The 72,089-nt window shown below is 41.5% G+C and overlaps 3 protein-coding genes across 4 annotated transcripts; 1 reads left to right on the forward strand and 2 right to left on the reverse strand.

Moving 5' to 3' along the window:
- Nucleotides 1-17,816: 17,816 nt before the first annotated feature.
- Nucleotides 17,817-24,797, reverse strand: LOC108049379 (fibrinogen-like protein 1). The gene is made up of 4 exons (XM_044461433.1): nt 24,375-24,797; nt 23,385-24,040; nt 23,270-23,324; nt 17,817-18,026 (listed from the first exon to the last, which is right to left on the reverse strand). The coding sequence occupies exons 1-4, from the start codon at nt 24,795-24,797 to the stop codon at nt 17,817-17,819; spliced, it is 1,344 nt and encodes a 447-aa protein (XP_044317368.1).
- Nucleotides 24,798-29,473: 4,676 nt separating this feature from the next.
- LOC108049388 (chondroadherin) lies at nt 29,474-54,053 on the forward strand. Of its 2 annotated transcripts, none has more exons than XM_044461105.1 (3): nt 29,474-29,615; nt 47,153-47,751; nt 52,899-54,053. In XM_044461105.1, exons 2-3 carry the CDS (start codon nt 47,629-47,631, stop codon nt 54,051-54,053), a joined length of 1,278 nt encoding a protein of 425 aa, XP_044317040.1. In that variant the 5' UTR covers nt 29,474-29,615; nt 47,153-47,628. The 2 variants fall into 2 exon arrangements, with proteins under 2 accessions (XP_044317040.1, XP_044317041.1); XM_044461106.1 differs by lacking the exon at nt 29,474-29,615 and adding an exon at nt 46,934-46,980.
- Nucleotides 31,443-32,335, reverse strand: LOC108049395 (clumping factor A). The gene is made up of 2 exons (XM_017130561.2): nt 32,053-32,335; nt 31,443-31,994 (listed from the first exon to the last, which is right to left on the reverse strand). Exons 1-2 carry the CDS (start codon nt 32,279-32,281, stop codon nt 31,567-31,569), a joined length of 657 nt encoding a protein of 218 aa, XP_016986050.2. The 5' UTR covers nt 32,282-32,335; the 3' UTR covers nt 31,443-31,566.
- Nucleotides 54,054-72,089: the final 18,036 nt, after the last annotated feature.

The raw sequence follows: 72,089 nt of genomic DNA on the forward strand, positions 1-72,089 counted from the left end.
CATGTATACACCAAGGTAGAACACTATGGTGAACTCACAAAATTTAACCTCCAACCCTGTTTGTGTAGTTACTTAGCAACTTTCAAAGGGCTGGAAATTTCGCTCAGTGCGCATCGCTGTGAGTCTGGAGACGTGACTGGCCAGTGGCCACACGCTTGGCGAGATTCCCAACACTTTGTTCCCTCGGAAGGAGGGCGTGGGATCTCCGGGGGAGTCGTGGGGTGGAGTTCAGGTTCAGTGGCGACCCTCGCGCGGGCGTTCACCCACTCAAGCGCCCGATTCCACGAACCCCACTCCCGGGCACCCCACCGTATATTCCCTCGTTCGCCATGATAGCTGTAATCGAGGAAATCCCATAAGAGACGATTTAATCCCATATTTCAAAGTTATTCAAGTGCAAAAATGCCAAAAAGGAATGCAAACATAAGCACTGCCAGGACACGGACACGGACATTCTCAAAGACAGAAGTGGGCGCGGAAGTGGGATTGAAGGGGCGGCTTAACGTGGCCAGGGGCGACTCCTGTTGGGATTGGGAACTGGGCCACCTGGTGCAACCTTCTCCTGACCGCACACTTTGCCACTTTGTTGCATTGAATCAATTCCGGGCAACGCATCCCGCAGAGCTTCCATCAACATTCGAGTTGCTGCTCCTCCAGCGTTTTCATCATTTCTGTGCGATTGCACTTGATTTCGTTTCATTTAGTTTGGCCAGCGAGCATCTCATCAGGGGGATGGCCCGCGCCTTGTATAAGGATTGGTAATCCTCAACAATTAGCTGCAGATTTGGACGATAATTAGACAATCGCACTGGCCCAAACAAGGCACCCTGATCCCAACCTTCTCACCAAATTCTGCAGCTCCACTTCATTGCAGCTGAAGCTGGCAATTAATTGCGATTCAGATTGTTTATAAATATGGTGCAGCTTTAAATTGGCTCATTAAATTTCATTGACACATTGACAAATTGTCACAGCAAAAACAGGGTGTTTCACAGAGCTGAATTTTGGGCACAGCTCATTTTAGAAACGAACCAAACCAAACTACCGAGTAAGTAACGCGGGTGGCGATTACTTAAGTTTACCCAAAATTGTATAAATCCAAACCTTTTGGTAGATTCTAAAAATAAATATTTAAATTTCTTACCATACTTAAGGTCTTAGGTAGATTCGGAAACTTAGATCGTTGGACTTATTTGTTGAGCCCCTACAAGTGGGAATCCTTCAGGGATGACAGTTAATGGTTCCAAGTAAGCATTAATACTTTTTTCTCAGTAAAATGTATTATTTGAGTTGTGTTATATAACTCAGTAAATAATCATTATATTAAAGCCAGAAAAAACAATAACAATGATTTGCTAAACTTACAATATCACTGTAGCTTAAGGTGAGATTTTCGTTAAATATTATATATATGTTATATATATATTACATCGACTTTTTTGTTGTGTTGGTAAATGTTTTCCGATTACTGCATTACAGAACCTTTTGTTTTACGATTTTTAAAGTCTAATATACATATAATAAAATGTTCAACCAACTTTCATTATAATAACCAACGCCCGTGTAGATCCGATAATCCTGAGGCACCCTGTTTGCGCAATGTACCGCAATCGGACGCCTCACATGCTTGCTTGCCAGAGCAATTTACTCCCGAGTTCTTCTTTTTTTGTTGTTCTGTGCAGATGTTGTGTTGCTCCTTTCTCCTCGCACTTTGTTTTTTCTATCTTGTTTGATATGGTTGTTTTTGATTTTTTTTGAGACTCTTTTGGAGCTCTGCTGCCGCAGTTGTTGTTGCGTCATGGTTTTGTGCTCTCGTTAGACCCAATATTGCTCCGACACTCGGCCTTCGGACCCAGACTCACCTACTTCCCTTCTCCGGATCAATTCGCTGTGGAAGGACCATGCTCTCCGCTATCGCCACTACACTGAAAGAACGAAACCTAACTACTCAACATTCTTTGATACAAACACCAATAACCAAATATTATACATAGTGCTAAGCCAATACTCACATTCCCCAAAAAGATGGTTTCTTCAAGAACAGCAAAGTGGATAACCAGTTGCACTTTTCCACATTTAATATCGACAATATCGACTATCGGGCTATCCCTCAAAATTTCTCTAAGTGTGGCGATGGTCTTCTCTGCTAACGTTTTGAATGTTACTGCGATGACAACGCTGGAAAAGCCAACCTAAAAGCAAACGTATGAAAAGCGTGCGAAAATACAGACAGACGTATTTCCACATGCTTTTCATGCACCGCTCTGGCGTTGGCTTATCCCCGTTGTCACCGCAGTCGCCGTGTGCACATCCATTTGTAGTAATCGCTTTAAAATGATGGCAACAGATTTATGGTGGCTTATCTCGGTGAACTTGGAGTGTGCATAGGTGCAAGAGGTGGTAAGCGAAAGCGTTTAGCCAGTCGCAGTCTCGTCTCGCCCCGCCCACGCCCACGCTCTTGCCCACGCCCTTGCCCCCGCAATTGCCAGTGCCCTGCTCCACCGACTTATATCATCTGGCGACCCAATCGCTGGAAGGCGCCAAGGTGACAATCGCAGCACCTTGGAGGGTCCAGACTAATCCGAACTGAACTGAGCTGCTGTGACTAGCCTCTGGGTGGACCTTGGCTAGTGTACAAAATATTTTCATCCATCTTCATTAGTAACTGTTCAGACAAATGTTTGCAACGCAGTGTATTCAGCTGTCATTGGAATAAACAGAAAAGTGAATTAACTTAAAATATTATATAATATAACTTAGTTGGCTTTTAACATATACATACGTATAAACTCCGAGATGTAGTGGTTTCTTAGAATTTCAGAATTACGGTTTAAACTTTATTGGACGATATCTGCTATATTTATTGCTTTAAACATACACGCATAAAAATCGATTCATTTGAATTGTATTATCATAAACGCCGACAATTCATAAATGTTTAACTAGCAAGGGGCTCCTTTTGGTATTTACTTTTAATAACAAACTTATTTGGAGCAATAACAAAAGCCGATAATAATAAATTATAAAGTAAGTACAAACATTATAAATATATATTTTCATTTTTTAACCAAGTAAAAGCATAAGAAAAACTGTAATACGTAACTGAAACATGTTAATGACTAGCGCTATAATTTATAAGTGGTACCTTGTTGCACGAGGAATTCAAACAGACTAATGAATAAATAGTTGGGTTTTTGAATATGGTAAATGGTAATGCTCAAAATGGTAAATGTTCTAGTTTTATTCACCAGTTCTTAGAGTTGGAAATCAAATTTATATAAACTTTTTTTAAGTGAACCATGTGGAACAAAAAATGATTTTTGCACCCGCAACCAACAATGCAATTTAAGAGTGTTTTAGGTTTTTGAATTCCTAACCTAAGTATATTAAATTTGGAAAAGTTTAATACTATTTTTCCTCTGCCAGTGATTTATTTTTCGCTCTAATATGGTTATGGGCTATTAATATTAATTTAAGGAAGTTATTTTCTGTCTCAATTAAAGAAAATCCCCCTTGCTATTACCTGACAAATGTGGAAGAAAAAGTATCAACAAATATACGAGCGTCTACAACTGAGGTCCACCCTATCGGCCAGACTGGTGACCTGTAGCCACTCCTCATTCGCACCTGTTCGTGCGGAGGTGGCAATTTAAAGGCTATCGCCAGCAGCCTTGCAGATCTCATGCCCGACTGAGCAGCAGTTCAGAGTTCGCTTCGGTTCGATTCGGTTGGGCTGGGTTCATCATTATCCTCCGTAGCTCAGTCTGTCAGTCTGCCGGGTGATGGACGATGTGACCCGCAGTTGGGACTACGCCTGGTCTGGACCTGGACCTGGAACTGGGGGACTGGAGACTGGAGACTGGGACACTGGGTCAGGACTTCGGGCGGGCTGCTGCGAGGGATCTCCGGATCTCGGACCTGATCCAGTTGACCACACCTTCGGTGACTTTCCCTGCATCAGCAGTTGTCCCAGCTGCGGTCTGCTCTGTTCCGAACCTTGTCCGGCAGTTAAACATTTATGTCTGCCAAACAAACAGAATGGTCAGAACGGGGGGCTGGTCGGGGCCGGCGGGCTGGGAAAACAATTGTTTGGGGCGAGGAGGAAAGCCTAAAAGGAGCATCCGCCTGCAACACTAAAGTCCACACGAGCCGCAGACGCTCCCTCACTTCATCTTCCCCAACCGAGCTTATATCCCCAAAACTAAGGACACTGAGAAAAATTTTATTATTTTCCATTTAAAACTGAAATAAGTAGTACTTTTTTTATTAAAATGAGCGGAATGTAGCTTAGATGTCGTTACAGCTACAGAAGTTCAAGTACACCAAAGTTTGCATGTCGGATATATCCAATTCCTTGGGGCTTATATACACGATTAACGTTTATTCGTATACTTCTGAATGAATTATCATCACTCATCTATTCCTTGTTAAGATAATTTTTATACCCTTGCAGAGGGTATTATAAATTTGGTCAAAAGTGTGCAACGCAGTGAAGGAGACATCTCCGACCCTATAAAATATATACATATATTCTTGATCAGAATCACCTCCTGAGTTGATATAAGCATGTCCGTCTGTCTGTTTCTACGCAAACTAGTCTCTCAGTTTTAAAGATATCGACTTGAAACTTTGCACACACCCTTCTTTCCTTTGCACGCAGTATATAAGTCCGAACGGCCGGGATCGGCCGACTATATCCTAGAAATGCCATAACTTTGGTGTTTGTAAAGTTAGAAAGTTGGGATTTTTTATGGGTTTTATATTTGGCCAATCAATCAGATCTACCAAATTCCATAAGGATCGGCAGACTATAGCCTATAGCTGCCATATAACTGATTGATCAAAATGCCATAACTTTGGTGTTTGTAAAGTTAGGAAGTTGGGATTTTCTTTGGGTTTTATCAAATTTCATAAGGATCGGCCGACTATATTCTATAGCTGCCATATAACTGAACGATTGGAAACGCCATAACTTTGGTGTTTTTTAAGTTAGGAAGTTGGGATTTTTATGAGTGTTAAGAATGCATCATATGAATAATTTTGGAGAATATAATTAACAGAATATTCTGCAAGTGTATATCAACTTAAGCTCCGCCCGAAGTTAGCTTTCCTTTCTTGTTAGGTACTCTTTTGTTTGTTACTGCTCAATTCTACCTATACATGTGAATATTAAAAATGAATATAAAATGATCAAGCTTTAATACTATACTTTATCCACCAAAAACCTTAATAAAACTACAATTTTAGTATTCAATATTTGTATCTTTTGATGAAAAATTCGCTCGGGAAAATAAAATTTTATAAAATGATTTAAAGTTTTTTAAGCGTTTTTTTTGCCGGTGCAGAGTCGTCGAAGAAGAGCTTGGTTATGGAGCTGAATCTAAAGCTGGAGGAGATGCGAACCTGAACGAGAACGACAACGACGACATTTACTGTTTACCTTGATTATTTCATCAAAGTTTGAAAATATTTACATTGGCATTCCGAGCTTGGAACGTGATGTAGATATTTATACATGCCGTAGCCGTTTCGTTGCCGTTGCCATTGCCATTGCCTTTGGTTTTGCCCTTCTTTTGCCCTGGCCCTTTCCGTAGTGCCATCCCGGTAGTCGGTAGTCGTAACGGTAACTGTAACTGTAGCTATAGCTATAGCTTTAGCCAGGGCTGTAGCCCCCACCAAATAGCAAACCATCTCCAGATTCCCCTCAGCTTCTTTGCATTGTTTGTCTCTGGTGCTGGTTCTTTTTTGGGGCAAACGGATGGAGCGGGCAGAATGCCAGAACAATAAGTTTATTTTGATACACAAAATTAATACGTTGTTGGCATGAACTCATGCATCCACTCCTGCCAGCATCCACCTTGTCACTCAGCCAGGCACTCAGTCACTCAGTCAGTCAGTCAGTCATTCACTCAGTTAGTCAGTCCTCCAGCCAACTTCGACACTTGCCACTTGTAAACGACATTTTATTAGTAAAGTTTATTTAAATTCGTTAAAGATGTGTGCCTGGGTGTTTGTGCTTGTGCTGCCGTTTTCGGGGACGCAGCGTGGCTGCCGCATTCGTATTCAAAAGATCAACATATTGCGTTACGTGGTGTATTTTAAATTCAAAATTGACTTTCGAGCACTTACAGGCGACACAGCAGTCAGCATTCACCATTCAGCAGGAACAGAGGGGACCCCATGGCCGAGGAGCCAAGGAGCTGGGAACTGGGAACTGGGAGCTGGGGAGCTGACTCGACGACCTCCTTATCGCAATGCCGAAATCCCCAAGGGTGGCACTGATTTGCCGGGGGAGGGCTCCGAGTACTGGGTCGGCAAACTATGACCCACTGAGATCACGGATAGGCACTGAGCAGCCGCTCGATTGAATTGTTTCTGTGTAATCGCTTTCAGTAAGTGAATTTCAGTCCCTTCCCTGCTTAAATAACTCGAGGGAAGTGGGTGGTGACTTAATTGAAGCTTTAGGATGCAATCACGTCGTTGAGGTGTTTGGTGGGGCGAAACCTTTTGATTCGGTGTTACTCTATTGGCAGTGGAGCTCTTAACATGATTGGCTCTTAAAATGCAGAGATTTTCCTGAGAATTACAAGCTGAGATTGAAGAATAATGGTTTGAACACTGTTTTATAGTTTTCGTGTGTGTATTTTTTAGTAGATTATAATACGTGATTATTGGTCGTTACTTGTGGAAAAAAGTATAATTTTGTTAAGAAAACAAGTCCGAAATTATAAAGAATTGACGAGATAAGAAAGTTGTGTTGCATCTTCAACATACCAACTATTATGAAGAATAATTAGAACATTTCAAAGAAAGAAATGAAAAAACTACCTAAATAACGAACATTAACATATAGTTTCGTAGCTATTTTATTTTGCCATTTTAATATACGTTTTCAACCTAATTTTTCACGTGTCTGTAGTTTTAGTCGTTTATAAACTATAATCAATTAAGATATAGTTATTTAAAAAAAGCATTAGTATCTGTTTTCCAGCTCCGCAAGGGGTTTTTTTTAAGAAATTGTTGGAACAAATGTTTTACAGCTCGGGGACCCCTAACAGTTTTTGATTTTATCTGACATTCTGACTACCAAAGAACTTAAACATGCAAAAAGACTCAAAACATTGATGGTTAAAAACCTTATAAACAAATAATCGGATTGAAGCCACACTACAAATTTAGGAACATTCTGTCATTATACCCTTGCAGAGGGTATTATAATTTTGGTCAAAAGTGTGCAACGCAGTGAAGGAGGCATCTCCGACCCTATAAAGTATATATATTCTTGATCAGGATCACCTCCTGAGTTGATATAGCCATGTCCGTCTGTCCGTCTGTCCGTCTGTCCGTCTGTCCGTCTGTCCGTCTGTCTGTCCGTCTGTCCGTCTGTCCGTCTGTCCGTCTGTCTGTTTCTACGCAAACTAGTCTCTCAGTTTTAAAGCTATCGAGTTGAAACTTTGCACACAGCCTTCTTTCCTTTGCACGCAGTATATAAGTCGGAACGGCCGGGATCGGTCGACTATATCCTATAGCTGCCATATAACTGATTGATCGGAAATGCCATAACTTTCGTGTTTATAAAGTTAGGAAGTTGGGATTTTCTATGGGCTTTATATTTGGCCAGTCAATCCAACCTACCAAATTTCATAAGGATCGGCCGACTATATCCTATAGCTGCCATATAACTGATTGATCGGAAATGCCATAACTTTGGTGTTTGTAAAGTTAGAAAGTTGGGATTTTCTATGGGTTTTATATTTGGCCAATCAATCCGACCTACCAAATTTCATAAGGATCGGCCGACTATATCCTATAGCTGCCATATAACTGAACGATTCGAAATGCCATAACTTTGGTGTTTTTAAAGTTAGGAAGTTTGGATTTTTTATGAGTATTAAGAATGCATCATAGGAATAATTTTGGAGAATATAATTATAGAGTATTCTGCAAGGGTATATCAACTTCGGCTCCGCCCGAAGTTAGCTTTCCTTTCTTGTTTTATTTTCTTAAAGTCTTGGCATACGCTCCTCTAGGTTTACACTTCTTCTAATATACTATAGTTGTTGGCTCTTGAAGTGATGATCCGTATCGTGTATTAGGAAGTTTGATTTTTAATTAAATGTGCACTTACACACTAAAATGGGATGACAAAAGCTCGGGATGAAAAATGAAACAGGCTAAAATCATATATAACTCTACAAAAACAAAAACAATTTAGTGTCATTTTCTTACTCATTTCTTAAAAATGGGCAGAAGTACTCTCGAGCAAAGGGCTAGCATACCAATAACGTTAATTAAAACTCCTATAGCAGCTTGAACAACATAGAAACGATAAAGAGAAATATAAAAAAAAAATTACAAAACATACATTTTAAATTGAAATATAAAAGATCAATTTGGTCCTTTTGGTACTTTCCTTCTTAATTGGTTCGCACTATATTTCTGTGGGTGAATGCATTTTTCTATATTTAGCACTCTTAAAGTTAGAACATTGTATTCAAAACTTTTTGCTTTTAACAAAAATTTAAAGCAAAAGTGGTATTTTTAATCTTAGAAATCTATTGTAATTCATATCCAAATTCGAAACCTACATTCTAAGCAAATAAGTTAATTGGAAACATACATCATTTAATAATACTATGTTAACTTAACAAATATACATACTTATCCTGTAATAAATATCGTAATTTTCTAAATTGTTGGGATTCGGTGGAAATATCAAATATCCTACCCTACAAGCAGTTTACCAAAGTAATGCTATGATAGAATCATATCGAGCTGGAAATCGATTATGAATACTTTCGAGTGCCCCCACCACCTCACGCCCATCAATATCCAGCCCATCCGCAGGAGAAACCCCAATTTCTGCGTTGCTGTGTTCCAAATGGCTTAACCTCAGCCCGTTCCTCGCTGGCAAATAAATACTGGCGACTGAAAAATCTGAGGAAAAAACATTTGATTCGTGCTCAAAGCGTTTCTCTGACAGCTGCCTCTGCCTCAGCCTCAACCCTTCAGTGCCTCCGACCAGTGGCGTAGGCGATCTGTGGGGAATAGTTTTTGAGACCGGCAAATCTGAAAGTGGAAACTCAAAGCCGGAGCTGGAACTGAAGCTGAAGCTGTAGCTCGAGAAGAAGCCGCAGCCGAAGGAGGAAAGAAACTGGGCAAGGAATAAATACATAACTGAATATGACACGTTCGCCGCAAAGTACGGCAGAAGCCAAACAAAAAACAATACGACAAAGTGTCATAAAAGTTGTATACAAAACTTGAGAAGTAGCTGCACTGGCAGCAGCAACAATTACCCACTGTGAGGGGCCGAGCAGAAGAGGAATCAAGTGGGGATGGGGGACTGGGGGCCACTAAGCACTTGGAAAATGACATAGGCAACTGCAATTGTTGCAACTTGTTGTGCAAAAATAATAAGGAAGTGAACTTAAAATGATTACACGATAAAGTTTTACCCTGCAATTTGCCATCGAGGTGGAACAAAGGCTGCGGCAAGAAGGCCAACAGATTCACATCCACCATCTGCAGTTGTTGAACTTTGCATTTAGGGCCTGCATGTGGATGGCATTGATCGCCTGGCTCTTCCACGTCCTGGAATTCCTGAATTCCCGAACGCCAGACTGCCAGTATGCCAGAATGCCCGAAAGGATACTTCGTCCTCCCGCACCGCGTTCGACTGGGGACAGCCGACACGCTTTCATTTGTATTCAATATGATTTTGGCAGGCCATAAAAAAACGTTTAGCATCGAGGGCGGAGGATGGGGATGGGCTGGGATTGGGTCCGTGGACAGCAATGAATTGAGCGGCCGAAGTGAGTCAAGTGCGGGTGCCGAGATTTTCATTTCATATATTGCCCACAGCAGCTGCTGAGCCATAATCATCATCATAACGTATACGACCGGGGGCCGGGGATGGTTCGGTTTCAGTTTGCTAGCCCTCATAAATGGTTTCATGGTAAATGCCAGCTATTTAACGCTTATTTTAGTGAACTTCAGCCGCCCTTTGGGTGAAGTATGCCTTTCGGAGAATGCTGACTATTTATGCGGGCTACGCTTCAATGCACATGGTGCAAAACTCACAATAATTTGAAAATGTTTTATATAAAATTGACGGTTCATATGGTCGTTTTCAGGATAAAGTCAACCAAGCAACTTACATTAAATGCTGAGGGTAAAATATTGTTGTTTTTAAAATATTAAAAAACAGTTCCAATTTTCTAAAGTGGGTTCACTGGCACAATTGTGAATAAATATAAAAATGGGCTTACAATCAAAGGGAATTGTAAATTTTTCACTAAAATATATTTATTAATATCTTTCTTATATATATTTTAACAGATTTTCAAATTTTTTTCATTCAAAAATATTTAAAATTGAGTGAGATACAGGCAATCTCCGGCGGCGCCTCGAAGAAAACACGTTATGCGGTGTACACGATAACTGGTCACAGAATTATCTGAATTGAAAAAATCAAATTGCATTAGTTAAAGGACAAGATTCCTTAGGTAACGCTGTCGAGTCTTTATTTTTCTTATATTTTTTTTTCGATTTTTGAAGGCATTTGAAAGTCAAAAACCTCGATTTTTGCCCAAAACGTCGAGTTATTTGTTGCTCTAAAAATAATACATTTTCAAAAATAAAAAAACTCGTCAGCGTTACCTGAGGAATCTGGTAGAGAATAACTGTGCAAAATCTCAAAACGATCCGTTGGATATGTTTTGCAGGATCGTGTACACCGACTTTGAAATATCAACTTTTCAGGAGAGCGTTTTAAAGTTTGGGACATCCAAAATTTAATATAAAACGCGCTTACTTACCTACGTTCAACTGCCCATAAGTTCGGAAGTTTTACTCGGATCGATCTAAAATTTTAACACAATATTCTCAGGATGTTGTGCATTCAGAAAAAAAAAATAAAAAAAAGTGCACAAAAAAAAATTTAAATACTATACCCCTCTTAACTAACGACAGGTAAATAAAGTTAGAATACACATTAAGACTTTCATTAAGTTGAGAACTTTAACTAGATTTCTTCCAAAAAGTAGCCAACTTTAAGCAACTTTAGCAAACTCAAAGAGAGCTTTAAACATAATCCAAAATTTGTGTTCTTCTCATATAAAAAGCTTGATTTATTTTCAGCAGTTGAGAAGTTTAGAAGTATGGAGGCATTGAGTTTATTCGGTAAATGATTTGCCCCTGAAGTCAGCTGGAATTTCTTCGATATTAAGGATCTGATCTAAGCTTAATTTCTGCCTCCTGAGCTTGCCCCCGAAGGTGTCAAAGTAAAGTGCGAGCTTGCCGCATGTTATCCGGCTGCGATTGTACAAACGCAAATGAAGATGTGCCCATCCAAGGCTTTTTGTGGGTGAGTAAGGGTAATTTAAGGATAAGGCGAAAGTGCTGGGGAGTGGCCTTGTGTTTGTGCATCATTTGATTAACGTAATCGAATGACACGCCATATGTCAGTCATCCAGAGAGGCAGGCACCCGGAGACAGCCGACTCATCCTCGTCCTTGTACTCATCCGGAGCACCCTGCCCTGCGGGCGAGTTAAACGAAGTAAGTCGGTAAAAAGTCACCAAGGCGTACATGTGAAAGTCACTTGGGCTCTCGCATGTCTCTGTTTGATAAACAATTGACACTTATACGGCAGGGCGGATCTGGGGGCGCACACAACACATGTAGCGAAATCAATTTTCACCTTTTCACTTGATCAATTTCTTAACGGCAATGAAAAGTTTTCTGCGAAGTAAGCTGAGCGCACGGCTGCGGAATGTCAAGCAGGCCAGGACGCCAGGACTTCAGGACCTCAGGACTCCGGCAGGATAAGTGTGAGCCGAGCTAAAAGGGAGGCACCAGGCAGGAACTGATAGCATCATTTGCATTTCCACGCACACCCTCCCACCCACACGCACGTTAACAGTTAGTTGGGCTGCGGAAGTGAGTTCCGGGGGGTCTGGAGTATGGGTATGGGTATTTCGAAGCACAGTGGTCGGAAGTGGTGCAAAATGGAACTTTAACAAGAAAGGAAAGCAAACTTCGGGCGGAGCCGAAGTTGATATACCCTTGCAGAATATTCTGTAAATTATATTCTCCAAAATTATTTATATGATGCATTCTTAATACTCATAAAAAATCTTAACTTCCCAACTTTAAAAACACCAAAGTTATGGCATTTCCAATCGTTCAGTTATATGGCAGCTACAATATATAGTCGGCCGATCCTTATGAAATTTGGTAGGTCGGATTGATTGGCGAAAAATTAAACCCATAGATAATCCCAACTTTCTAACTTTACAAACAACAAAGTTATGGCATTTCCGATCAATCAGTTATATGGCGGCTATAGGATATAGTCGCCCGATCCTTATGAAATTTGATAGTTCAGACTGATTGGCCAAAAATAAAACCCATAGAAAATTACAACTTCCTAACTTCAAAAACACCAAAGTTTTGGCATTTCCGATCGTTCAGTTATATGACAGCTATACGATATAGTGGCCCGATCCGGCTCGTTCCGACTTATATACTACCTGCAATAGAAAGACAACTTTTGGGAAAGTTTCAAGCAGATAGCTTTAAAACTGAGGGACTAGTTTGCGTAGAAACGGACGGACGGACAGACGGAAGGACAGACGGACGGACAGACGGACGGACAGGCGGACAGACGGACATGGCTAGATCGACTCTCCTGGTAAAGCTGATCAAGAATATATATACTTTATAGGGTCGGAAATGTCTCCTTCACTGCGTTGCAAACTTTTGACTGAAATTATAATACCCTCTGCAAGGGTATACAAATCAGAATGCTGTGTATACAAATGATATATGAGTCATATATATGACATATCCGACCCTATAAAGTATATATATTCTTGATCAGCATATGTACAAAAGTATAACGTTGTTGCTTTTAACTTTTTGTAGTTATTCTTTGGGATTTGGAAATATTTAAATACAATGGAATTACGGTTTTAATTAAATTAAAATCGGACATCTATATCATATAGGTCCCATAGAAAATAAATAATTTAAAAAAAAACTTTTAATTTGATTTTGCAGTTTTTCTATTTATCAAAATATTTATTTAACTATATCATAATTACGCTTTTAGTTTTGTCAAAATCGGAGAAAAGTATCATATATCTGCCATAGAAATGATAGCAAAATGCAGCTCAAAATTGACATAGCCTCATGGTTTTTGTAATATAGGCATAGAAATCGAAATGTAATCGTTTTGTAATAACTTCAAGGGTATATAAGCTTTGGCTTGCCAAAGTTTGCTTCCTTTCTTTTTTTACATGGACCAATATTTTTTGGTTAGTATTTTAAGAAATATGTTTTAAAAATTTGGAAATCTCTGCAGCTGGGATCTTTTTTGCCAAGATTCCAAGAAAACACACCATTTCGGTAAAGGTCATAAGTATTACCAGAGTTGCCCACAAATCAACTTTTTTCTGTTGGATTGTCTCGAAAGTAATTGATGGAACCAAGAACAAATTAATTACCGTTGCAGTCATACCAAAAATATGGCACCGTGCACTGAGAAAATATACTGCTTATAAGCGTTTGTATGACAGATATATGGCAGCTATAGGATAAAATCAACTCAAGGTGTGGATATGAATTGGTTTAACATCATCATATTATCAAGAATATATAAACCTTTTCAGGGTCCGATACGTTTCCTTAATTACGTTTCAAACTTCTGACCAAAATTATAATAACTTTTCCTGATTTGATAGATTAAAATAAAAGGATTAATGGATTTATTATATCTTAAATATAAGTAAGCTTAGTATTTTAACAAAACCTTTTTCGAAAATTTGTAAACTATTGAATGGAATAATTTTTGGAAAACAAGTCAATTTTTATAATCGTCACTCGTAGAGTAAAAGTGTGTTATTTTAAAAGAATGTAACAGGTTGAAAGAAGTGTTTCCGGCATTATAAATTATACATATTCTTGAGGATCACGGGCTGTTTAATCTAGCCATGTCCTTCTGTCTGTCCGTAAGAACGTCGAGATCTCGGAAACTAAAAGATCTAGAAATAGGAAGTTTAACGGATGTAGATGCTAACATAGTTATGCAGCTTTAATTTAATATTATGCACCGTCCACAAAAGTTTTGCACATCAAAAAATTAATTAAGAAGTTATTAAAAATAAAAAGTCAAGTGTAATCAGTGGCGTCTTTACAAGCAGTCAAATACATATGTCCCCATGTATGTTTTTCACAACAGATGACCTGGCGATTTTATGGTTTGCCGCGTAAATATAATTATGTATCTACCTTCACTTCCAACAGGCAGCATTGAAAGTGGTTATATGGGCAAGTATTCCAAGCAATTATTATGAGAATTGGCGATAATGATATATTATCCAATGATAATTAATATTACTTAGTACCACAGATTTAAGCAATAAGTATTAATTAGCAACTAAACGTTAGCTTTTAATTATTGAATACACAAAATGTAAGCAATAGGTTTCACCAAGCAATTAATCATTAAGTTTTAATTAGTCATAAATATGAATTATTTTTTCTTTAAAAATAATATTTTTGAAAGTTTTTATTTCCAACTTGTTGGATTAAAAATTAACTGTTACTGGTAACATTTTGCACTGTGCATGGCAGCTTTCTCACTTTTCGTTTCGTTGCGTCCCATTAAAAATTATGTTGAAAAGAAAAGCAGACGGAGGCGGAGGTGGAGGTGCAGGAGGAGGCGGAGCAGCAGAAATAACACACGGACATGGTCACGGATGCGGCTGATTCGGATACATTGCGAAGGATATGGGACCCCGTCCTCGGCCGGAAGCAGCAAATTTTCATTTTATTATACCCGTTACTCGCCGGGAAAAAAGGGTATAATGTGCTTGTGGAAAATGATGAAGCCGGTAGAAGAAAGTGTTTCCGATTATGTAAAATGCATATACGCTATAGTCCGGCCGGTGCCTGGATCACGGAAGCGACAATATCAGGATCAACAATTAAAGATTTAGAAAGCTTCTGCATCAAGACACTAACTAAACTGATCCTTGCCAACATATTTTGTAAAAGTTTAATAGTGGGTGGGTATCTAATAGTCAGGCAACCCCACTACAGCTTTCATTCTTGTTTATTTTGCAAAGTGCCTTGACAAACGGCTGTAAAGGGTCGTTGGCGGGAGGGCGGCAGGAAGCGGCACCGACGTGTCACGATCCTGACAGGAGTCGTGTCACGGCAACAGGGCGGATGAAGTTTGCTTCATTGGCTCAGCATAATTGTTTCCTTTCGAGCTCCGGCTACTGCTCCTCGTCACACGCCCTCTTAAATTTACATGCCGACTCAGACGAGTGGAAGTGAGTGGACAATAGACACTGGACATTGGACAATGGCGATGTGAGGCCAGGTCCTGCAATGAGTCGGTATCTGGGCCTGGACATGGACCTGCACCTGATTCGTTATGCTGCGTGACATGTCCTGACCGGCGTCGACAGGCGATAATGATGCCGGGCGAAGATCGTCGGGGCCTCGACTGGTTCTCCGGCCCCATTTCTGATTCGGGGTCTCTCACTAATTGATTGACCTGCCCAATTTTATGGCCTGTCAATGTCGCTGATTGACTGACCGACCGACTGCCTGAGTGACAGATGCACGAACCGTGATTGCCCCTCATCCACATCCACAGCCAGTGCCACTGCCACCGCCCTCAGCCGGGTCTGCCTCCCGGCATTTTGTGCGCTGTTACTTTTAGTGCGACTCGTTGGCGACGGCGATGACCTCGAGATTGGTTGTGCAGCTCTTAAACGGACTCGCCCGCAGCAGCCGCAGAAGTCGCATTTAATTGACCAATAAAACGGAGCGTATGGCCGAAATGAAGGCCCAGCAACAGCAGCAGCCACGAGCGCAAAGCCGTTTAATGAGTATGTTCCAGTGCTTATTTTTCAGACAAAATGAAAAACGTGGCGCCCAACGTGGGGCACACCAAGAAAAGGGCTGGAAGAATGGGCTTAAGCGCACCCGCTTCTCTCCCTTGCCTATTTACCTTACATCTCCGCTTTTCTTTTCTTATTAGCAATTGATGTGCATACAAAATACAAATTAATTTTGTCATTCGCAGACACATCTATATCTCAGTGAGCTTGGTGTTTGGTTTACGTTTCCTTTGGCCTCTTTGTGTGCTAGCGCTCACAGCAAAAAGAGCAGGAGGCGGTAATCGAAAGAGGAGCGAAAAATTGCCACGCAGACATAATGGCAACGTTCGAGGGGCCAAGTGGAGAATTTGAATGGAATCCTATGTCAAATGTCACACAGACCTACTCGATTGTATGACTCATTCACACACACTCAGCGGCACAGGGATCTCCCATGCATACGAGAGGTACTCAGTCGGTTGGTCGGGTCGTCATTCAGTCTGTCAGTCAGTCAGTCATTCAGTCAGCTAGTCACTCAGTCAGTTAGTCCGTCTGTCAATGGGACAGACATTTTGCTAACGTGAATTCGTGAACGAATAAGGAAAGGGTGGGAGCGATATTCTCAACGATGTTCCCCATTACAAATTCAATTACATGCTTAGCTACACTTTAGAGAAATTGAATTTTTATGTGCATTTATATTTAGTATATTTTTACATCGCCCACCCCATGTACCAGGTGGAGTACTGTAGCTAGAGCAGGAGCTGGAGTGGGAGCGGAAGCGGAAGCGGGAGCTCAAGGCTCTGCGGTTAGCTAAGGGATTCAGCCATTTTCATAGTCGCATCGAGTCGACATCTTAATCTCCGAGCTGTGCATAAGTGGAATTGAAACTGGCCCCATGGCCATGTTTCCTCCATAGCCCCTCACTTAAGCTTGAGCCATCGAGACGATTGGGAAATAGATCGCTTCGGCTTGTCTAACTGAGGCGACACCTTAATTATGGCATTCGCCAGACACCACGAAAAAAGGAGACGCGCCTGCATTTGGCTTTGGCTCAACAGCAACCTTGCATCCTTGCATCTTTCCATCCTTGCAGTCATCCGGCAAGGAGACGCAGAAAAGATGCGTGACAGACAAGAGAAAAAGGCATTGTCTCCGGACGAACTAAATTAGATTTCGGTTGGGCAAATGCCTGGGCCAAGACTTGGACCAGCACAAAACCACGCAGTACAGTTTACACACAAAACAAAAAAGGCGCTGCTTTGTAATGGGATATATCGCCATTGTTCTAAAAAAATATGAAGTTTTTATTTCGATATTTAGAATTTACTTATTAAAAGACACCATTACTTAACTATCTATAAACGTGTATATTAATGCATAGATAAATTATTGTTGACAAATTAAAAACAATGTAGTAAGATTATACAATTACTATTAAGGATGGGATTCTTACACCTGTTCCTGGTGGTATCCAGAAAATATATAGTATATATATTTTCGATCAGGATCATTAGTTGACTCGATTTAGCCATATCCGCCTATCTGTCCTTATTAACGGAAAGATCTCTCTCTATAAGAACTATATTCTATTTATGCAGATTTTAGTTATGTCTACTTAGTGCCAGTTTATTTTACTATTTGCCCACGCCCCCTTTTTTTTAAATAGTTATCAGAGTAACGGTTATACGATATAAGATAGTCGACTACGGCGTCCCTTATTGATATTTATACACATTTTCTGTTCTTATCCAATCTGTTTACGAAGTTTTAACAAATTTAACTATTCAATCCGAATCCTTGGTTTACGTTTAAGAAACTGGGAGATGTGCTCTTAAATCAAAGACACATATTTCTCTATCATTATGGATTCTTTATTACCATTGTTATTTGAAATAGTTCTTAATAAATAAACCACCTAGATGGTTTTGAGTGTAGAGGAATGCTCTGGAGCTGCCATTAATGTCGCCAGCTCCCTCAACTCGGAGCACGATCCGCACATGTTCATCGCACGCACAGAGCCCGTGGCTCCCGTCTCCGGCTGCCATCCCATCGCCATCCCATCGCCATCCCCATCCCCATCCTCATCCCCACGTAGATGCCAGGCGGACTGAATGCGCTGCTGAGACTGGAGAAGAAAAACCGGAGTGCATTGTAGACTTGTAGTCTTGGTCTCTGGTGGCTCCGGAGCTGCCTTCTTGTCCCAACCCACACAACGCGGCTTCCCAGAGTGGTTTAAGGTTCTTGTGTGGCCTCTGGGTCGGCCTTTAATTTTAAGTCCAAAATAGCGAAATAACATGAAAGGCCACCCCACGAACAGAACGGAATGGAAACAATGCTCGAAATTATTATGCCCCAGCGCGACACCTCCCGTCCCTCGTCCTACGGCCCCTTTAACTGCAATGGAGGAGAGTCCTCGAACTTTTGCCCCAGTCAGACAATGATTTCTAACTTCAGATGATGGTCACGGGCGAGGGAGAGGGCCTCGAGATGGTTGGCTGTCTCGTTCCGATCCGGACCAAGACCAAGTTCCCTGGGCTAATTGAAGCCACTGAGTCACCGCAACTCGGTGAGGGTATGCAGTCTTTGACTTGGTCGTGGAGTTTCGGTGCTGGCCTTCTTTCTTTTGGCTGCTTGTCTTCTCTGCTGGCTGGCTGGCTGGCATTCCATTTCAATTTGTTGCAGTTACTTTTAAACAATTACCAAGGCACACGAACAGCTGCAACGGAGCTCGAGAAAAAAAAAAACGAGAGAATGGGTACATGGGGCGGTGACCCAAGTGCTACTGCTGTTGGTGACCCAAACAGGTCGGGCACTGTTCTTTTGAAAATGCCTCAATATAATTTAATGATGAACAAGGACAAGAGCTGCGCCGCCCAGGCCTCTCCTGCCACCCTCTTGGTGTAAATCTGTAAGTTTTATGAGACTATTGAAGCCAAAATGAAATTTGTACCATCCGAAAATGGGAAAGATGCGCTCTGTGGTCGGCTTGATGATTTGATGAGGCTGCTTTCCACATATCCCAGATATCCTATAACCAATCCCGCCGCCCTCCTTCGTCCCGCTTTCGACTCCTTTTCTACGTAAACGTGGAATACAAATTGCACTCATTTTAGTTTCTCACGTTTGTTGCATGTTGTACATGACTGCAACGCGCACGCACACAAATTGACACACACACGTGCCACACACATATACATGCCCCAAAAGGAGGTAGGCCTCAACCTCTGCTTAGTTTCAAAACCCCGCACCCCCTCCATTCTTCGTTCCGTTCTCCATTCTCCATTCTCGATTCCAGGACTCCAGGACTCCCAGGCTCCCCTGCCCGCAGCTTCGCCTACTGCTCTGTTTTCCTGTCGCTTCATCGGCATGCGACAAACGGAAATGTTGCTTTTATGCTTTAAATATGGCAACTTTGTGGTGTCGACAGACACACTCTCACACACACATGGTGGCTCATAGACACTCTCACGCACACACGGCCACATGCAGCACTCAGAAAAAATGAATACTTAAATATATGGAATATATAGTCAGATTTAGATTTTTTTAGTCTCACTACACTAGGCCAACTGCCAAAAGAATTATACCTAAATGCTTTTTATTCTTCTTCATTATTTCGCAAACAACTATTAATATGTTTTAATACACATGAATACTTATAATTCCCAATTTTCTATCTTGTATTATATATGAACATACAGGACGGTGGATCTTGGGAAAGAAACACCCGCCTAAGAGTTAATACATATTTATAATTTATAATCGGATCGATCCGATCGCTTTAAGCAAGAGTAAGGTGGACTTAGCTTACACTTGCTAACTTAGACATCAATTTATTAAAATATTTTCTTTGCCCCTTTTTTTTTTGAGTGCATTGACAGTCGTGTCGATAGCACGTCTTGCCTGGCCCTCATCCAGAGGCTTGCTGGGTTCGCTGCCTATGCACCAGCCGCATCCCCTTCGTCCTTCGTCCTTCCTCCTTTATCCGTCGTCCTGAGCTCCTCTTTGTGTGACTATATCGCAACGGGTGTGAGTGTGTGTGAGAGCGTGTGTGTGAGCGAGAGTGTGAGCGAGTGTTTGAGCGATCGACCATGAAGCCTTCATTATTGCATTTCATGATTTTGCGGTTCTTTATGCTCGTTCCCTTACACTAGGCGGCAACACAAACAGGGGAAGCTTCTGCGGGAAAGGCTGTGGGGCGCGGAGCGTGTGGGCGTGGCAGGGTCCGGGGCAGGACAGTGGACGAGCAGCGTCTGCCATGTGCCATGTGCCATTTGCCATGTGTTTGGCCTGGCCGGGACTGGTGTCGACACTTTCACAACATCGACATCCACAGCGACAAAGACATCACAGTCAGGGCCAGGATATGGCTTTGCCCCTCGTCCTGCATTCATTTCCATCTCGAGAATCGACTCGCTCCTCGTTTCGGTGTCTGTGTGCCTCATTCAAATTTTCAATATTTTCTATGTGTGCTGCCGGTCGTTATCACGCATTTCCTGCCATTTGCATCGCCATCTCCATCTCCATCTCTATCTCCATTGCCATTGCCATTGGCATTGGATTGGTATCGGGAATGGGAATTGCAGCCACAAGACGCTGGCTTCGTGGCCAGCAACCGACTTGACCAATTTGTCACCCCTGCGGTTCCGGGTTGAGCGCATTAGGTCGCACACTGGGCCAGCATTAATGCAAAACCGATCGTGGGGCCTTGGTGGGAGTACAATGGCAATGGAAACGATGACTGTAATGAATTCGGGGATAGGGGTCCAAAGGTCCACCAAGGGGTTAAGGTTTACTTTCCACATACTTAAAGCCATTTCCAATAAATGTAAAATTAACCACTTTTGCTGATTTTACCCATTCTTCCAATTTAAAAGTTACTTGCACTAAAAAGGAACGTAATTCCAATCCCCAAGTACAACCAATTTTTATACCCTTGCAGAGGGTATTATAATTTCAGTCAAAAGTTTGCAACGCAGTGAAGGAGACATTTGCGACCCTATAAAGTATATATATTCTTGATCAGCATCACCAGGAGAGTCGATCTAGCCATGTCCGTCTGTCCGTCTGTCCGTCCGTCTGTCCGTCTGTCCGTCCGTCTGTCCGTCTGTCCGTCCGTTTCTACGCAAACTAGTCCCTCAGTTTTAAAGCTATCTGCTTGAAACTTTCCCAAAAGTTGTCTTTCTATTGCAGGTAGTATATAAGTCGGAACGAGCCGGATCGGGCCACTATATCATATAGCTGCCATATAACTGAACGATCGGAAAAGCCATAACTTTGGTGTTTTTAAAGTTAGGAAGTTGGGATTTGCTATGGGTTTTATTTTTGGATAATCAATCCGACCTGCCAAATTTCATAAGGATCGGACGACTATATCCTATAGCCGCCATATAACTGATTGATCGGAAATGCCATAGCTTTGGTGTTTGTAAAGTTAGGAAGTTGGGATTTTCTATGGGTTCTATTTTTGGCCAATCAATCCGACCTACCAAATTTTATAAGGATCGGCCGACTATATCTTATATCTGCCATATAACTGAACGATTGGAAATGACATAACTTTGGTGTTTTTAAAGTTAGGAAGTTGGGACTTTTTATGAGTATTAAGAATGCATCATATGAATAATTTTGGAGAATATAATTTATAGAATATTCTGCAAGGGTATATCAACTTCGGCTCCGCCCGAAGTTAGCTTTCCTTTCTTGTCTAGCATACAATTCTACACATTTGTATTACTTTATATAATTTTATTATTTGTTACCAGGTGGCAACAGTATATATATTTAAATACTTTGGGTCAAAAGTGTGCAACGCAGTGAAGGAGACATCTCCGACCCTAAAAAGTATATATGGGATGGCGTCCTGAGTTGATATAAGCATGTCCGTCTGTCCGTCTGTCTGTTTCTACGCGAACTAGTATCTCAGTTTTAAAGATATCGAATTGGAACTTTGCACACACCCTTCGTTTCTTTGCACGCACTATATAAGTCGGAACGGGGATCGGCCGACTATATCCTATATCCGCCATATAACTGATTGATCGGAAATGCCATTACTTTGGTGTTTGTAAAGTTGGGATTTTCTATGGGTTTTATTTTCGGCCAATCAATCCGACATATCAAATTTCATAAGGATCACCCGACTATATCCTATAGCTGCCATATAACTGAACGATTGGAAATGCCACTTTGGTGTTTTTAAAGTTAAGACGTTGGGATTTTTATGAGTGTTAAGAATGCATCATATGAATAATTTTGGAGAATATAATTTACAGAATATTCTGCAAGGGTATATCAACTTCGGCTCCGCCGGAATTTAGCTCTCCTTTCTTGTTAATTTTTTTTTGTTCTTTGGGATTTGGTAATAATTAAATATTATGGAATTACGGTTTTAATTAAATTAAAATCGAACAACAATATCGAAAAGCTTCCATAGAAACGATGGCAAAAATCAGCGCAAAGTCGACACAGCTTCATTGTTTTTAGTAATATAGGCATAAAAATCAAAATAGTTGTTTTGTTAACTTCAAGGGTAATGTTTGGCATTGCAAACTTCTGACCTAAATTATAATATCCCCTGGGTATAAAAAGCGAACGCTTATCGCACTCGTTTCGTACTTATGTATTTATTTATAGCTGGCTGCTAATCTAGAACCGCAGAATGATCTTCAGATGTTACTGAAAGTGCTTATCAGTGCGCAAATGTGTTTGTAGACACCGTCTTCCGGTATTCGAATTGGTTTCGGGAATCACATTCAACATCAGAGCAGAAGTCAAATCGTTGCCTTGACTTTGCCCTTTGGGCAGCAACCACCTCCAATATGCGGAACCCAGAATAATAGTGTCTTCAGGCTGGAAAGTACCCTTATTCAGATCATTCCCCAAACTCCCTTAAATACCCATCATAATGACTTAACAAAAAATTTTTAAATATGCAAATTAATAACAATGGCAGACGGCATCCGAACGAAAAGTTAAGCGAAAACTTGCATAGTCCCCTTCGCTTAAATAGGGAGTGCCCTTGAATGAATGTTGCCCGGGGTCCGGATTCCGGTTTACGGTGAATTGGAAGCTCTCAAAATTGCACTGAAAGATTCCTGTATGCACAAATTTAGCAAAGTCTACAAAAACCTTACCAACTGTCTCAACTGTCTAAAGGAATTTCAATCACTTCCATTTATCAAATCTCCCATTTCATCAAGGGAAAGCAAATTAATACCACCCACCATCGAAAGTACAGTATAGATTTTGTATTTTGTATTAAGGTTCAAATATTTCATATTTTAACAGTGCTACTCATAAAGACTTGGGCCTTATCATCATTTCGACAAAGGTAAGTGATTCAAACAAATCTTCATGCCATGAGACCCAACGAATTCCTAAATCACCTTTGCCATCTGTGAGGTATTTTCCATTGAGCCAACTGTAATTATAAGTGATTAGAGTAAGAAGATTTAGTGAGAGCATAAATTAACAGGTATACCTGTCTGAACAGCTTTTGTGCCACCATGCACCATATAAAGAGGCACAATTATAAGAACTAATACTGTCATTATCCCGATCATAAGTGGAGAACTTTATGTTCTTATTGTCTGAAAGGGAGTCTCCGGTTTCACCAGAATATTTCCCTAGATTCTTCAACTCGTACAATTCCTCCTCACTCCCGATCTTAAAGTCATCGTAACGAGCGTAGCTGGTGGATCCATTAACCTTTCCAAGTTTAATGTAGAGTTCGTGGGGTCGTGCTTCAGTCATCCGATGCAATTTTTTCAGCCCGATGAAAAATTCTCCTCTAACATTCCCAAATCCGTTTTTATACTCATCCCAGTTTCGATGGAAGTTCACGGATCCGTCAATGCGCCTCTGAATTACAGTCCAACCAGGTGGAGACGACGCACATGACACCTTAAATGGTTCCATCTCCTTGAGTTTTTTTTGGTATTCCGAAAGCTGACTAGATAGTTCTGACTTTGATTTCTCAATCGCTTTAATTCGAGTCGCAAGGTCATAGATTTCCTCTTCCTTGCTTTTGGTTTGACCTTCAGATGTTTTTAGCTGACTCTGCAAGCTTTTTATGGTGTCTTGTAGAGTATTCACTTGGATTTTGAGTTCATCGTGGGCATCGGCTGTTATTTTGATCTGTACAAAATGATTTAGAACAGGCGATAAAATAATAATCATTGCATTCGTTTGCAATATTTAAATTAGTTGGTTACTGCAATAAATCTTAATTGAGCTTTCAAAAGAAAGTATTGATTACATTGTCAGCGTCGATTCAAAACAAACAGATCAAAATTTGTGTAATGAACTTTCGTTGCAGTTTCTAATTTTCTAAAAAACTGTTATAATTGTGTTTTTTATACATTAAATTTACCTATAAACAGAGATAAGCAATTCCGATGGGAACGCGATAAGCTGTCTATATGTCTGTCAGTCTGAATGTCTGTCTACATGTCTGCTATCCGTAACTCACCGTCCTAAGTTCCTCCATTCTGTCCAATCCCATATCCAGCTTAGTCTGCAAAGCCTTAATTGAATTCGCGAAGTCTTCTTTTGTGATGAGTTCTTGCAGTTGGTTCTTCATTTCCGAGTTCACCGCCATATGTTGTTCTTCCGCCAGCTTGAATCTCGAATCGAGTCCGGCCTGCAGATCCTCTTGTCCTTGCGCCGTGGTTATCCTAAAGGCTTTCTGCCCTGCCTCGATTTCTTCCAACGTTTTTCGGATATTATCAGAATCGTCAAACAGCGGGTTGAGTGCGGCCAAGCAAAAGGAGCCGCATTGTTGTGGTGCATCTTGGAGAACACACGACGACTGATCCTTTGAATTGAACTCAATTCCTCCTTGTACACTTGTAAAAAATAAAAAGCCTAGCAAATAGGATAATTGCCTCAGCATTTTAAGATGTTCCATCTACGCAAGTCGAATTTAAAAAGTATACTGAAATGTAGCTATAAATTGAGCCTAAAATATTATAAAATATACCATATTCTTATCTATAGTACGTGGCCGTCCAAGTCTCTCATCCGTCAGCCAACAATTGAAAAAACCCTAATCACCAAATATGTACATATATGGACTAGCATATAAATAGAAATGAGCTAATGTTCGCTTATTTGCGCTTTATTATACCCTTGCAGAGGGTATTCCAATTTTGGTCAAAAGTGTGCAACGCAGTGAAGGAGACATCTCCGACCCTATAAAGTATATATATTCTTGATCAGGATGGCGTCCTGAGTTGATATAGCCATGTCCGTCTGTCCGTCTGTCTGTTTCTACGCAAACTAGTCTCTCAGTTTTAAAGATATCGAATTGGAACTTTGCACACACCCTTCGTTTATTTGCACGCAGTATATAAGTCGGAACGGGGATCGGCCGACTATATCCTATAGCCGCCATATAACTGATTGATCGAAAATGCCATTACTTTGGTGTTTGTAAAGTTGGGATTTTCTATGGGTTTTATTTTTGGCCAATCAATCCGACCTACCAAATTTCGTAAGGATCACCCGACTATATCCTATAGCTGCCATATAACTGAACGATTGAAAATGCCACTTTGGTGTTTTTAAAGTTAAGACATTGGGATTTTTATGAGTATTAAGAATTTATCATATGAATAATTTTGGAGAATTTACAGAATATTCTGCAAGGGTATATAAACTTCGGCTCCGCCCGAAGCAAGCTTTCCTTTCTTGTTGTTTGTTATTTGTTATTCCAATGTGCAAAGTTCTGGACATGGCAATCAGGTAAGCAAAGAAATTGTTTCTAGCGACATTATTGAAACTGCAAGAATCCATTTTTAAAAACTGCCTTTAACAGCAATGATTGTGTGGCAATTCATACTATTCCATTCTCTCTGGCATTCATTTGAACTCCCATAAGGGAAAAATTGGTTTAATAAATTGAAGCTAAAAATTGAATGTGTCATCCCAGCATAAGGTCCGGCAAGCAACTGTGACAAAAATTGGTACGAAAAATGTATATTGGCAGACCATTCCTTTGAAATGCCTATGATACATTCGATTGATTTTCAAAAAATTCGAAATGTTTAGTTTCAATTATTCGTGAAGTTTAGTTAAAACTTAAAGAAAATCCATGGGGCAAGAATAGATATAGTAAAGAAACTGGTATAGGATATTTGTACAAACAAATTAAACTTAATTAAAATCTTAATTTGTTGCGGGAGAAATATTTTTGAGCATAAGAGCTGAGAGTAATACAGAAAAGTATTTTACTAAAAGTTATCCCAAAATGATCTGCGTATTCCACAAATTCTATTAGTGAGTTGTTAAAGACCAAATTTAAAACATGGAATCTATTTAATCGACTGTTAAAAATATCGAGACACACGATTTTTTCGGGTTCATGCCCCAGCCATTTTTTTTGGCCCACTTATCAACTATCACTTATCAATTGCTTAATTGATCTACTAACATAGGCTTGCACATCATCCGCATGCAAGTTAACTTCACATTTCGCCAAAACACTGGGCAAATCATTTACAGAAATAGAAAAAAATAAGGTTCCAAGGACACATCTCTGGAAATGCGTGTACCTGAGACAACTGTCTGTAATCTACCAGTAAAATACGATTCTACAAACTTTATTACAGAACTTGAAAAATTTTAAAAATTGTTTAATTTACCTTTGAAAATTGAATGCTTAAAGATTAAAAATAAACGAAATTATTTTCCAGTTACTTACGAAAATCTTTTTCGAATGCTCTTATTGCACTTATGCAGCTTCTCTTTTTCCTAAGCCCCTTCTAATTATGCGTTAACAGGGAGTTTTTTTTTAGAAAACTAGACCTGCTGGGACATCAAATATTTAAGCACCTTTGCTAGAAAAGGTAGAATAGAGTTTAGTCTGTAGTCATTATTTGGTTTCATTGCTCGAATAATCCTATCTCTTTTCGAAATGAATGGCAATGTGGAAATTGTGATCGATGTATTAAAAATATGTGTAACATGTTGTGCGAGTAAGGGTTATGCAGTCCTTAATGTTAGATTTAATTTGTAAAATTCCATTTCAAATTCATAAAAAAGCTAAATGTTTTATTACAGTTAAATAAGTCGCTTAAGTTCTATCAAGACATTTTTCAGGTACATCAAAAAGTGGCAGCTTTAATTTGCTTCTTTATATTGGATTATGAGGTATTCGATTTAATACCGCTTCTATCCCGCAGATGTATGTCCTTTTATGTCATTGCTAGGACATTGATTTTGCTTTGGTTTAATAAATTTTGTCTTGCAGGAATACAATAAATAAAGATGTTTTGTATATTATTATGAAAAACATTTAGTTGGGGTTCATCACTGTGACATCAATAAATAGTAAACCAGTCACAAGCATTGTATTCAGTTAGAAGTTTTGTGTAAATTATGATTTTATAAAATCTATATTTAAACAATTCTTCATAATATTGTTAGCTAATAAGTCATATACAAAAAATATTCCGGTGTCAGAAAAAAAAGTAAATAAAGAAGAGTACCACACAAATAACTGAAACAAAAGACTGCTAATGCTGAAGTAGTATACTCGTATAAGTTGATATGGTTCAAAAATATTGTCAGTGTCAACGCAATAGTGACAAATTGACACAATATAAAACTGTATTGATAATAAATTAAGAATAAATATAATAAATTATTTAATGAAGACCCTTAGGGAACTCTCTATCCAATCATTCCTTAAGTGATCCCCATCCCATTAGTTAAATAATCGTGGCTTTCGAAAAGCTGGTGACCACATGTTTTCACACACTCATCCCCTTCATCAAACTTCTGCCCCATTTTGGCCAGCCTTGTCGGCCCGGCCAACGATCAGAGACAACTGGCTTCCTATCCGACTGGCCCGGCCATAATCCGAGTGGCCGTATCCGCTGGGAGCAACAGCGTCGCATTCAGCTGTTAATGCCACTGATTGCTAATAAATTAAAAACCTTTTCAGCACGGTCCTGGCAATAGGTGGCAGAGGATTTGCAGGCGATGCCGGACACATTCGCATCGCACACTGGGATCAGGAGGCGGAATCGAAATCGCACTCGGAATCGGAATCAGAGTGGGAATCTGAATCTGATTCAGATTCCGAATCAGAGACGCAGCAGGGACGAAGCCCCTCCAATGAGTATGCAAAAACAAGGCAAACAGTGAATAAAATCAAAATAAAAACTCATTTATCAACACGCATGGCGCACACAGCACGCAGACTATCCATCTCCATCGATAAAGGTGGACCGAAGTGAGGCTGCTGATGCTGTTGGCCACGTGTTGGCCAAAAGGGAAAAGGTCACAAAAGCAGGTTAAGCTGCTTTTTAAATAAAGCGCACAGCACGTTAATGCCCGCTGGCCGCTCGCAGGACGAAGGCGAAGGAAGGACGAGCGGTAGACTTGGCCGGGCGACGTGCTCACCACTTCGCTGCCGACCATCGACTGGAATCAGCAGGACCAACGGGACCGGCAGGACCCGCAGGACCCTCGACCGCCGCCGACGACGAACGACGCGACACGACGGGCCGAGTCCGGCCGAACGGCGCCCGAAGGACTCGTTCTCGGCTTCGGGTTCGTCCTCGGGCCGCGCCGAGCCCCACGATTGGCGACGCCTTCGGCCTCGGCTGGCAATGCGGACCATGGCCGTAATCCGTTCGCTGGATTTTTGAATTAGTTGCGTGTGGTAGCTTGTTGACATCAGTACCGGGTACCGGATGCGGATGCGGACACGTGCGTGGCCCGCAAATCTCTCGCCAAATCTCGACAAGTCCTGACTTGACGCGACCGACACATAGTTTGCAGTTCTGGCGCCTGGTGCGAGATCCCCATCTGCCGTTTTTGTTGCTGTCCTGGGTGTCCTTTCTTTTTTTTATTCCGGTACCACGTGCGTGTTGTTTAAAGTGCGAGGTGTGAGGTGAGTGACTCTGTTGGTTTTTGTTTCGAAGCGCTGTTTCGCCCCCGCAACAGTTGCATTCGCCTTAAACTGCACCAACTGCCCCAAACTAAGACCAACAAGCCAGGACAAAGCAGGCCAAAGCAAAGCGAACCCAACCAAACCAGCCCAAAACCGAACTAAACCAAGCTGATAGCTGGCTAAAACCTGACCTGCGGTCCTCGATTGCCGGTCGATGGTCGCCGGTTGGCCGTTCAGCTAGTTTTGTGGTCGCTTTGACGCGGTCGCGGGCAATTTGAAAGCCAACACCGAAACGCCGATTACGATAAGTGCAGTCAAAAAGGAGGCGAAGTGGGAATCAGAATCATCATCATCATCATCATCACCTTCACCATCACTATCACAATCATCATCATCAGCAGCAGACTGCATTGCATTGCTCAAATAACGAAAACATTTCGCATTCGCTTTCCGCCTGATGTTGTATTTCATTTTCGCATCGCTCTTTCTCATCCTTTGTCGTCGTTTTTAGTTTTAGTTGCCAGCAATTGCAGCTGCCAGTTTGCAATTAAAGACTAAAGACCAGCCCCATGCAAATGGCAAATGGCAAACAGTGAGGCAACCGAGGGGCGGTGCAACCGAGAGGCGAAATATTAAATACTAAATACTAAATGCCAGCTGCCAAGGGAAGGCAGTTCAGCCCGCCTGTTGCCGTCGCCTGTCAGCATTTCGTTGAAGTTGGAGTCGCAGTCGCCATCACCATCACCATCGCCGCCGCCAATCTCCCTCAGGTGTCTTGGGCGACCATCCAGCCACTTTGAGTGTGAACAGGTGAGTGACAACGGGAAGAGGGATCCGAAAAGGAAGTTGGCGTGATCGCGGGGTGGTGCTCTAATGTGGGGCCATAGGGACAACCTATGACACTGCCAACGTTTAAGCAAGTAAAAATGTGTTTACCTTACGAGTTGGTAGCTTAATGAATCGATCTCTAATCCCTTTTGTTAGCTCACTTAATAGCACACAAGCTTCTTTGTGAAATAGGATTTCCCATCTTAAAAGAAGCCCATTAATACCTGATACTTTGAAGTAAAAAGGTATATTTTATTCATTCAAATTAGTGTAACAGGAAAACGTACGTATATACATATGTTCATATATTTTTAATCAGGATCATAAGCCTGCCGATCTAGTCATGTCCGTCTGTTCATCTGTCTGTTTTTCTTCCGTCTGTCCGTATGGAATTTAAGGTCTTTAAAATCATTAGAGCTGGAAAATTCATACGCAACATGCTGATACGAGTGATGACTACGCAGCGCAAGTTTATTGCAAAATTGACCACAGCTATTGCTTTTTTAATTTTTAACGGATAAATAGTCGGCGCTATAACGTCGTCCGTATGTATATACATGCATATCGAGCCTCAAACGCTTTAATAACGTATTCGACAAAAACTACATTTTTGCAGGAGAGACAATTTTTCCGTTTACTAAGAGAAGGAAAGTCGGATTGCTTTGTCCTTCTTTTCGTTTTTTAATCGTCTTTTAGTATTTTGTTGGCGAATACGTTATTTTTTCTGTAACTTTTTCAGAATTCGCATTTGTGAAAATGATGCATATGTTAAAATTTTAATATAGTAAAAACAGTCTTTGGCCATTAAGAGTTTTAATTCTTAGTTTACTATTTTTAGTTGCAATTTTTTTTATAAAAAAGGCCAATTGATGGCCAATATTCACATATCTTTTATATTTTTTGAGCTTTTAAGCCTGTACTCTTATTTTAAATACAACAGATTGACAGAGTTAATACTTAACTTTTTTGCTGTTATATTTGAACAAGTGAAATCTTTAAAAATATTTCAACAAAAATTCTTCAATAAAATTCTTGCATAACAACTTAAAAAATATTCCAAAAAAGTTTTCTTGAACTATGTTTGCGGTTAGGCCTCTACATGTAGATTCTATTCTTTAAATAATTTGAAATCGTAACGTTTGAAATGCCTATTTTATATTTCAAGTGGGATCCAAAAAGATTTAGCGACGGAAAGGGATTAGGCAAAACTGTTCAAAGCAATTGATCTGACTCTCAATTCTATCAAATTTATTGTAAATCAAGCCAATGTTGGTGGTCGAGATAAGGTATTATTGAAAATCAAATTCTAATTGACCAAGACAAAACTTTAATTATTTTAAAATTTTAAAATAGTTTCCACCATCATTTTTCGGGCCATAGGATTCGGACAATTCATTTCTTAAAACTGAGAACGCAGTCTAATAAAAAAATACTATTTATTCATACATACAGACTACAATGATTGACCCCTGAAGGGTTCACACATAGTCGCTTTAAGTCGTTTTTCGGCGTTTATACAAAAAACAATGTATGTGCATTTGCATGCATACATAAATGTTGATATGCGAACAAAATGTGGAGTATAATAGTCGGGGCACAGCAGTTTTTTTCTAGAGTTCTTGGTGCTAAATACTCGGAATATTACAAAAAAAATACGCAACCAAAATAAGCATCTAAACAACGATAACTTGAAGTTAGCTCATAAGTTGTTTCTCACGCCAGATTTGAAGGTATATTAAAGGTGCAGATTGTGTAATAAAAGATTTATTAAAAGTCTACATTGTCGTCCATTAATTGCAGCCATTCAAAAAGTGGTACCATACATTTATTAGCCTTAATAGCTACCAAATTTAATTTCAAGCTCATGTTAGTAAAATGTGAAAATCTGCAGATACCAAATCGGAGTAACCCGAAGCCTAGAAATATGCCTTCCTTAAAGGAAGCTCTCTTCCTTCTTTGACTCGGGCTTATCCTCGCTCTGTTGATCCTCGCCCAGCAGGAGAATCGTCTCACTGACGATCGGCGAATCCTCCCCACTTGGATTCTCGTCGTCCTCCTCACTGAACATGAGCTGGTACGGATTGTGCAGCCCGTACTCGTGGATTCCGCTCAGCTTGCCGTTGTCCTTGGCCTCACCTGTGTCCTCGCCGTTCCCCTCTGCCTCCGACTCGGAGTCACTTTCGCACTCGCAGCAGAGGATCTCGTGGGCCAGCAGGGAGATGGCCTCTTCGCAGAACACCTCCTCCTCGTCCAAGTCGTTGTCCGAGTCCCCAGCCAGCGGGGTATACGTGCTCGACTGGAGATCGGCGAAGGGACCACTGCACACTGTGCCATCGGCATCTGGATCGGATGTGCTGTTGGCTAGAGTGCGAAATTACATATCTTTGGATTCAGAGGCCCATCGGCATCGGCATCTCACCTTCGCTATCCGTCCCGCCGGAGCTTGTGGGCTCACTGCTGCTACTCGAGAAGTCCGCATCGTCCTCGACAAGATTGGTGCCCAGCGGAGTGCCCCACGTTTCATTCTCCATCTGCTTCTCCATGTCCAGCTGCACCTGTGTGCTGGAGCAGAAGGCCCGCTTCGACTTGGCAGCGTCGCCGGCCATCTGCGAATGTGTCTGATCCCGACACTCTGCTCCTATGTCCATATGATGTACGTCTCAGTCTTCCCCTGACCGCCTCACGTTGAGATTCCGAACTGGTTTGTATGCGTGCTGGAAGTGCTTTGCCCGGCAACTGCGATTGGTTTTGCTCTCGGGCTCGAGATGGGGGCAGGAAGCGACACTGCCAGCACGTAATGTCCTGGGCGCTTCCTCCCCGGACGGCGAATTAAATTTTATGCCAACTGCATTGCCCTTAAAGACGAGGGCAAAGGTCTTTGGAACGGAAAGGGCCACGGAGACAGGGCCAAGATGGAGTCGTAGTCGTAGTCGTAGCCGTAGTCGGAATCGAAATCGGAGTCCGGCTAACTGCAGAATCGTCACAGGCCGCAGGCCGCGCTCAACATGAACATACACATCAACTGGCAAAAGGACACACAGGACTGCCATACCCACACACACACAAGCACACACCCGTTCGAGAGCGCGTACACGAACTGGCTACCGCAGCAAAGTTACATTTGAAATTTTATTTCCATGGTCGGGCCAGAAATGCAACAAATAAAAACGAGCCACGGAGCTCTGCTCCCTGACCCGGTTCCCACTCCACGGTCGTTATCATCGTATCACTCTCATCTGGGCAGGCGACACGCCTCCTCTGCCCTCCACACCTCAAATGCCAGGACATCCGGTTGGGCGACTCGACCACGGCGAACCGAGCGAGAAACTTAATAGGACAGGCACAAAACAGCAGACAACGAACGAGGCTTAATAAAATTTATAAACTGATATAAATTTATATAGGAGTAATTATCATATCGATGGCGGCGAGACCAAATTTAATTTAATTCCGTGTTTTCAGCTCAAAACTTTTTCAGGGGGAATAATAATTTCGCTCCCCTAATTCTCTTATTCATTCCTTTAAATCAAATATTGCGTTTTGTTTTGGTACAAATTGTTTTAATAATTTATATTTAAAAAAAAAGAGTTTTAATCCCTTTGTGAGCAATGATGTAGTTCATATGGCGTCGATTGTAACATCTTTACTTTCAACCGTCAGTGTTTTCTTAACTTAAGTGATAGTATTGTTATACTGTTGAAAGTATTGAACAGTTTGCGACTTACGTTCTGGAAGTGCTCCTGAACTTATAAAGCCCAAGGATCATTTTCAAGAGGTCTTTACTATAAGTCCGTGAGAAATGGTGACCCCGAATTGGTCAACCCACAATGCTTATATACCCCAGAGTTTCACTGCATCTTTCTCCTGCTCCCATTTCCATTTTACTCGCATTCCCTTGACCCAGGACTAGCCAGGACCACTTTGGCGAGCCACAATTTAATTTCTGTTTTGGTTTCGGTGCAGTTTTTTGTAGCAGTTCAGTAGTTCAGTTGCTTCGCTTTCTCCGTCTGCTCTTTCCTTACTGCTGTTGTGTCCCAGGCCTTCCGGTCGTCAGAGGCAGTCGTTTTGCGGTGCGTCTTTGGTCGGCATTGTGTCGCCTGAAATTCGCTGGCCAGGCACCGAAATTCTGGTCCTGCTCCCGCCTCAGTGCCAGTTCCTTCTGCAGCAATCCAGCTATCCAGTTATCCAGTTTAAAGCCCGAATACACTGCCTGCTTGGCGCAGGGGCAGGGGGAATGGGGCTCACTGCGTTAACGAACATAATAACCCTTTTCTCTCTAATTACACACCAAATTTACTACAAACGAGCAATAAAAATCATCCAAGCAAAATCTCTGCTCCGGCCACAGAGCAACCCATCCACCCACTTCCAAGCTTCCAGAGGAACCCCATCCACTTGCCGCGTTCGCAGCGCTTAAATGCAAATGCTTTTTTCCCATGCACAGCACAAAAAACATTAACAACAATGACAATAAATGAAAGACATTAATGCTAAGCGATCCGCATCTCGTTCCCGACCCACTCCCACCCCCTCTCCCACCCACACCCACTCCCACACCCACAAAGGGAATAAGAACGGGAACGGGAACGGGAGCCCGACGTTGACGACGATTGGCGGCGGTGACAGGCTTCCCGGGGATGGCGAGGGTCCTCGACAGTCAATGAAATAAAATTAAACAATTATGAAAAAAAATGGCCTAGGAGGGGATGGAGGGCGGTGGAATGCCCTGGGATGTCATAACTTGGAGCACACCCGGGCCCGTCGAAAGTCAGCAGGGGTATTCCGAGCACGCCCTTGCCCCCGGTCACTTCACATGTATAATTATTTGATGCTCTGTTTTCCCAGCTCCCCATATCTGTCTCGCCCCATCGCTGTGGCACCGCGAACTTCCACTTAAACCTCACTCATTCACTCACTCACTCACTCACCGACAGTGGGGCAAATTTTACGCGACGTAATCGTAATATGATTATCGTGCCACATAATCCCCATCTTCCGCACTCGCAGTGTGTGTGTGCGTTAAATAACTTCCTTCCGGTGGCGACAACATCAACCGACTCCGTGTCGAGGCATACTCGTGTATCCGCTTCCGTTGAATGATGCCGCAGAAATGCTCCAAATCTCATATCATCATTTACGCAGTAATTTTGGAAGCCAACTGGATGATGAGGCCAGGATTGCCAGGACTGCCACGCCTGCCACGCCTGCCCGACTCCTCCGAGTCCTCCGCCCCTTCGGAATTATCCAATTCAGCCACAGGACACTTTGGCCTCAGTCAAAAGGCAACTGCATCACCCATTTCCCATGCCGGGCCATAATAAACAAAGCTTCAGCTCGCAACTCATGCGAGTCAACTCCTACCGACGGCGGCGACTGTGACTTTGGCTGCGTGTTGAGGGCACGTCCATCCGAATGCGGAGGAGGATGCGGACGCGGAGGTCCTGGTCTGGGGCTTTTTCTGCTCTCCGAGTGTCCTTATTTTAATCTCGACACAAGTTAACAGCATTGTTGGCAGCCGCGTGCCATCCGTGAGCTTTGCTTCGTCCTGCCGCCGACTTCCCCGCTCTAACTCAACATAATGCGCAGAGCTCGGCATTCATCCTAACCGCATCGCATCGCAGCGCAGCCCCCTTCGCCCCCGCCCTCCCCTCAAAGTACTGGCCCGGCCCTAGTTTCAGTTTCAGCTACCGGATTCCCCTCGTCGTCCACATCCTTGTCATTAGCAGTTAGCATTCAGACGACGTCGTCGTCTCCTTCGTTGCCTGTCGCCTGCCGTTCATAATGTTATGATGGCTAAAAGCTAATTGCGTTTGTCTGTGTTAGTTGGTGACATTTGGCCTCCTCTCACCGTCTCCGTCTCCGTCCCCGTTCCTCTATCCCTGCTCCCCCATCTCCATCTCCATCTCCGGCGTCGACGTGGCGGCATTAAGTGTCACTGGAGTGCGTGATCCTTGTAAGTCGTCTAGTTACACATGTTTTTATAACCTGTTTTCCAGGAGTACCCTGTTGTCCCGACTGCCAGTACCCGGGTGGATTAGTTGGGGGCTAAGCAAGCAGCCTGACCTAAAGTGTGATTGCCTTTAGCTCAAGGTTTGCTGAAGTGTTTTACATCTTCGGGTAAACAGAAAGGATAGTTGCCTGTGATTCGGCAAAACGTGGAAGCTTGGAGGCACTGGAAGCTATTCAAATCATGTTGAAAGCTTTAAAACACGGAAATACCGAAATAGATTCAGGAATTTCAGTGCTTTAAGAACAACCTCCTGTTGTTAAATCATTTAAGTAGCCATTAATGTCTTTTGAAGTGCATTTTTTTAAAAAGGCATGCAGCCAATAACAAGTTTAGTGGTTTCCTTTTCTGAATTAACTGTTCAGCTTTGTAAAAATATTTTGCATATTAATACTATGTGATTTGTAAAGGCTGAAATGTGTGGTGTCTAAGAATGTCAAGTATCCTTTGAACATATACGAAATTCAACTACATTCAACTATTTGGGTGCCTTTTACATATAAATATTTCCATTGTTTCATATTTATAATAACTGGATATTAATCTGTCGAATTCTTCTCGATACTCGCAGCAGCTGCGGAAGTCCCTTTTGTTTTCGCCAACGTCATCGTCCTTGTCGCTGTGCTTTTACTGCGGGTTTTCCTAGAAAGTCCTTGCAAGCCCGGCCAGCGTGTCCTTGATGACGCGATCAACTTATTGCGCTGTCACTCCGCAAGGCAACCTTCGGCAGCTCGGGAGTGAGCAGCCGGCTCGAACCGCTTAATCAGCCGGACCCAATGACCGACTAAGCCCTATGACTTTATCTGTCAAGATGCCATCGAGGAGAGGACAGGACTCGTCCGCTTATGGCTGACAAATCACCAAGTGAGTCCGAGTCCACCGAGTTGACAATAAGAAGTGTCATCATTAACGAACATCGGCCCGACAAACATTTATCAATGGCAAACAGACAGTCGGGCGGACAAACAAACGAACCGGCAGGCAAACAAATGATGGGGCCGAAGCGAAGGCGTCAGGAACTTTGGCAAATTAAATCGGTGCTTAAAATATCCCGGGCCAGAGTGGGTGGTGGGCGGATCAGGATGTGGTGTGGATAACCGCAGTTGGGACTGAATCCTCTTGGGGATGCCTCAACAGTTTTGTTTCCCATCATCCGACGAAATCAAGCAAATCGTATTAAATAACAGTTAATTACAAATACACACGACCCGGCCAAGGACCCAGACTGCCGCCAGGATGAGGGCCGCACTGCTTCGCCCACCATGTGACCCACCGCCACCCACAGCCCACAATCCACAACCCTCTAACCACCACCCACAGCCCAACCCAATCTCACCCAGCAGCGCTGCTGCGGCAAAGTGTTTTCCTTGGGAGCTAGATTTGGGGTCAAAGCCAAATGGTTGATGCTGAATTAATTAATGATTCACTTGAATGATTGATTATTTGACTAAATGATTAAATTATGCGATCGACCGAGCCCTCCATGTGAGCTCCAGCCGCAGCAGAAGAAGCAAAAATGTGTTGTATCCTTTGACCGGTGCCCAATTATTTAGGCAGAAACACCAATAAACACGCCCACACATCTCTTCACATTCGATTCACACGCTCAAGGCAAACGCCAGAAAATATGCCAACAAGTCGAGGATAAGCCCTGTCTTCTGATTTTTTGGGGGGGCATTCAGACAAATTGATCAAAGTCGTTGATTGTTTTGGGGGTTAAGGTAAACATTGAGTTTGAGGCATTCCTTCAATTGGTCTCAACCTTCATTGTTATTTGTACTAGTCCCATGCTATCAATATAGTTCCTAAAATAAAAAAAATAGTAACAAAAATAATAGAAATAGTCTATCCCTAATCAACATCTGATTAAATTGAACGTTTTGACAACTTATTTATTTTTTATGCTTATTCTCTCCATAAAAAACTAATGTTTTACAAGTTTCATGCTTATCGAAATCAAAGAATACGTAATTTAATTATTATTTAAAAGTCCTCAAAAATGTTAAAACGTCTTTCAGTTTTTCCGGAAAAAAATTGTAATCAAAACAAGGAACAAAAAAAGCAATCTTCGGCAAGCCAAAACTTAATATTCGAAACAAAATATTCTATAATGAAGCTTTGATGTTTTTTCGATCATTTTTATAATTGTTCCCATAGCTGCTATATAATATAGTCGTCCAATTTCCATGAAATTAAATACGTAATTCTGAAACTATGTATCGCATTATATTCTTACATGTTAGAAAATATACGGATGTAATATAATCCGAACTATAGTAGTTTTTAACAGTTCCAAAATTTACGTATTTAACGAAGTTCGATTTTTTTTTAAATTTTGATTTTACTTGTGCCTTTGAGAGCTAGATGAAATAGTCGTCTGAACCGGCCCGGACGGAAGATAGACACCGAGAAGATCGTAATTCAACAAATTGAAAATAAAATCAAATCAAGACAAAATAGAATGACAGACAAAACCAAGTTGCTACTTTCTTTGAATTATCTATAAGTGTTTTGCAAGCTTTTGATGTCTTATGAGCAAGTGAAGTTGTGAAAGCCCCCTAAATCGCACAAAGCAGATCCAATGTGTGAGGGCATTCGGCGAGGCGCTATCTCCATAATCAACCGAAACCTCTTCGGGCAGATTTTGGCTGCCATGAGGTCACGCACTTGGCTTCCGAGAGAACATGGCCCAGATAAGATGCTTAGACAAAGGTCTCAGACCCAGTCTCAGCCTTGTTGCACGCCATTTGAGCCGGCGGAGGAGCCGAGTACTTTGGGGAGAGGGAGTGGGCCCGAAAGTGGGCTTGGCAGTGTCGTTGACAGCCACAAATTTTGGCCTGCCAAAGCCGTCGTCCTCCCAGACAAGTCTGAGCCATTTTGGGGCCAAAGGCTGTCTGGGGCTTCTTGTGCATCTGTTTCTCGTTGGAGAGGAGCCGAGGGAAATCCCAGACGCTCGAAAGGAGTCTCAGGCGTCGTTGCCCAAATATTCGTACATTTATGCGAATTTCTGGATGCAATTTGAGGGGGCTTTTGTGGCTTGCTTATCGGCTTTCAGTCCGGTCAGTTAGCAGTGGCCAGGTGGACGGCCAGATCCAGATCCAGTCCAACTGCCTATGCCCCGCCTTATCAATCTGCGCATCATCATTGCTCGCTCATTGTCCTCGCTCGAGTCACCGTTTTTAACTGCAGGGTCTTGGTTAACAAACATCCCATAATTTGATTAGTGACATTCTGCACAGGCATTTGGGTGAAAAGATAAGGAATGCACACACCAGCACACACATGGTGGCAACTGGACACTAGACACTGGACACTGGACGCAGGACACAGGACACTGGGTGCCTGGCAAATGGCCAAAGTTGCAATTAAATTAAAGGCTGCTCGGACTCGTTTAGCCACCTTGCCAGGGATGTAGCAGATTGCCAGTTGCACATCGCAGGAACAGGAGCAGGAACTGAGGCAGGAACAGCACCGGTGCACTGGCAGTCGATCATTAATGAAGTGTCCTTCGGCCAGGACATTGCAATTTAAAGAGCTGCAACCGCAGAGCAGAGCAGAGCAGAGCAGCCGGCCCCTAATGCACTGACCCCCGAGTGTCTCGTATGCGTGTGCTGCGCTCCGTTTCCCCTGCGGTCTCAGGAATTATCCCCATGGGTGCGGGTCCGAGTCCCAGTCCGAGTTGGGATCCGACCACCTATGCAGTGCCATCTAATAACCCGAGGCCACCCCGCCTCAGTCCCAGATGCCGGGCAATTGAATGTGTCCCCCCAACCAGCAACAAACTGCCAGCATCCTTGGCGGATGTCCCTTCCCCCCCGGCGAATAATCCCATTTACTGGCTCCTTTTTATCACTTATCCAGTTAAAGATGTTTGTTTTATTCGCCTGCTTTTTTATTTATTTCCTATTTATTTTCTGCTCCATCTTGTTGCAGCTGCCACAGCTAGCTAGCCGGTGAGTTATGACCCCGACAGTTGCCGCATCGCTCCGCTGTAGTTGCCATTGCAGGAATTGGAAGAATTAGCAGCGCAGTGCCCGTGCACACAGCTTGGCAAACTTGAATAAACTTCTCCGTTGCATCCGCACCCAAGCCCAAACCATTCGCAGAGCAATTGAAGCTCTTGGGCAAACGATTTGCCGGCCAAATGAAGGGTTTTATGAATCAGTAGTAACGACACAGTCCTCCCAAACGTTGGCCATACGTCCTGACTTCACGAAAGATACGCTTAATTTAAAAGAAGAATTAAGCTTGGGCATTCTTCGTTCGCATGAATTTGCAAGCATCTTTAAAGGACAAGGCTTTAATAAAGAGTTAAATACTGACCCTATATTCGTAGTCCTTCAAAGTACTAAAATCATGTCTTGATATTTAGCAGCAAACTCATTTTATTTTGTGGAAATAAGCTTATCGGCTTTCAAACTATTTCTTTTAAACAATAAAGTACCAAAATTTATTCGTTAACACTTAAATAACGAAAGGCAAAATAATCAATAATTGCACCTTCATGTTTAAAACAATGCTTTAAATGCATCTGCATCTTTGCTAATTTTATCCCAAAGAGCACGTCCCACTTTAAATCTTTCTTGTTTATTGAAGCGTTTCGTACAAAGATATGCAAGTATTAGGAATACAAAGGATCATTGAGGTACTAATATGAAGCTATATGTATAAGAAAGTTCCTGTCCCAGTTTAAAAAAAAAAAATTTATTATATGAGGAAAAATAAAATATATAAAAGTTTATAAAATAAACTGAAACATGAGGGAAAGATTACTTTAGCAAGCGGTTGCTTGTATTTATTGCTTAATATACTTAGTTGACCAGTTCCCAGTTATACTTAAGCAACTAAGTTATGCCGAATTTTTCAGAGTTAAGAGTTTTTGTATAAGTTAAAATGTATTACTGAAATCGTAAAAAATACATATTTTCTAGTTACATGCGTAAACAACAAAAACGATTTTACTATTAATATTCAACTCGTTCCTATAACTGCTATATAACATAGTAGTATGATTTTTATAGAATTAACATAAAAGGAAAGCTAACTTCGGGCGGAGCCGAAGTTGATATACCCTTGCAGAATACTCTGTAAATTATATTCTCCAAAATTATTCATATGATGCATTCTTAATACTCATAAAAAATCCCAACTTCCTAACCTTGAAAACACAAAAGTTATGGCATTTCCAATCGTTCAATTATATGGCAGCTATAGGATATAGTCGGCCGATCCTTATGAAATTTGGTAGGTCGGATTGATTGGCTAAAAATAAAACCCATAGAAAATCCCAACTTCCTAACTTAACAAAAACCAAAGTTATGGAATTTTCGATCAATCACTTATATGGCAGCTATAGGATATAGTCGGCCGATCCTTATGAAATTAAGTAGGTCGGATTGATTGGCCAAATATAAAACCCATAGAAAGTCCCAACTACCTAACTTAACAAACAGCAGAGTTATGGCATTTCCGATCAATCAGTTATATGGCAGATATAGGATATAGTCGGCCGATCCCGTCCGTTCCGACATATATACTGCGTGCAAAGGAAAGAAGGGTGTGTGCAAAGTTTCAATTCGATAGCTTTAAAACTCAGAGACTAGTTTGCGTAGAAACAGACAGACGGACAGACGGACAGACAGACGGACAGACGGACATGGCTATATCAACTCAGGAGGTGATCCTGATCAAGAATATATATACTTTATAGGGTCGGAGATGTCTCCTTCACTGCGTTGCACACTTTTGACCAAAATTATAATACCCTCTGCAAGGGTATAAAAACGTTTATTTTAAATGAATAAACTGCCAATTCTATTAAAGCGCCATCTTCGTCTCAAATAGTTTGAATAATGTAGATTTATTTTGATGGTTTTTAAAATGTAACTCAGTGTTTGGTTTCTTAATTAGCTAAACTGCATCGGAAAAATACAAAACTGCAAGCAGTAACAGAATGCAATGCAAGTACCCTAATTAGAATTTTGGTCCATGAATTTTGCAAGCATTCAGTCTACGATACCCCGAGTAGTTTTCAAAGTTTTCCCTCACACGAAGGAGTTGGTGTATTAGGTTCCACCTTCCAGCATTTGGCAGTTGGCTATTGCAGTGGTTTACCCAGAAATAATCCGTTACAAGGTTGGCTTAAAGAAAACTGTGGAGTTTCGGCAGCAAGCCCAGAGTCGGTGCAGAATTGGCCCAACTGATGTTCGGAATAAAGTGAGACGGGAAATTTAAGGAGTGTAAATTGAAATTTTATTTATTTATTTTCTAATTTTGATTTTGCTTTTCATCCTTGGTTTATTTATTGGCATATGTTTGCATTCATTCGGGGCCAGCTGCACTGATTGCTTTCGTTTTGATTTCAATTTGCGGATTTCGTTTTTGATTTTTAATAACCGGCATTCGAATGACCCGTCCACTAATCGCACTATTCACCCAAATTGATTCACTCTTTTGTCTATGTCCACTTGTCAATCGTTTTTTAAAATAGTTAAACTGTTTTGGTGAAATTTCGTTTTTCAAAAACGTTTCTTTTTTCTTATTTAACACCCTGGATGAACATTGTCATTTTATTTCCTCCACAAATGTTCAATGGGGTTTGTTATTCCTAAGTAACAACATAAGTTTGAATTCGTCTTTAGGAAAAATTATTCTGCAACATTACTTAAATTTCTAAAGTCGTCTGATATGATCAATTCATTAGCCAAACTTAAAAGTCCATTGTTACTGAACTATTACAACTACAGATGCGGACTACAGACCGAGAAATCCGTTTCATGCCTAACATTCACAAAAATAATATTACAAAATAAATATTAAAATATAATTTTATTTAATTAAATGAAAAGCAAAATGTTTACAATTGTGAATGTTGTCCCTAAGAACAGTGGGGCCTATTCCAATCTTACTGCACTGATATGTATTTAAAATTTATTGAATAATTGAGTTATGTTTAAGTTCAAAAACAATAAAGCTGCATCGACTTTCACACAACTATCGAGATTGTTCCTGTGGCAGGTATATGGAATTTTATAGTCGTCCAATCAGACGTTTCCGAAAAGTTTTTTGCATGATGATGTAAAATAGAAAAACTAGTTTGCGTTGAAACGGACGGACATGTCTAAATCGACTCTCCTTATGGTGATGATAGAGAGTAAATACTCCTCATAGGGTTGGAAATAACTCCTCCATTGCATGGCATACTTTTGACTCAAATAATAATACCCTCTGCACGGGATAAACAAACTGTGTCAATTCGGCCAATTTATCCAATTTATTGCAGTTTAATAGTGTTACTTAATTATTTATAATTTATTTATTTATTATTATTATTTATAGCTAAAGTTTAAAATTCTGATATCAATCAATAATACCCCTTAACAAAAAAAATATAAATGTATTTTGCTGAAGCGGCAGAAAATGTTGTGCCTGGCTTATTCATTGTATTCAGCAGAACCCGTGTTCAAGGGATAAGACCCCATAATGTAACTATCCATAAATACGGTCTGAATTTAAAAAAAACTAAGACAAATTTGAGTATCTGCACTTTGCCAACAAGGAAGAAGCTGTGCAAATTGTTAAAACCCGGCAGCAGCTTTAAAAACTGCTAAATTAGTAATAGTAAAACGAACTGGCTGAATCCATGACCACTGTGCCACGGTCGGATTTCTGTTTTCTGTCTGGACCTCTGTCTTAGCTCGACTTTGCTGTGTAAATTCAATAAAATGCTTAATAAAATTGATTGATTAGCTGCAAATGGCAGTCGATGTCTACATCGGCGGGTAAAGGACCTGCTGGATCGTCGGGGAGCGGATCCGGAGGTCCTGGTTATCCTGGCCGCATATTCCACATGCTTATTTAAAGGCATTGATGCCTGGCTCGATGCCTGTTTCAAGTGGATGCTGAGCCATATCGCAGGCTCCCATGCTGAGCTCGTCGGCTCCTTCTGCCACATTTGCGATTCCTTTTGCCATTGTCCTGATTCCACACACACGTGAATACCAGAACTCACTTACGAGGCCGATGCAGTCCTGGCAGGAGTTGTTGCTGTTGCTTACACAATTGTCTGTACGTTATTTGAGTTTGTGCTGGCATTTGTTATTTTGCTTTATCCTTTTAGATGAAGGCAACGCAAAGTAATGCGATTGTATGGGACGGGACTAGATTCAGACAAAGCGAGCGAGACAGCAAGTCGCGAATTCTTATCCAACTGACAACTGCACTCTGCCACCTTCCTGCACTTGCCGAAAAGGTAGCCAGAGTCTGGTAAAAAATGTATGCATTTATCGCCCGGAATTAGCACACAAATCCCCGCCAGTCCTGTGCGATTCTGCGAATAATTGTAAGGCAGTCCGTAGGTTCGCTTCAGTTGCCACAGCGATATTCACTCTTTTGCGGAAAGTAATGGTATTCTGTAACCAAACTTAATCGGTTCCATCAAATATTTTATCTGTTCTGGGACATTTAAATGCCATTTTACAAATAACACGAAAAGAAATGCAACTTCGGTTAGCCAAAATTATATCCCCTTGCAGTTGTAAAAATATTAAATATTTTATATTTCGTTTTCGATTCTTAAAAACAATGAAGCAATATCAATTTTGCGATCGTTCCTATGCAGCTATATTTTATAGTCGATTTCGCACGATTTTTTATAATAGCAAAACCGTTAATCTGAAATCGTTCAAAATATCTATATCTGCAATGTCATCTAAATGATACAGTCTATCGATAAATAATACTTTCGATGTATATATTTAAAAAAACAACGACTGTAATCAAGCCCGTTCCGACTTAATACTACCTGCTACAGAAAGAAGACTTTTTGTAAAAGACAGAATGAACGGACGGATGAATATATAAAGAATATATTTAGTTTTAGGGTTGGAAATGTGCTCTTCACTGGGTTGTAAATATGACTGAAATTAATACGCTCTGCAAGAGTGGAAACTTTTTATTTTAAAATTTTTTAGCTGAATAACGGGTATTAAGCTTATAAATTTTAAAATTAATTTGTCCCCAGCATTTCGACAATTTTAGGTGTATATATAATGTTTGTTATTTAAACATGCACTGACGTCATTATAAACACTTAATATTTCCTATATCTTCTAAGGTAATAATGCGATTTGGAAAGTTTCGTTGGAAATTGACAATATTGATCCTAATAAGAATATTTATACCTTATAGGATCTTCTACCTTTTACTCTACGGGTAACGGGTAAAAAAAATGTAAATAACCTTAAAGACTCCAATGTGGATTTTTATTAAGAACAACCGCTTATTGGTTCCTAAAAAGGGTTCCGATTCGATAAATGTTGATATCTGGGTATTAACCGATAAAAATATGGCCGTGAACTATAACTTGCTGCTGATGTGCAGACTAATGTTTCTCTGGGCTACACCCTTTTTATGAAAGGAAATACAAATTAACACATGAAATTATGCTCATTTAAGATTAAGATTTATTAAGATTTTTATAAGGAGGAACGCTTTTATACATTATACTGGTAGGAGAACGAACCGTTTGAATTTTCATTTTAGCACAAAAAAAAACTATAATTCTTATCACTTTGTAAGGGCTTTATTTAAAAGTATCTTCGCAAAATGTTGAATGCTTTTCCGGTAGTCTTCTGCCACTTAAGCCATTTCAAGCAAATGCATCTGTGGATTACTTTAGCCATCTGAGAAACACCTCCTTTCCTTAGGCTTGCTTTGTTGGTTTTCAATTATAATGTCACGCATTTATGCCTGCGCTTATTTATAATTGTGCTGATGCTGCCCGCTCCTTCGTCCCGTCGCTTCGTATCCAAGGCTCAACTCTTCAGATGTCCTGCCGCTCCTGCCAGCTCCTTTTTGCCATCCTCAGTGTCCAATTAAAAGCCGATGCTGCTGCAAGGTTTTGGACATGGGTCGTTCGAGGGGCGGCGGAGTTAAGAGGGGTTAACTCCTCTAACATCAGGTGCTTGCTGGCCATTCGGAGTTTGGACTGCTTGCATATTTGATTTGTGCATTTAAACATTTCAAACAAGCTGTGTCAACCCACCAGCCACGCCCTCGCCGCCTCCCGCCCCACTCATCTCCAAGCGACAGTGGCAAGTGCAGGCGACATTGCCTCATTGGAAATTCTCTTTAGAGTAATTTCAGTTATTATATTGCTTTGGCTTTGTTCATCCTGGCTCTTGCTGCTGATGCTGCAGCAACTTAACTCCTACCTGGGCATTATTTATTATAAATGATTAGCAAGCTGCTATTTGGAGAGCGGAGTCGCCAGTTCGAGGCATCGAACATCTGGATCTCTCAGCATCCGCATCTGCATCTGCATCTCCATCTGAGATCCCGAGGCTGAGCTTCTATCTGGGCTGTCACATCTGGCATTTGTCCTGCCTCTTGTCCTGTCACCTCGTCCCTGCCGCCTCTTCCCAGCTGTCCCCTAATCCGGGCATAAATGTTGGATGTGTCGAAGGCTTTGAGTGGACAAGGCCGGAAAGACTGAGCCCTGCCACAGGCCGACCAGTAGAGAAGCGAAATTAAATGCCACCTGCGGCCTGCCCACAGTGAAGCTTTGGACGGGAGAATAGCCACAGCTTGCACTGAAATAGACATTTTAAATTATTAATATTATTGTATTCCCGATCACACGCAACAGGCGAGTCCATCCTTATAAATTTATAAGTATACTTCAGTGTCTTTTTCTTAAAAGAAAGCAACTAAAGAGTAGGAGCTTATATCTGCATTTTTTATTGATCGAAGTATGGGTTTGACTTAAGTTCGAATTAAGCTAGATGGAACTAGAATAACAGTGCAGGGCCCTTAATGAAAAAAGTTTTAAAAGGTGTCTGCTTATCAGCAATTTATAAATATTTTAAAAACTGCCTTGCAAATATTAATTGAGTCTTAAAATTCATTTATTTACCTAATTTTACCATTCCTACATTATCGATAGTAAGACTGTGAGACAGCCAAAAACCTCTAACATTTTCAATGATCCTATTTTAAAGTATTTTACTCAGTATCCGTTTCCTGTTTATCCTCTTTTTCCAACTAAATTGCTGTATAGTTAAACTGAGTCGGAATTTTTTAAATTGGCGTTTCGGGCTGTTTTTAGAATGATCTATCAGGTTGGATATATCAGCTATTATACTGTAAAACTTTTGTATCCCGTAGCTGTCAAAGGAAAATTTGGTTCATTTCATTACGGTTCTATATATATTAACGAAGCCTTTGTTTTAACATTTTAGGGGTTCATCCGAGGCATTGATATATAAGTTCGGTTATATACTGGACGCGTATGTACGTTTGGTGCAGCGTCCAAGTGTATTGTATTTCTATTTAGTTCGAGTAAGTCATAACTTTTAAGTGTCGCATTGCTTCACTCTCGGCCTTTCGACTTTGAAACTGCAAACTCGAACTCTACCAGTCCCCCAATCCCCCCAATCCCCCAATCCCGGGTATTTTCAACCAGTCTCTATCTGTGCCTCACTCTTTATCTCTCCCTTTCCATCTCTTGCAGTTATTGGCATGCCACGCCCCCGCACAGCGTAGCAACAGGAGCAAGGAGCAAGGAGCAGCAGCAGGAGCCGGAAGAAGAAGCGTAAATAAATATGATAAAGCTTAAGAATATATAATAAAGGAGAGAAGACGCAGCGGCAACAGAGGAAGAAAAGTTTAAATGAAATAACGCAATATAAAAACATAAATAACTAAGGAAAGTGCCGAAGAAGGGGCTAGCGAAGAGGAGCCCAAAAAAGTAGGCAACAAAAAAGAGGAGCAGGAGCAGGAGCTGAAAATCTGGGAAGCTAGTAGGCACCCCCAGAAGAAAAGAGCAGAGAAGAGCTGAGAAGAGCCCCAGGATAAGCGGAGGAGCAGAGCAGGAACTGGAGAATCAGGCGAAGGACCCGGACCCGGAAACAGAAGAGCAGTGCAGCCGGACAAGGGAGAATAGAGCTCAATTACGCCGCCAAACTGTCGTGTCAGCAACAACGTGAAATGTGCAATTCCTGGCTGGTGCTCATAATTGCGCTCTCCGTTGTCGTCTGCCTGTGGAACTCGCAACAAACCGAAACATCCAAATCATGCCCAGCCGAGTGCATCTGCTTGTCCCAGACTCAAGTAAGCTTAACAATCTACTTGTACTGCTAGGGCCAAGTGCTGGCGGGGATTTCAGGGAGGGGGTCGAGGTCTGCAGAGGATGGTGGCTCTGCACAGTGGTCTCGATAATATAACGAACGACTTTGCCGACCTTATACAAATGGAATCCAGAATTCAGTTGCAGACAAGAGTGATAATCACCCTTTCAAGCAGAAATCGTCTGCGGTATTTTTATACCCTTGCAGAGGGTATTATAATTTTGGTCAAAAGTGTGCAACGCAGTGAAGGAGACATCTCCGACCCTATAAAGTATATATATTCTTGATCAGGATCACCTCCTGAGTTGATATAGCCATGTCCGTCTGTCCGTCTGTCCGTCTGTCCGTCTGTCCGTCTGTCCGTCTGTCCGTCTGTCCGTCTGTCCGTCTGTCTGTCCGTCTGTCTGTTTCTACGCGAACTAGTCTCTCAGTTTTAAAGATATCGAATTGAAACTTTGCACACACCCTTCTTTCCTTTGCACGCAGTATATAAGTCGGAACGGCCGGGATCGGCCGACTATATCCTATAGCTGCCATATAACTGATTGATCGGAAATGCCATAACTCTGCTGTTTGTTAGGTTAGGAAGTTGGGACTTTCTATGGGTTCTATATTTGGCCAATCAATCTGACGTACCAAATTTCATAAGGATCGGCCGACTATATCTTATAGCTGCCATATAACTGATTGATCGGAAATGCCATAACTTTGGTGTTTGTAAAGTTAGGAAGTTGGGATTTTCTATGGGTTTTATATTTGGCCAATCAATCTGACGTACCAAATTTCATAAGGATCGGCCAACTATATCTTATAGCTGCCATATAACTGATTGATCGGAAATGCCATAACTTTGGTGTTTGTTAAGTTAGGAAGTTGGGATTTTCTATGGGTTTTATTTTTGCCTAATCAATCCGACATATCAAATTTCATAAGGATCGGCCGACTATATTCTATAACTGCCATATAACTGAACGATTGGAAATGCCATAACTTTGGTGTTTTTAAAGTTAGGAAGTTGGGATTTTTTATGAGTATTAAGAATGCATTATGAATGATTTTGGAGAATATAATTTGCAGAATATTCTGCAAGGGTATTTCAACTTCGGCTCCGCCCGAAGTTAGCTTTCCTTTCTTGTTTTCAATCCAATGGACGACCTACAAATTATGTTTTATTTTATCCAAGTTCAGGTAAAACAAATAACCAAGGCACCAACATATCGGTACTGCTTATTTGAGATGTGAAGATTTAAATAAATTAATTTTTAACAACATTAACTTTTATTTTATTTATTCATGTCTAAAATGCCTTTTATATTTTTCCTTCTCCAAATAACTCTTAAACTCTCGCCCAACATAAATGACTACGGAAATCAAGTTAAAAGTGCAGACTTTGCTTTTGCTTTAAAACATTTAAGCAATGTTGTCTTGTATACATTAAGAACACTGACAGTCTTGGTTGTTTAAAAAAAGCTTTATTTACAGTTGTTGCTAGTGCGGGAACCTATCAAAATGATGATACTTATGATCTAAGCAATACAAAATACGAAAAGGGGTCAGATGATTACTAAGTGACCACCTACAAGTCCGCATATTATATTTAACAAATAATTAAGGAAAAGTCAGGTGTTATTTGTGTAGCCTTGTTAATCGAAGTATATCAGAGTCTCATTTGGCCAGGTTACAAGTTATCATTTTCAATAACCATTTTTTTCGCCATTTACCCTAGCCACTTCTATTAATGGGCTAATCGAAACTGATGCACGAGCATCGTCAGCTTGTCAAAAAGTGGAACACGCAAATTACAAAAAAAATGTAGCCAAGAACCCAAAATGGGGTCATGTGGTCTGATAGATAGTTAGGCGTGGTGCCCATTTGGGTATTACAGGAATATATTTTCTTGTAGATTTATAAGCGTCCGATTTCTCGAATCAAATAAGGTTTTTTTTACATTTTTGGCAGAGCTGTAAAACAAGCACGAAGCTTGATTAAATATTGCATTTTTAAGCTCAGCTAACCTGGCCAGCTTAATAGAAAGCCTACCGCAATACTCTTTATTGCACATTTCTTAAATCAGTTCTTAAATAAGACATCGTTTTCCGATCTGTACGAATATTTATCAGCAGCTTGATAGATACTTTTTAAGCGATCTCGACCACAAGTGCAGCTTGCCCTAACTCAGATTTTCCATTTCGAGTAGGACCGGGGATGTGGCACTCGGCCCACAGTGCGGTGAAGTTGTATGCAGAACCATCGTCAGCAGCTTCAAAAGTGGCAGTAGTCAAAGGAGGAGACCGGAGTCAGAAGAATGGACTCATGAGAATGGAGAAAGAGCTCGAACTGGTGCAGGAGCAGGAGAATTGGGAGGATCTCTGGGGAACTGGTGGTCGGGCAATGGCCACAGATGCTCCGGTCTCGTCGGCACAGTGATGAGTACAGAAAATTAATCGAAAATGCATGGAAATGGTTATTTTCCTTTTGTTTCTGCGTCTGTACGAGCTCCCTGTGTGCCACGCCTCCAGACTTTAGTCCCCGCTCACCGCCCATCGCCTACCGCCCTCCGCCCCCCGCATTTTTGTGTGTGGCGGTATTCAATGGTGTCCCGCGAGGATTTTGGAGCACGCTTAATGCGCATCCTTATTACCAGAGGGAACTTGGCATCGTCATTTCTACCAAATTGAGAACTTAAGTGATTTCATTATTCCGGATTATAGACAATGCAATGATTTACTCAGTTCTCGTTCCACACTTATCTCTCACTGGCCGCCGCCTCTCTTTTTTGATGCGGTGTGGCTGGGGGCCTGTGTCCCTTCGTAACGGTTTACTGTATTGAAGAGCCGAAATTAGTGCAGGCCCCGAAAAGGTAACAAAAGTGAAGCACACTTTTTGGGGTCAGGCCCCGTTCTCCGTTCTCCGTCCTCCTTTCTCCTTTCTCCTCTCTCCACTCCTCATTTTCCTTCTCTTCAACCGACAGTGCCAGTTAAAGTTCAGCGAACAAGGGACTTTTTAACCGTGTCGCTTGAATTCGCGACTGTGAATGCATAGAAACGAAATTTCATTAAACGGAACAGCACAGAACAGAACAGAACCGAAACAGAACAGAGCAGAACAGAACGTAACGGAACTGAGGCAAAAATAACAATTCTGGGGGGTTCTCGGGCGAAAGGCAAAAGCCCTTTCCCAAAGAAGTGGGGAGCCAAGAAAAGAAAACTTTTAATTCGTTCATTTAAAAAGGTGAAGCGTATGAAAATTGTGCAAATGTTACGCAAGAAGTGCAGCCAAAATTGGGCAAGGTGAGCGGTGACTTTGGGGGGAGGAGGCGGCGAGAAGGGCCTGGATGGTGGGTGGGGTCAAGAGGAACGTGACAGGCGATGGACAGTTATGCACAGTTACGTGGCGACCGGAAAGGAACCAGTACACTCTGGTGCTGCCCCAAACATACACTGTTCGATTGTTTCTTAAAACAGCTACCTCAGATTACCCCTGTAAAGGGCATAACATTTTTTTTTTAACCATTAAATAAAGTTTATCAATAAAACAATACTGTCAGAATATTAACTGGAGCCAATTCGCTTATACAAAATATGATTAATTGCCCCCTATTTTTAATTTTAATTGCTAAAGTAGTATTTATTAATGGCATTTAAAATTATTGATTCAATGGGTATTAAATTAACAAATTTTTTATTTTTTCATTTCATGAAAACAATATGAACATTATACATACATAGGGGGATTCGACTCACTATACGAATTAAGCTTAATTTTTTTTGCATGGGTTAGCTTTATTTATAAATATATTTAAAAAAAAAAAAGTAAATAAGGAATTCTGTATCCGGTACAGCAAATAAAATAGGTCAAAACTTCACATAGAAAACATACTACAACCGTAAATGTTTTGATATATTATTTTTAAAATTCGGAGCCAATATATCAAGCTGACATCTGCAAAACTGCAAAAGAAAAAGTAAAGATAATAGTACAAGTATTCATTTATATTCTTGAAGTCACTTTGAAGATAAACATTTTTTAAATATCTGATAGAATACCAAATTGCCCTCTTTTTCTCGAAGTGCAAGCCAAGACAAGGGCCAGAGCGGCAAATTCTTAGCCGGAAAACGCACACATCAGCACATAAAGGTTATAAAAAATGAAGGCGCAAAGGAGAATGGCCGAGGACGAAGACCGAGAGCAAAGGATGTGCGAAAAACAATGCTAGACAAGGGTCGCGCCAGTAACCACGGACTCGCTCCGCCGCCAAAAACAAGAATTCGATTTAATTTTATTTTCAGCAATAAAGCCACAAATTCAATTTTCGCGCCACGCATCAAACAAAGTCCACTCGTCCTCGTCCCCGTCCTTCGTCCTTCGAGTCTGGCTTTCCACGGCCCGCCTCCGATGTGGCGTCTGATCTGATTGCCCAACGGCTGTCAGTTGCCATGGCGGAGACGTATCAATGGCGCCCACGGGAAAAGCGGGCGGGGAAATGTCATAAAGCAAGAAAACACAAACTGATTAAGAGCGAAAACCTTTGATGAGTCGATGAGTCCGCTGACAAAGCCAAGCAATGGGGGTTCTAACCTGGGGAGCAGGAGTCCTCGGCGGTTGAATAAACGAAACATCAAAAGGTGACCCGAACATCGCAGCAGGAGCAGGGAGACAGCAGGAAGTAGCCAAAGGCAAACAACCAAATTTTTCCGGCCATAAGTAATCTAATCAAAGACAAACTCTTTTTAACGAAGTAGAAAACTAGTGAAGACACAAGCTCAACATCGAACATGCCTGATGTCAAAATGTGTGACAAAAAATTATAAGCATTGCTTTTTACTGGTGTTCGTATTAAGTCGGCTTACTCTTTTTAAAAAAGATGTACAAGTATTTCGTGAATTTTTATAATTTCCAAGCCTTAAGTAAAATCAAAGGGTATTAAAACAAAATGATTTCATTTCAACAAAAGTAGTTGTATTCTGTCAGATGTATAAACACATGATCAATTTGAAATTGAGTGTTTAACGGGTGGAAAAATTGTGTTTCAAAAATACGTGGCACTAAGCCATTTAAAGATACTTGTAGAATGTGCCAGACATATTGTACCATATAATAACAATAACAATGCAAACCTTTTGTTCCCAGGTGCTGTGTAACACGGGCGGCCTAGACCAGATCCCGCTGCGCCAGCTGCCGGCGACGGTGGAGAACCTGGCGCTGACCAAGAACAACTTCCCGATCATCAAGCCGGACTCGTTCGCCGGTCTGCGGGCGCTGAAGAAGCTCTCGCTGGACGGCAACAACATCACGCGGATCAAGCAGTTCGCCTTCCGTGGACTGCCGCGGCTGAAGGAGCTCTCCATCCAGTACACGCCGCTGCAAATGGTGGCCCAGTTCGCGTTCGCCGGCCTGCAGAACCTGTCCACAATCCTGCTGAGTCACAACCAGATTCAGCGGATCGAGGGCAACGCCTTCGCGGGAACGTCGAACATCAAGCTGATCCTGCTGACCAACAACCCCCTGATCCGCATTGACAGCTCGGCCTTCTCCAGTTTGACGAACGTGGGCCACTTGATCCTGCCGTCTGGCATCCGCAGCATCGAGCAGGACGCTTTCTTCGGCATGGACACTGTGGGTCTGCTGAAGCTGGCCTACATGGACCTCAAGGAGGTGGCGCCCTTCACCTTCCGCGGGCTGTCCAATGTGCTTCTGCTCACGCTGCAAGAGTCGGATCTGGGCGTGATCTGCGCGGACGCCTTCACCGGACTTACCCAAGTGGAAACGCTGCAGGTCCTGAACAACAAGATCGACTCGATCGAGGAGCTGAACTTCACCAGCACGGCGGCCATCAAGCACCTCAAGTTCTTCGGCAACCACGTGCTGGAAACGCCCGATCCCAACTCGATCATCGTGGACGGCGTGGAGCACCTGCTGCTGGTTAGCAACCACTTCCCCTGCGGCTGCCACATCCACACCTTGCTGGATGGACCGCTGGCCGAGGGCGCCCACAACTTGACGGACTTCCTGCAGAAGAATTACTGCATCTCGCCCCTGGAGGTCAACGGTCGGGTGATGAGCGAGCTGGACATCGACTCGATTGGCCGCTGCTCCGACCAGCTGACCAAGGGCAACCTGGGCAGCTCGGCGGCCTCGCTGGCCCTCGGGATCAACTCGATGCTGCTCATAGCGGTGGCCAGCTGCGCTGAGTGGCGCCACGTCCGCCTCCTGGCCAACCGGCTGGCCCAGCTCCTCGGCCACGTGGCCTGGCGACGGCGTCGGAAACGGCGGAAGGACAATTAGGCGGAGGTCTCCTGCACCAATTAGCGGAGGTAGGTACCACGACATTCTCCACACAGATAACCAAAATCTGTATAATACGCACATATTTATTTGATCAAGCCAATAAAACACAGATGTAGGTACCGTATAATAGACTTTTTGCCTTAATACTGAAGTGTGATTTACCCACTTTTAATATTTTTAGAAAAAATACATTTTTTCGCTCTCACCAGGAATTTCATTCACAATAGTCCTTTAGGCCAGATGTAATGACTGAACCCTTTCATTTCCCGCTCAGAAATATTCTCACATTTTATAAAATATCAGTAACAGTAAGAAAAGACAAAAACTTGGAGAATTCGAAGCTATGCCATTAAACAAAAGGTGTATGCACGATCATTAGATTGAATTATTACAGCATTTACGCGGCTGCTCACTTTCCCAAATTGACCTGCGAATTTCTACTCGGTATCGAGCTTATTTTTTAATGTATAGGTCGTTCTACAGTCTAGCGACACCTGCTCTGTTTCAGAAGCCCCGGAAGCCACAAAACTTGGCGTAAGACCATTTCGCCCGTTCCCTTTTGCCAGCCGGCAAATGGAAAATGATTTCAATAGCCTCTCATCTTTAAATGCAATCGCAAACATGACCAACAGAGTGTGTAGTCATCGCCATAAGTATTCCACGCAGCCCAATCCAATCCGCTGGCCCCCGAAACCAATTGAACTGCTGGAAAGCCCGTGCTGCAGTGCAGGCAACATCAGTTCTCGGATACAGTTTCATTGTGGAGCTCTTTAAGAGTGTGCTGCAGGGTGGGTTGTCGGGTTAGCATACAAAACGAAAACGGAAATTACAAATTCTATTCACTCGCCCGACTGTGGCACTCTAATTCGTACCCGGACCCCACTCCAGAACCCAGAGTCGGAGTCCGGAGTCCCGAGACCAGAGACCAGAGACCCAGCCCCCGGGCCACCCAATGGGCTAACCCATTTAGCCTTGCAGCCGAGCAGACGGAGCAATTTTGATGGAGACGTTCGGTCCTCGGGTGGGGGCAAGGCTATTCTTCAGCCGCTTATCGCAAAGGATTTAGATTTATCTAACTTGATTATGAGACCGGGCAGAGCGCCTTTACCTCCCAGGAAAAGGGGAAAGGCGTTCGGATCCTGGTCGGCCTAAAACAAATGCCCAGAGAAATCATTGAAGGAAATTAAAACTTTGTTTACTTTTAAGTCCTTTCCCGTCTGAGGCAGCAGCAGTTAAATAAGGGGCAGGAATCAGAACCAGAAACGGAGCTAAAAAGTTCAAGACAAAAAAGGACGTTTTTTGTGTGCACTTGTGAGTGAGCTGCCTGTTCTGTTTGCATTTGCATGGCCCTCCTTGCTGGCCACATTAGAAGGCCTATTCACTTAATCAGTTTTTTGGCTAATTGAAGGACATCCAGCCGGCAGGCAGGATGCGGCAGTTGATACCACTTAAAGACTTAAAGGCTCTCTCTCGCTTCGCAGGCAACATGGACGTGCGATGGTCGCCAATGTGGCCGGTTAAGCACGGTTCCCCCTCGTCCTGCCACGCCCCCTTGGGCCACACTTCCCCTCCCCGCCCCTGCGCCGAGTCGCTCTCAGTGGACGTGGACTATGTTGTAGGCGCACTTTGCTCTTTGGCACTCGTCCGCAGATCGTTAACTTAATTGTTCCGCTTGAAATCCGAAAACTGCCAACGCTATTGTTGCGACTGGTAGTCGTGAATGGCCGTGACCACGCCCCTCTCAAACCCCAATCACCCCCCTCGGCAAACGCCTATGGCAGAAACAGGAAGAGGAACAGGAACAGGAATGCAATAAAATTGGCGTGACTAACTCAGCTCTGCGAGCGATGCGAGCATTGCAGATGAGCTGGGCTCGAGGCTGAGAATCGGGTGAGAATGTGGGAAGGTGGGGGGGAGTCGAGGGTCTGGGTGGGCCGTGCCATGCCCCATGTGGCAGCCACAGAAGGGCGTAAGTCGTGCGTGCCTCGGCCAACGTTGACGCTGTCATGCAATCAGCAAATAGGCGACCGCAGCAAAAGTCGCGTAATTAACGCGAGGCCAACATCAGGACTAGGTGGCCACCGCCGGATTTCCCATTCAGAAGCTTAAATTGGAGTCCCGAATCAACGTGCCGACATCCGTCTGAGTCCCCCGCAGCCGTAGCTGTCTATCCATCCGTCTGTCTGTCTATATATCTAGCTATCTAGCTGCCCGTTCCCCTGCACGGATGTGATAAATGTTCAGCCAAAGTCCGCAGCAAAGCAAACATGGGAAAGTGAAGGGCGATAAATAAAATCATCGACGACGAGCTGTAAAAACGTGGGGCGAAAAGTGAAATGCAATTGAGAGTTGCAAATTGAAAAGACTGGATTAGAGGGTTAGGAATTTGAGATGGCGCCCGAGGAGCCTTTGGCAGATTACTCACAGTAAGTGTTCCCGCTATCCGATGGCCAAATAGTCGTGGGACGCCAAAGCATTGGTTAACTTGTGTCATAAGCGAGAGGATTACGGAGGGGGGAACCGTGCGTGTATTTAACTGAAGCCCCACACTAAGCTTTTCGGGGTTACTTTATCAATATTTTCATTCCAGAAACCCATCCGGAATAGTCCCCTCCGAAAGCAATTCTTAAATAAGCCACTCATTAACGTATCCCAAGCATTCGGTGTCTAATCGCCAATCTGAATCATTGCTTACTCATCATATGCAAACGAGACCCACCCGTTGCCCATTTCCATTTCCCTTGCCCTTAGGAACCCTTTCCCACTCCACAGTGCAGAAATATCTGGCAAATTACCAGCGACATAAATTAGAGCCCGACCACAATGGATATAAGACTCTAGTCGAGTGCGCCTGAAATATGACAACGGCCAGCGGCGCGTTAAGCGACGTCCATTTGCGTGTCATAGGGCATTTTTATACATATTTGCCTGGCTGAGAATTTATTGAGCTAATACAAAATTTAATCAGCCTATATACCGATTTCCCATCTCCCAGTCCTTCTATTCCTTCCATCCGGCCCCCTTTCTGCCGTTCTGTGCACTTTTCTGTGTATTATCAGACTCGAGTCCACCATAAATTACTGGAAGTAAGGTCCATAGCCGAAGTCTAGGTCCAAGGTCGGGGTCGATTTAGCAGTTGGTATAGAGTCGGGAGTCGGCAGATTTGCGGGCGGCCGAGAGGTGGCCGACAGCTGGCGGCGGAAAAGGATTGGCATTGGTCCTTACACTTCATTTAAAGTCAAGGAGTCGCACATAAATTTCCATGCACATAATTAAACGACCAAATGACAAAGCAAAATCGTTAAGCCGAGGTCGAAACGAGGCGCCAATGGTGGGGAATGAAGTGAGGGAGCTGCAGGTTGGGTTGGGTGAACTGGCTCGAAAAAAGGAAAAAGAAGGTGGTGAGACGACCTCGGGTTAAACACAAATCTAATAAAATATGCTGCCAGATGACCCTCACTAAACACCCCAGACCCCACCAACAGCTGCTAAATTGGTGTGCGTGTGTTTATCTAATAACGAAAATTATGAAAATCTATGTGGGTATCCTGTCAATTAACGTCGCCTGTAATGAGTCGAACGGCACACAGTCAAGCCCAGACTCACCGGGCGTATGAGCAATGCGGGCCCCGGGTATGTGTTTGAAGGGGGGAGGGAAAGACAGGAACAGGAACAGGAACGGACGGGTGACTGGGTCAATGACGTGACCAGATGTAGATTCTAAAATATGGAGGAATAATCACCGAGGGTCACAGAAAGTTTGGCGGCTTGTACACTCATACAAATAAATTTTCAAAATTTAGAAATCTCGCTTCTGATTCGGCCAGTCCTTGAATCAATAATACAATTTCTTGTTTTAAGAAAAGAAATTGAATATAGAAATCCTTTCTTGATATGAGAAAAACTTTTCTTGAAAATAGAAATATTATTCTTTCTTATTTTTAGGGTGATTGATACAACCACATTGTTTAAGTTTCAAGAAGAACATATTATTAACAAGAGAGGAAACAAACTTCGGCAAACCGAAGTTTATATACCCTTGTAGTTATTACAAAGCGACATTTCGATTTCTATGCCTATATTACTAAAAACAATGAAGCCTGCTTCCTTTCTTGTATTTTTTGATGTTCCTATTTTCGATAGTTCCTGTGTCAGCTATATATGAAAAAAGAAAACCGTATTTCTGAAATCGTTAAAAAGAAACAACAAAGTTACTTTTACTCCTATGGGAGCGATATGATATAGTAGGCCCGTTCCGACTTATATACCACCAGAAATGTGCCCTTCTCTGCGTTGCAAACTTTTAACTAAATTTATAAGGGTATAAGGGTAAGGGTATAAAGAAGACTGAAAGTTCAGGCCGACAAAATTATTGATGCAAATTATATAAAATGGTCATGACATTTTATTGTTTGTCTATGAATAACATATGTACATTCATATCCATGCAAAAATATGTATCTATTTATGCAAATAAAAGCGCTTCAAGCACCCGTTTTCACATTTCTCGTAAATATGTTACAAATATAAATACGTATATAGATGATTTATCTTGCATATTTGTATGTATTTCTTAATTTGTTTTAAGAAACAGTATTTCTTGTTTCACAGGCGGCTTCCTTAAAAATATATTTATTGTTTTAAGAAATAATAAATATAGTTTTAGGAAATTTTATTCTTGATTCCATGGCTGATTTTCTATTTTCAAGAAAGGAATAACTATTCATTTACGAAATGAAATTCAAAGCCCATTTCCTTAATTCTTAAGCACTTGAGAAGTATAAACCTATTGTTTATAGAGAGTCTTATATAGAAGTTGTCCAAATAGTACATATTTTAAGCACTGTCATCCCTTAAAATTAGAAGTTATTAATTGCACTAATTATATCAGTTTTCTGAACTATAAAAAGCTTAAATTATTTTCTTAAATCGATTAAGCCAACCATAGAACCATATGTTTTTAAAACATTTGGTATGTTGGATATTCCACTTATTCTTACTGAAAAATAAACCCCCCAAATTATATTTACATAGAACAGCAAACTCATAGCTTATTATTAATTAAGCCGTGGCTAGCTGATAGGTTTATATCGTCCAAACTTATCAATTCAGCTAATGTCTGCCCAGCGCGGGAGGTGAAGCGTTAAAATAGGCACCGAAGGAGAACACCCTCACCTTCATCCCATCGCCGCCTGTCAGACTCGATAACTCACAGTTCACGCGAAGATGGGAGCTGAAGGTGGATGTGTTGGGGGTTGAAGGAGCAAGTCGTGTCGGGAGCAAAGGAACAACTTTATCAACGCGATTTTGGCCGCTAACTGAGACTGAGATTCCGACTGACACAGTCGAGGCCGAGGCAAAAATGCTTAAGTAAGCTTAGTGAGTTGAGCCCACACACCCACCCCGCTTAACCCCCGAAAGCCCCTGTTAACCCATAAAGCATTTCTACACATGTGCGCCCTTTTGTGTGCTACAATGAAACTCAATAAGAGCAGGCCGAAGAGGGTTGGGAAGGTAACATGGGCCAGGCTCAACAATTTAAAAGTTAAAAACTTTGCTGCTGCCTTTAAAGCCTTTAAGTATTTTAATTATGTAGGATTTGAGTTCCTGTTGCCTGTTCCCAGCACCAAGCACCCAGCACCCAGCTCCCAGCTCCAAGTTTCCTGTTGAGCTCACGGCCCAAAGCCCGGTAAAATTTGTAGATGTCAGTGTGGAGTGGAATGGAGCAAAGTGCTGGGGGCTGACTGCCAACTAATTGAAAAATCGCCTATGCCCGAGGCTTGACTTGTCTCAGTTGCCAAACTTTTCTGCTGGCCGGGTGCGTGCCAGATTCGGGATTCGAGACTCGTGATTCGAGATGTGACCTGATGTGACACATGCAAATCACATGAGCCAGGGTCTAAGTGCTTTGGCTGTCAGCTGTGTCGGTGCGACTATGGCTCAAATTTCCAAATCCGCCCCGATCATCTCACTCACAAGCCGACACCAGACAGAGATCATCATCATCGTCGCAGACCCCAAATCGGAGCCCAAGTCCTGGCCGGTTCACATTCGCATTCACACTCACATTCACATTCACATCCACATCAACAACATCTTCATGCTCTTGAGTCGGCAATATAAATCAAATCAAAAGCACAAACAAGCCGCGAGTGTGTACACAATTCAAGTAAACTCCATAGAGAGATTGCCCTGCCCGAAAATCCAAAGCAAGGCGGAGGGATTCGGATTCGGTCCAGAGACCGACTACAGACAGACATTCAACTGGGACATAAATCAAGGCGCCGCCAACTTTGCACTGCACTTGCTCGACCAGGCCAGGCCTTTCAGGACATCCAGGGCAGCCAGCACATCCAGGACATCCAGGACACCCGCGATTGTAGGGGCAGAGGGGATAGAAACCAGCACTACATACCAGTGTCAGGGGAAACGGCCGCACACAGATATATCTGTTCATATAGATATACGATATATACGATAGATAGGCATGTAAGTGCACTCGAATGTTGCTTGTTGCGATGATGACATCGTCATCATCCTGTCCTCGTCTCTAGCCCTCGTCCTCGCATTCGTCCTTGCTCCGAGTCGGAAAATGCTGTGTTGAACATCAATCTGCTTGAGCTATGACAACGAAGCGTTTTATTGTTGTAAACACACAGACAAATAGAGATGGGGGAGGGGGTTAGTGGGTGGGGAACTGAAAGGAACCCACATATATAAAAATGGAGAATGTCCCTTCAAGAGCTCAACTAGTTGGGACCCTGCGAACTGCCAATTCAACGAGCTAAACGGGCTTGCTTCTCAAGTTTTTCGACTGAACAGTTTGTTTATTACTTGACAAGTTGCGTTTCGAATCAGTTTAAACTTTAAAGGCTTCCAAAAGTCAGAGTCGGGCTGCTGAAACTTCATCCAACTTGAGATTTCACTTAAGGGGTAACTCTGTTGGTAAACTTTTCGTAATCTTTTTAAGATCTTTTAGTTCTCAGTTTCATGTGCGGTTTGCTGCGATATTGGAGCTTCGTACTTTTAAATATCTTCTTAGGTGGAAAATAACAACTAACGCAACAATGCAAATATTTGGCTGTGCATATGTAGTGCCTCTAATACTAATCTTTGTTACTCGACTTTGTTCTTTTTTTTTCAGAGAACTGCCGACTTCAACTCAAGATCATTGAGACAGAAACCGAATTCAAGCATCATCTCCCTTCCATTAAATTCCCTCTGATTATTGACTGCGAGGATATCTGTCGTCTACTATGTAACGCGGTGCTTATGTGTTTGCACCGTAGAGTAAAAAGCTACTGATTGCCAAATGTAAAACGCCGCAGTTTTGCTATCATCATGCGAAATCTGAGAGTCTGATGCTATTGATGTCGCTCGAGCTCCCCTTCTTGCCATCGTGGCCCGAAAAATGCTGAACCCAGGGCTAATCCTGCAACCAGGATACTGCATCCTGCATGTCCTGGGCCCGAGGGCCCAACAACATTTGTTTGTTAGTTGTTTACGTTTCTGTTGCCATTTCGTTCTGTTTGTGTTAAATGCGAAATGCGCGGGAAGCAATCTGCGAAATGCAAAATGCGGACTGCGGATTGAACACTAAATTATTATATCAAATTTCGAGTCGAACGTGTGTAAATCATAGAGAGAACACATATGGACGACGGCATAGACAAAATCCGATGTAAGCGTATTTAAGCATATGTATTTGTATTTGTATTTGTATATGTGACAAGTTATATACAAACATAGCTATATGTACGGAACACAATTTTTTTTTCATAGTTGATAGTTTATAAATAACTGGGATATTTATTGGCCAATTAATAAAGATGCAATTTATACAAACATCTATATATGTGAAAATAAACAACCAGCAGAGACATAATCTGCATTACCTAGCCAGATGGATAAAGTATATGCATAGGTATATGCATAGCAAGTCTAGTCAATTAATGCCACTGTATCTTTTATCTATGTATCTACGATAGCTATTCTAAAGCTAGCAGAAACCAAACAAACAAACAAGCATTTGTACTTATTTTATAAATCGAGTGAAACTATACGAGTCCGCTATATACGGAGCACACACTATTATTATATGGATAAATATGTGATAAAACGTTTGCAATGCCACAAACTCACAGATCTGGGGGAAAAGCGGTGAGGATAGCTCTGACCGCTCCTCCCCCGCACTGCAGGCTGTACATATCAACAGGTTACAGGTGGAGAACTCTTATCAATTACTTACTTGCTTATATGAATTGTAACCCAATGCGGAGCGAAGACGACTACCATGTACATTTTATAGCGAACCTCACTAACCCAACAATATCCATAAGTCAGCCTCCGAAATGCAATTTGGCTTAACGGAAAATTAAATGTAAATTGAAACAATTTGTCCAACCATTTGCCGCAAATCGAATAAAACAAAGCAAACGATTTGCTCCAGCAAATAAACTGTTTCCAAGCAAATTGTTTTCCAGGTGTATGAGTGCTATCTGTGTTGGCCTGGGTGTGTGTGCGTGCATATCCTTTCCGAGGCCCAGGAGAATTGATATTCCAATTAGACGTGTGCGCAGGCGAGAGCATTGCAAGGAAAAGCAGGCACACGACACGTGCAATAGTTCAACACTTAGATATACAAATATATATATACATATTAACGAATAGATATCGAATTTTTTTTGTCACCCATAGTATGTGAAGCATTTCCTAATGAACCCTTAAGCTGCTATAAGAATCCAACTCTAATACCAAAGTAATCCATTACTTATAGTGAACAGTAAATATAGAAAATATCGATTGTTAATAATGCGATAATGTCTTCGATTAAATGTAAAATAGCATAATTGTGTGACCTAAGTAAGTTCCCATCATCATTACTTTATGTCTAAGCTAGAGAACGAGTTGGGCGAAGAAAAGTGAACCATCATTAGCGCATTGCATTATTATACATTAAATATATAATGTTAACTGTAGGCTAAATATGAGATATACAGGTGCATAACGATAACGATAACGATAACGATAACGAGATACCAAGATACAAAAAACTAAACGAAATGAAAGCAAACTCGAAAACATGAACGAATACCGAACTAAAACCTATGAAAAATTGATAATCCATAATAATAATAATAATAATCAAACCTACTATCGATGAGGAAGCCAAATAAAAAAATGAGCAAAACAAAAACAAACATAATAAATTCAAAAGCCAAGCCAAAGGATTATTTATTTCCGGAGGAGGTGGGGCGACAATAAACGGGACTCCGTCCGCAGTAAGTAGGCGTGGCCGAATGGGCGGCGGATAAGGGTTGGCAGAGTCCAATAAATCAAGCATTGGCGCATCACAGATGCTCTTCCTCGCCACGCTGGCCGAAGCTTAAAGTCCCCACCCCCGTCCCCTCTTTATTCCCCTACCTTCCCACGGAGCCTTTGTCTTTTTCAACATCTTCCTCTGCCGCCTCGGCTCCTTCATTTTATGTTTCTTGTTCCGCTTTGCTAGTTTTTTATTTATATGATGCAAAAGCTTTAAATGCGTCACCAGCAGCAGCAGCAGCAGCACAAATGCCAGGACAACCCAGGAGGGGCAAAGCAAAAGGGCTGCCAGCACGGGGATACACAGCAATTTCAGCAACAATAATAAATATCTCGAGTCAACCGCAGCCACAGCAAAACGCAAAAAAAGCAAAGAACAAAAACAAAAGTGGCACAAAAAAACAGGAGCCGCACAAAACACAAACGCTGTCTTTTTTCGCCGCCCGACTTTTTCCCCACCCCACTTCCAAAAAAGACAAATGTATGCATAAGTCGCCAGCGCAGTGTCTGCAGAAATGATTTCACCCAGTGCTTGCCGCAGTTTGAGGCTCAGCACAGTGCCACAACCTCGGCGAATCTGTAGCAATCTCTGCACGGAGCAGAGGATCACCGGAATCAGTCGTCAGTAGTCCACCTTCCGTCACTCAGGACCCATGTCCTGGTTGACCTGTAACCTTCTGCATGGAATACCGGTACGTAAGAATATTAATTTTTGTGTTTTTCAAAAACATGACCGTCGATTCTTTAAATTAATTTTCAGATGCAGTTGCACTCTGTGACTTACCCATTCCAAAATAAAAACCTTTAGCATATTGAATATATACTTTATTATATACTTTATTTTATTAACACTATTTTACTGTTAGAGTAATGCCAGCTGGATTAAGTTTTAGTTATCCTTTTGTAGGGGCACCATTCTAAAGCGGTTTTTTCTGTTTCTTCTGAACATAAATTTGGCAGGACATAATAAAAGTTGAGAAACTATCGCCGGCTGACGAATAAGCGAATAGAGGAACTATCGCGCCGCGCCGCTCGATGGTACTCCTTTGGCCAATTACTTTTGCCAGCACCTGTATCAAGCTCACACATACACTCGCATGCAGATGAACAGTTGGTCCTTTGGTTTCGGCTGCTCCTGTGCGCGAAATATGAGCGGCATTAAAAATTAGTCCAAAGTACTGCTAAGTGCGGAAGCAGCCGCGGCAAACTATCAACGACAACTACTGTACGGCGATGCAGGACGCAGTCACGAAAGCTGAACAGCGATGGGTCAGCCAGTTGATACCCTGACTCAAAGGATATGCATTTTATGAAATGGGAGTATGACAAGGCTTAAGATGGGTCATGCAAGAAATCGTTGAAAAACATTCTGAGTAGAAAATCCACATGTATTTGGAACATGCCAGCAATTTAAAATTTTTCACACATCAAATTTTTCTTAACAATTCTCCATATAACAAAAAATAAAAACTGGTTTTTATGGCTCTCTTGGACACCAATAAAAAGTGGAGATTGAGGCTTGCTACCTGTTGGTAGAAAGACATTTTCGAGCTTGCATCCATTTAAAATTCTTATTTGGCTTGAAAATTGTATACTGAAACCCGGGAACACAAGTTCTAAGAGTTTAAGAGCCCGAGACTATCAGCCCGTTTGAGTCTGCCCCAAAAAGCTTTGCAGCTACCCTTTACACCAGCGAATGTGTGTGTAAGTATATGAACTACAACAATGCACCCCACACACACACACACACCGACACGCAGAAGCGCAGAGCAGCTAGCGTGCCATATTTTTAGCGTACAGTTAGCAGTTGTGCATGTCCTTCCGCCCAAACCAGCATTTTGTGCGTGCACAGTAGAGGTGGCGATGGACCGCGATCCGTGCCACATCTTATTCGGAATACCATTTTTTTGTTCAAAGATCATATAAAACTATTCAGATAAACACAGCAAAACGGTCAAGTGTCAGCCAGGGGAATACAAACCTTTTTATACACAAATTCATTTGAAAAAGTATATAAAATATATTAGTTAAGTCCCATAATTTTAAAGATACTTCAATGCACAATGCCTTGGATGGTAAGTTGACAAATATCAACGCCATTTGTCAAATAATAATGAGTTAATTTATTTTTTACATTAAGCCGATCTTAAAAACAATACTTAACATGCGTTTTTTAAAAACATATTATATTATCTTATTATAACTAGTATTTTGTATTATGCCTCATCTAATCTCAGCTAATCTCAGATTATAAATAAGTGAAGTGTATGTTAAATATTTTAAATAGTGTCATTGCAAGGCATTGTTTCTTAATTAATTAATAAAGAAAAGAAGAACGAAATTAAAATATTTTAAATTGGATTGAGTAAAAAAGGTGTAACTTTTTTGCCGTTCTGAGTCGTGAAAAAATGCTAGACCCTGCCCATCTCTAGCCGGTAGCCCCTCCTCCCTCCCTCCATCGGCACTTCTAGTTTTGTTGGTCGACAATTTTAATGCCACATTTAGCGCTGGCGACAATGCTGACGTTGGCCCCTCTACCAAACTCCCGCACAGAGAACTCCCCGAAATGAGCGGGGCTTAAAGCGGTCCGAAAGTATTCAGTGTTTTTTTGTTTTTGATGGTGTAGGATGGCCAGTGGCCAACAACAGGCAACAATCGACATTGGCATATGCCAACGAATATGAGCAGTTGCCAGTTTTATTCGCGGGGGGCTTAAAGGCAAGTGTCCAGTCCATTGCCCAGAGAACGAGCATAATTGGCAAGTTGTATCCATTGGTAATGGTTGCCGAGGACAAGGAGAACGGGGGGAGGGCGGAATGGACGGATGGAGGGACTGCAAATGGAAAATACAAAACGAAAATCGCTTAAACTGTGCAAACCAATAAATTTAAAGCAGCTTAAGCGATGAACACGAAACAAAACAGAGCAAAACAAAAACAGTCTGGCAAAAGTCCGAGTGGGCGGCAAAGGCGTGGGTGTCCTGCACAAAAAGCTACTTTGGAGGCGTGTGTGTCCTGGTTGGAGTCCTCAAAAAATCATTGAAATTAAATGCAAATCAGCCGACAAAAAGGATAAACAGATATACCCAGGTGAGGGGGGTTTGCTTCTCGAAGGGGGGGCTGTGCGGGCGGTGTCTATCGGTGGGTGGGATTGCTGCGTGTCACTTGAGCTTGCTGTTATTTCTATGGCCAGCTGGTTGTTTAGTTTGGCCGGTCATGCATCATCGTCATCAGCAGCATCATCATCACTATCATCATTATCGTCATCCGCAAATGCACATAGGTAAACACATCCCAACCAGCACTCACCTTATGTATTGTTGCACCCAGAAAAATGGAGTACGCTTTCACCTGGGATTTACAAGGCACCCAGAACATTTATATCACCTTTGCACATATTTTTCACTTAAATGCTCTTGCCAATCGTACAACAATTTTTACTCCGATAAAATTATTTATCTGCGATACTTATGCAATATTCTTACAAACTCCGATCTAAATAGAGAAAGGAAATTAGCTTTTGGCAGACCAAATCAGTCGATCCGCAGTATTTTGTCTTCACATTCAGAAAAGAAATTAACGGTGGGGAAAATTATATTCAAAGCTCATTAACTGAGTAAGCAAAGTGCGTAGAAAAATTCCGGAGCAAACTTAGATGGGGATTATAAAATCATTTAAAAATAATATCTATAAATTTACACAAGTTAAGTAATTATTATTTTGTTGGGCAAAGCCACTCAAGTATAATTTCATTAGAGACCAATTAGTCAAATCGAGGTCGCCTTAAATTAGTTTAAGAGCGACCTATTTTTCTTTGTGTACGCCTATGATCGACGTGTATATATACTTATATATATATATGTATATATATCTATATAACTATATGTGCAAAGCCAGCTTTGGACTCTCTGTGTGTGTGGGCGTGTGTGCGCCTGCACCGCCCACCGCCCCCTCATCCACTGTTTTCACTTGCTGCACAAACACAACAAACACCAATTGAACTGCAATTGCATGCAATGCATTTTGCATTTTGGATGCCCCAGACAAACACTCAACGAAGTGGTGAGGGGACTTTTCACTCGACAGAGGCATCTGGTGGCCATGAAATGATCCTTAAAAAACCACAAAACGATTTTATTCAATTAAAATGTCAAAAACGGTGTTTGTTTTCGTTATTTAATGCTATAAATATTTACACTTTTATCTATGCCGCTCTGTCGCTCCTCAACCCACATTGTTGAGTGCATGAAGAGTCTATGATTGAGCGAAAAAGGAAAAGTCATTTATACATTCATCGATAAAATTATTTACATATGTGTATCTTAACGACTTCAACTGATTGGGAATCATAAGTACGTTGGCGATGGGGCACCGGAAAAGAATCTGAAGTGCGGTGAAATAATGGGTCAAAGACATCGTCTGAATAGTGACCTTGGACCACCGGTCGATTTGGCCCCTCTAACTAATTCCATATGTACAGTCATTAAAATACATTTCTCTAATTTCAATTTGGTCAAATTGGTCAAAACAAGTTTCTTGTTTCAAGAACCGCTTACAACTGAATTTGTATAAGAACGAAAAAAAGTAACTTTCTCTCTGTGTTCTCAATCATTACAACCATTCATTAGCACTTTACTTAATACTGTACTATGCCATTTCTAACAAATATACCATAGAAAGAACCTTTATGTAAAATCAATATTTTGAAGTGAAAGAAATCGGATTAAAAACAAATTTGTTTCTCACTCATTAGAGTACATGTATGTACAAATATAAAAAATCAAAATGAACATGATATTCAAGTTGGCATTGAAAAATATGAAATTTATTTAGAGAAATTTAATTCTTTGTTTTAAAAGTACTCACAAATGTAAAAACGCAAATGACTTAGGAAATCAAACACAGGGAGCTTATGTTGTCCCGGGTTCAATCCCCAAGCTGGTAACCACATGTAATTTTTATTTCGTTTTTGGGCTATGACTTAATAATAAATTATATTTTGTTGTAATCCAATTTTAACTTTATAGATTGTAAAATCCATTCCATTGCAAACATTTCTTTTAAATCAGAATAGTGAGTGTACGAGTCCTCAGTTCGATCCACATGACGTTAAATGATAGATAAGCCTTGACTTTAACTATAAATAACTTTTTAACATTGTACCCGTTTAAAATTGAAATAGGACAAATTTGATATCCCTAAAGATTATAAAATGAAAGACCGATTTTTAAGGGGATACGGCCACAGCCCAAACCGTAAGAGCAAGAGCAGCCAAATTTTTTCACAGTATTCCATTGGGGGCGTGGGCGCCCACTAAGATCCGATATGTCCCCCCAGTGGCCCCAAACAGCTCCAACATCCATTATTCTGAGCAAAAAAAGTTGATGTATTTAAGCTTAACTTCTAAACTGGTTGGAATTTCGATATTTGGTTTTTTCCGAATTTTAGGTTTTGAAAAGGCCTAATTAGAAATCTAAAAGAAATTTTGATATCCCCAATAATTTGGGGGCTACATTTAAAATTAACTTTTCGATTTAAAAAATCTAAACCGCTGCTCCGATCAAGATGATTTTTCGCTCAATAGTTATTCTATGGCCCAAATGCTTAAGTTTAATTTTTCAAGTTTTTAACATTTTTTTAAGTATTTTTAACGAATTTATTTAGATTTTCTAAGTCATTGCGTTGTATTTTGCGGGAGCCTGTCGAGAGAACGAAACCCAGAAGCCAAGAGAGCGACTGCCGAGAGAGCAACAGCCAAGAAAACTGATGAGGGGGAGGGGTAGTGCTGCAGGGAAAGGGGGAGGGGAAAGAGGCAATTTAAGTTAAATTTGTTTAGGATTTTAAAAACTTAAACTGCTGCTCCGATCAATATGATTTTCGATCAATAGTCAGTCCTGTGGATCAAATGCTTAGGTTTTATTTTTCATTTTGTAGCAGAAGTAAGAGCCTTATTTAATTTCCACCATGGAAGAAAATAGAAAATTACTACAAATTCTGTAAGCAAAGCCAAAATGTTTCCAAGTTAAATATTAATCTTAAGATTCGAACTTTTGACCAAATACGTATGTACATATGTATATTTGGATATGTTTTGATTTGCTTATATGTACAATACATGTACATACATACAATGTGTGTATGTTTCTATTCGAAAGTAGATAATGTGCTTAAATACAAATAAAATGATTTATTATACCCGTTTATCGATCAAATGTGGAATCTGAAAATAATACGTTACTTTGCTGTTTTTGTATTGGATGCCAATCTTTTACTGTGTGTACAAAGGTTTTCGTTTCATTCAAAACAAGAAATTTGAAAACAACAAATTCCAATTTACAAACAAGTATACATATTTGTGCGCAAATTAAAATTGCATTGATAACATTGTAACTGATAAAAAATATACAAGCTCACGACTTTTACTTGGATCACTTTCATTTATTATATAGCTCTGCCAGTATCCTTCTGATTCTCTCTCTTGAAGGATCTTCTACAAAGGTTGTTTACACCAAGGTTTTCAAAAAAGCCCAAATAAGAAATAAGAAAGTCCTGACAACCCAATTTCCTAACTCTAAACTAATATTAAGCGAACGAGTAAAAAGTCGTATACAATACAGTTTTACAAAGCGTTGGGGCTGAGATGGGTGAAATATTTTTTTTGAATGCACCTGGAGGGACAGGTAAAACCTTCTGACAAACTTATTGTTGGCATTTGATGGTTTAGAAGTCTCCTATAAATCGGTCGACTCTGTTCATGATGCTGATAATGCTGTTCATTACCCTATTGAATTTTTAAATTCTTTGAATCCTCCAGGAATTCCTCAGCATAATCTGTCTCTTAGGATTGGAGCACCCGTAATGTTATTGCGAAATTTAAGTCCCCCAAAGTTATGCAATGGGACACGATTGCAGATAAAAGTTCTTCATAAGAATGTAATCGAAGCAACAGTATTTACGGGGTGCGCGAAGGGGGAAACAGTGTTTATACCCAGGATCCCATTAATACCATCCAGTCTGCCGTTTAAGTTTAAAAGGCTACAATTCCCTCTAAAAGTTTGCTTTGCAATAACTATAAATAAATCGCAGGGGCAGACTTTGAAGCTGGCTGGACTAGATCTTAGAGAAGATTGCTTCTCTCATGGACAATTTTATGCCACATGCTCTAGAGTTAGCTCTGCCAGTAGCCTTATTATTCTCGCTCCTGAAGGATCTTCTAAAAATGTTGTTTACACAGAGGTTTTAAAGTAATCATATTAATTAACATTATTAAACCTAGAAAGTTTCAGTGGAATAGGTCTAATTAGAGTTACCACATTAAAAAAAACGCACCAATTTCTCTACCTCAGGGGTGGTGTGGAAATGGGAAAGTCTTGACAACCGTACTCAAAACTAATTTTAAGCGAACGAAGTCGCGCCGGGTACAGCTAGTAACATATAAAATTGATATTATCGAAAAATTGCATTTATATTTTGAATCATATCAATGTGATTCACCCCGTGCCAATTCTAAATTGATACGGAATTTCATCATCCTTATCATTTCATATTAATTTTTGTTCGGTGTGTGTATAACTTTAATAAGTGAGAAACAATTCAATGCTACGCTCTTTCCATTGGAATGTAAAACCGGTCAACAAGTTTCTAATTCGTCAGATTGTTTCTAGTTACAGCGGCATAAACATTGCTTACATAATAATTATTTTGATTATCATATAGAAAGGGACTTCGGGGACGAATCCTTAAGGGAAGAAGGCGAAGAAGGATGTAGGCATAGCCGATAATTTGTTGTTGCTGTTGCCGAATATTTTTGGCTTATTGCAAATTTTGGGCACGTACAACTCGTAAAGACTATTTACGATTCTAATAAAAAGTGTGCCCCCACCCGCGCTCGACCAACACCACCCACTGGCCGTGTCATCCTTTGAAGGAGTAACGAAAGTGGAAGTCCTGCCGGGGGTCCTTATAATAACGAGCCGTTTCTTCCTGTCGTCTGTGTGTGTGTGCATGGAAATTGTTGAATTTGCTGCTAATTAAATTGCGGCGCTGCTTGAAATTTGCATTCGCTTTTAATAAACTTCTCCGAGAGTGAGGGAAATGACCGTGGGTGGGACATGATTGGTGGTCCTCGCCATTGAGCCCCTCTTATTAGGGCCAAATATCCCTGACAAGGCACTGACAAAGACATTTTAGCCGCTCCGTCAGACGGCCGGGGAGAATCTGATCGAATTCCTCGCCCTCTCAGCAGCCACCCGCTTAACGATGCGGGGAATCCATGAGATGACTCCGACGATTCCTGGATTCCAACTCACCACCGATGGTATCCCACAATTCGTTTTATATTTGCCATTCAATTGTTTTTTATTCGCTGGTATTGCTTTCTTGCGCTGCTCTTTTTGCCTGTTTCCTCGTCTCTTTCTGCACTGGTTGCATTTTTAAAACTCACTCTCGTCATCGCGCGTATTTGTGGGGTGATGTCAGGCATTCTGGCACTGGCCAATTGGAGGAACCACCTCTAGACCTCTATATGGGTGGCATTGGGAAATATAGTGCCAGAAAAAGAAAGACCCTTACATCTTACACTTATATGATATAAGGTAATGACTTATACACCAAGCCAGCTGCTTTAAGATAAGCTTTTTTCAACCATAATATGGTTTTGTAATGAGTTTTTTCTAATACAAAACTAACGAAAATAAAATATATCGGTTAAGGA

This window comes from Drosophila rhopaloa, unplaced genomic scaffold, assembly GCF_018152115.1.
Source record: "Drosophila rhopaloa isolate 14029-0021.01 unplaced genomic scaffold, ASM1815211v1 contig_3, whole genome shotgun sequence".
Taxonomy (NCBI): domain Eukaryota; kingdom Metazoa; phylum Arthropoda; class Insecta; order Diptera; family Drosophilidae; genus Drosophila; species Drosophila rhopaloa.

What these genes read in the sequence shown, in the direction of transcription:
- LOC108049379 (XM_044461433.1), bottom strand. Translation starts at nt 24,797, where the DNA reads ATGCTGAGGCAATTATCCTATTTGCTAGGCTTTTTATTTTTTACAAGT. An exon ending in CACAAAAGCTGTTCAGACAG is followed by an intron (nt 23,325 to 23,384) that starts GTATACCTGTTA and finishes TTATAATTACAG; the next exon opens with TTGGCTCAATGGAAAATACC. An exon ending in GTGATTTAGGAATTCGTTGG is followed by an intron (nt 18,027 to 23,269) that starts GTCTCATGGCAT and finishes TTTCTTCTCCAG; the next exon opens with TCTCAGCAGCGCATTCAGTC.
- LOC108049388 (XM_044461105.1), top strand. Translation starts at nt 47,629, where the DNA reads ATGTGCAATTCCTGGCTGGTGCTCATAATTGCGCTCTCCGTTGTCGTC. An exon ending in TCTGCTTGTCCCAGACTCAA is followed by an intron (nt 47,752 to 52,898) that starts GTAAGCTTAACA and finishes TTTTGTTCCCAG; the next exon opens with GTGCTGTGTAACACGGGCGG.
- LOC108049395 (XM_017130561.2), bottom strand. Translation starts at nt 32,281, where the DNA reads ATGGACATAGGAGCAGAGTGTCGGGATCAGACACATTCGCAGATGGCC. An exon ending in CGGCGGGACGGATAGCGAAG is followed by an intron (nt 31,995 to 32,052) that starts GTGAGATGCCGA and finishes TTCGCACTCTAG; the next exon opens with CCAACAGCACATCCGATCCA.